The sequence below is a fragment of the Hylobates moloch genome, unplaced genomic scaffold (assembly GCF_009828535.3).
Source record: "Hylobates moloch isolate HMO894 unplaced genomic scaffold, HMol_V3 SCAFFOLD_17, whole genome shotgun sequence".
Lineage (NCBI taxonomy): Eukaryota > Metazoa > Chordata > Mammalia > Primates > Hylobatidae > Hylobates > Hylobates moloch.
The window spans coordinates 60,741,216-60,813,304 of NW_026652292.1; the positions used below are offsets into that span (position 1 = coordinate 60,741,216).

Sequence of the window (72,089 nt, forward strand, 5' to 3'; positions counted from 1 at the left end):
TAATTAAGTTCTACTTTTTAACATACAGGAAATTAAAAAAACTCCCTGTTACTGATGTTGAGTGTTTTTGGTGTTGTCATTCACCAACTATTTTCTCACCTCTCCCTTTGTTTCGTTCTTACGTCCCCTATGCTTAGGAGGCAGTGGGGATGGGTAGAAATGCCCACTCCTGGTGGAGTCAGAAGGAAATGGAGGCGAATCCTACTCTTGCCCCTTCCTGGCTGGGTGAACTTGGAAATTTAAACTCTTTGAGCCTCAGTTTTCTTATCTGTGGAAAAGAAACAGTGATTCTTGATGTGAGAATTAAATAAGATCTTGTTTGCTGTAATAGTTAGCACTCTTGATAGCATGTAGCAGAAAGCACAGCTTAAATTGACAAAAAAAAATAGTATTAGTTTATGAAGCACAAATAATTCAAGGGTATATGATGCCAGTCACTCTGTTAGGGTAGGCAGATAGATAGACATGAGCAGGAAAGGCAGCCCTGGAAACGTTGCTCCACTATCAGCCAAAAACACAACAGTCACATCTGGACTTACTGTTAGGCTTATGTCACCATAACCAGGACTTATCTGACCCTAACAGGAGATAGGGACTTTCCCTAGTAGCAAGCATGTGCAATTTGATTTGGCTTGCCCCTAATGTAACCTTTTCTCGTTATAATAGTAAAAAACATGTCCCTCAGTGGAGATTTAATATACTCATGAGACACATGGGGTATATACTAGTATGTATAGTATGTACACCACAGAGCACGCACACCCAGAAGACCACTCTAAACATGCTTACTAGTAATACCCCTTCACACCCCTTTCATGAATAATCATGTAAGACCCCCATAAAGAAAGCCTCCTTCATGCCCACTGGAGCTGTCTCATTCTTTTGAGCACATTGCTCTGACCTAGCTTTCAGAGAGTACTGTCCCTTTAAATAAACTCTGTTACTGTGTAACTCTTGCTGCATGTGTCTCTTGGCTGAATTCATTCCTCCAAGAGGATAAAAGCAGAGAACCCCCACTTCCCAGTAACAACTCCACTGATAATGTCAGCAAAGGATGCCCCTCACAAATGAGGTGGGAAAGAAAGGAGGGCTGTTACAGGCCTGGTTTATGTGAGGCTCCCCACTTACTACATATTCCTTTGGGCCTGAAGACTCTCTATGTGCCCACACTCTGTGAATATCAAGGAAAAATGGTTCTTTTGGTACTTAATTCAGTTGTTGGAAAAATCTAAAGAGTGTTTTGAAAAATTTGGATATGCAATTCTACTTTTTCAACTGGAATTTTTTTTTTAACTTTTATTTTAGATTCAGGTACATGTGCAGGTTTGTTACCTGAGTACATTGTGTGATGCTGAGGTTTGGAATATGAATGATCCCATCACCCAGGTACTGAGCATAGTATACCCAATAAGTAATTTTTCAACCCTTGCCCCTCTGCCCCCGTCCCCAGTCTAGCAGTCCCCAGTGTCTATTGTTTCCATCTTTATGTCCATGATTACCCAGTGTTTAGCTATCACTTATGAGTGAGAACATGCAGTATTTGGTTTTCTGTTCTTGCATTAATTCAGTTAGGATGAGGGCCTCCAGTTGCATCCATGTTGTGGCAAAGGACATGATTTTATCCTTTTTTATGGCTGCATAGTTTTTCTGTGGTGTGTTTGTACCATAGTTTCTGTATCCAGTCCACTGCTGATGGGCACATAGGCTGATTCCATGTCTTTGCTATTGTGAATAGTGCTGCAATGAACATGCAAGTACACGTATCTTTTTGGTAGAATGTTTTTTTTTCTTTTAGCTATATCCCCATTAATGTGATTGCTGGGTCAAATGGTAGTTTTGTTTTAAGTTCTTTGATAAATCTCAAAACTGCTTTCCACAGTGGCTTAATTAATTTACATTCCCAGCAATAGTGTCACAAAAATCCTCAACAAAATACTATCAAACTGAATCCAACAGCACATCAAAAAGTTACCACAATCAAGTAGGCTTCACTTCTAGGATGCAAGGTCGGTTCAACATATGCAAATCCATAAATGTAATTCACTACATAAACAGGATTAAAAGCTATATGATCATCTCAACAGACATGGAAATCTTTCAATAAAATCCAACATCCCTTTGTGATAAAAACCCTCAAGAAACTAGGCATCAAACGAACGTAATTCAAAATAATAAGAGCCATCTCTGACGAAACCACAGCCAACATCATACTGAACAGGCAAAAACTGAAAGCATTCCCCTTGAGAACTGTAACAAGACAAGGATGTCCACTCTCACCACTCCAATTCAACAGAGTATTGGAAGTGCTGGCCAGAGAAATTGGGCAAGATAAAGAAATAAAAGCCATCCAAATAGAAAAGAAGAAGTCAAACTATCTTTCTACATGGATGATATAATTCTATACCTAGAAAACCCTAAAGATCCTGCCAAAAGGCTCCTGGAACTGATAAATGACTTTAGTAAAGTTTTAGGGTACAAAAATAAATGTACAAAACCAGTAGCATTTCTATACAACAATAATATTTAAGCTGAGAACTAAATCAATAATGCAATTCTATTTACAATGGTCACAAAACATGAAATACCTAGGAATACATTTAACCAAAGAGGTGAAAGATCTCTATGAGGAAAACTACAAAACATTGCTAAAAGAAATCACAGGTGACAAAAACAAATGGACAAATATTCCATGCTCATGGATTTGGAAGAATCAATACTGTTAAAACGGCCATACTGCCCAAAGCAATCTACAGATTGAAGGCTATTCCTGTCAAACTACCAATGTTATTTTTTACAGAACTAGAAAAAACTATTCTAAAATTCATATGAAAGAAAAACAGAGCCCAAATAGCCAAAGCAATACTAAACAAAAAGAACAAAGCCGAGGCCATCATGCTACCTGACTTCAAGATATACTATAAGGGTACAGTAACCAAAATAGTGTGGTACTTGTTCAAAAACAGACATGTAGACTGATGGAACAAAACAGAGAACTCAGAAATAAAGCTATAAACCTACAGCCATCTGATCTTTGAAAAAGTTGACAAAAATTAGCAATGGAAAATGACTCCTTATTCAATAAACGGTGTGGGATAGCACGCTAGCCATATGCAGAAGAATGAAACTAAACCCCTATCTTTCACCATATACAAAGATTAATTCAAGATGAGATGCAAAGGCATAAGAATGATATAATGGACTCTGGGGACTCGGGGGAAAGAGTGGGAGGATGGTCAGGGATAAAAGACTACATATTGGAAACACTGTATACTGTTCGCTTTATGGGTGCACAAAAATCTCAGAAGTCACCACTAATGAACTTATTCATGTAACCAAAAACCACCTATACTCTAAAAACTATTGAAATAAAAAAATTAACTCAAGATGGATTAAAGAGTTAAATGTAAAACCCCAAACTGTAACAATACTAGAAGAAAAGAGGAAACATCATTCTAGACATTGGCCTTGGAAGACATTGACTAAGTCCTCAAAAGCAATCGCAACAAAAACAAACATTAACAAGCGGGACCTAATTAAACTAAAGAGCTTCTGCACAGCAAAAGGAACTATCAACACAGTAAACAGACAACCTCTAGAATGGGAGAAAATATTTGCAAAGTATCTGACAAAGGTCCAACATCCAGAATTTATAAGGAACTTAAACAAATGAATAAACACAAAACAAATAACCCCCCATTAAAAATGGGCAAAAGATATGAAAAGACACTCATCAAAAGAAGAAATACAAGCAGTTAACAAACATAAAAAAATGCTTCACATCGCTAATTATTAGAGAAATATAATGAGATACTATGTCACATAAGTCAGAATGTCTATTATTAAAAATGTCAGCAGGGTATGGTGGTTCATGCCTATAATCCCAGCACTTTGGTAAGCTGAGGTTTGAGGATCACTTGAGCCCAGGAGATTGAGACCAGCCTGGGAAAGATGGCAGGACCTCATTTCCACAAAAAAATTTTTTTTAACTAGCTGGGTGCAGTGGCACGCACCTGTAGTCTCAGCTACTTGGGAGGCTGAGGTGGAAGGATCCCTTGAGCCCAGGAATTCAAGGTAGCAGTGAGCTATGATTGCACCACTGCACTCCAGCTTGGGCTGGGTGGCAAAGCAAGACCCTGTCTCAAAAAAAAAAAAAAAAAAGTAAAAAACCAACAGATGCTGGCAAGGCTGCAGAGAAAATGGAAATTTTATGAACTGCAAATACAGATAAAATATTTTTGATGAAAATTTAGTGTTATAAGTATAAACTATTATAAGAAATGTGCCACTATATATTATATTATATGTATAAAATTTACCATTGTATTTCAAAGTCTTAGTACAAAGAAAAGTGAAATATTTCAATAATTTTTATACTGGTTACATAATAAAATTTGGAATATCTCGATGTTTGGGTTGAATTGTGTCCTCCCAAAATTTATATGTTGAAGTCTTAACCCGCAGTACATCAAAATGTGACTGTATTTGGAAACAGAGTTTTTGCAGATGTAATTCAGAAAGATAAAGTCATACTGGAGTAGGATGGCTTCCCACTCCAATAGGACTGCTGTGCGTTTTAAAGAATGCCCAGTGAAGAGAAAGAGACACATACAGACAGAGACCATGTGGAGACACAGGGAGAACACCATTTACAAGCCAAAGAATGATGAAGGCTGCCAGCAAGCCACCAGAAGCTAGGGAGAGGCATGGAACAGATTCTCCCTCATAGCCCTCAGAAGAAAATAACACCACTTGGATCTTGATCTTGGACTTCTAGCCTCCAGAACTGCAGGAGAATACTTTTTTGTTTGTTTGTTTAAGTCACTTAGTTGGTGGTACTTTGTTATGGCAGCCCTAGAAAACTAATGCACTTGGGTTAAATAAAATGTATTATTAAAGTGAATTTCACCTTTTCTTTTTTTTACTTTTAAAAAATGTAGTTAATAGGTTTATAATTTTATATGTAGCTTGCACTTTATTTCTATACAATAGCACTTTTCTAGGGGAAAAGTACAGATACTATAAGCACCGAAGACAAGGAGACCTGGCCTACTTAGGGAATTCAGGAAAATCTTCTCCCAAAGACATGAGGTTTAAATGGAGATTTGTGTGTGTGTGTATGTGTGTGTGTGTGTGTGTGTGTGTGTGTGTGTGTGTGTAACAGAGTCTTGCTCTGTTGCCCAGGCTGGAGTGCAGTGGTACAATCTCGGCTCACTGCAACCTCCACCTCCCTGGTTCAAGCAATTCCCCTGCCTCAGCCTCCTGAGTAGCTGGGATTACAGGCGCCTGCCACCACACCCGGATAATTTTTTTGTATTTTTAGTAGAGATGGGGTTTCACCATGTTGGCCAGACTGACCTCGAACTCCTAACCTCAGGCAATCCACCCGCCTCAGCCTCCCAAAGTGCTGGGATTACAGGCATGAGCCACCGCGCCTGACCTAGATGGAGATCTTGAGATTCATTAGGGTTTAAGTGATGGAATAAAGTGAGTGAGATGTGGAAGGGCAAAGAGCTCCAGGCAGAGGAAAGGGTGTGTACAAACACACAGGCAGGAAAAAGCATGGCCCTTGCCTGAACTCCTGTTTGCCCACAACAGCTGGCCAAAAGTTGTCTTTCAACTGCTAGGGGACTAACTACTCCCTGCAATCCCACCCCTGACCGCTCAGGGGCGCTGTAGCACAAAACCGCGGCACGCAGTTGTAAAGAAGACTCAAAGACAATCAACAGCTTCTGGGGAACATCGTGTATAATTGGAAGCTTAGAGTAAATAATATAATTATTTACACCTGTAAATAATTCAGACACACTTGGAAGATAAGATGAGCCTATTACCAAATTGAACAATTTCAAGTTACTAAAACACTCCCTAGGCATCACTCAAACGACACATCTCCAGTTTACCCCCATTAGCCAGTGGTGGCTGTGACTTTCAGGGTGTCCTTTTCATGCTAGGCAATAGGACCCAGTTTTTATTGGGTTACCGGAGACAACAACTCCAACAACCCTGCAAGAATTTACCATGGTACCCACGGGATTCCAATCTCTGTGCCCAGAAGAGGAATCCCCCCTCCACCCTAACACAGGGTGTGAGCCCAGTGCTCTGAGCTGAGAGCGTGGATGAGGCTGTGCTCAAGAAGATGACAGAATGAAAGCAAGGACAGAGAGAAGGAGATTCGTGTATTCATTTCCAAGCTAAGCCCTGCTGCCTTAAATATATCTGGTTTCTTAACTGGGAAGGAAATTTCCTCCACGCCTTGAAAAATGGAAATGTCGTTGGTTAGCACTAGAAGAACATCTTCGAGGCAATCTGTTTTTGAATGCAATCTAATTCCTCTCTACCCCCGTGCTCCACTGAAAATTTGAACCATTGGAAGTCTCTATAGCACAATGTTTTCATTCATTCATTCATTTATTCACTTATTAACCCATTTTTGGAGCCCACAGAGGTTAGTGATTAAGGTTACAGAGACAATTAGTGACAGAGTCTATCTTTTTTGGCTGAAGCCTCATTCCCTATAATGAAAGCAGGATTTTTTTCTTTGTGTAAGAGACAGGGTCTTGCTATGTTGCCCAGTCTGGTCTTGAACTCCTAGGCTCAGGCAATCCTTTCGCCTCAGCCTTCCAGCTAGCTGGGACTACACGCGTGCTCCACCACGCTCAGCTAAGGAAGCAGAATTTAAGAAGCCAATCTTCAAACTACGACAGGAATAACCTTGACCTAGACCAGATTTCTGAACGACTCCAGGGGCCTGAAGACCTTTTGGTCCTCCCTGATTTCCCTTTGTATGGCTTGTCCTTTTCATTAATGCTTATCCCAGGTGCTCCAAAACCCAATGCTGTCTAGGAAACTTCCACACTGTGGGGATGCTGGGACGAACGTGGGTCCTTTCTTTATTCTTTCATTTATTCATCTAATGAATATTTGAGAGACTCTGCTGCACCAGGGACTGGGCTGAGCCAGGAAACCGTTAAGAGTAAACCAGGCATCATGGGTGCTGCTCTTGGGCTTCTTCAGGAACATGCAGTTTCAATGCCATCCACTCATCCACCCATTCTGCAGTAGGAGCTTTTCTAGGCCTTTAGGATTGAGCAGAGAACAAGATAGGCAAGGTCTCTGCCTCTGTAGAAGTCACATTCTAACGAGGCAAACAAACTTTATTAAACAAATGTGTGAGCAAGCAATATATACTACGTTGAGTAGTGGGAACTGCTTACAAAGAAAAAGCTGCATGCACAGATGGAAGGTGATGGAGGTCCCATTTTAGATGAGGTGGGCAGGGAAGGCTTTGCTAAAAATGGGACCTTTAAGAAAAGATCTGAATAAAGCCAGGGTAAGCTGTTGCTGAGTGAAGATGAATAATGGGCTCTTATTCCTCCCAAGGGTGAAATTAACAATGGAAGAATCTTGTGGGGTCTCAGTCCCTGCAGCACCTGAGTGGGGGTCTTCCTGGCATCCCCCTGTCTGCTCCCCCTGGCCTAATGATGTTGTGTCTGAAGTTGCTCAATGTCCCCTTCTGCTGACAGCAGTGCAGCCAGGGGACTGTAGACAGCCAGCTGGAATAGTCAAAGTCAGAGTGACAGGAAGGAGGCTCGCCACACGAGATCTCATCCCTCCTGCCTCCTGAGAGTTCTTCATCCGTTAAGGAGAGAGGAGTGTCATTTCCCAGAACTGCGTGATCAGAACCTAATTATCCTTGGAGCCATGAGTTTGAGCAGTGGGATTCCTGTCACCTGGCACTGGGAAATGGGTCAGCTGCCAGTACAGAATGTGCTGCTCTTTTGAAGTGGGCAGCCTTGCCAGGCATGTGCCGCAGGGCTGGTCCACTCAACTTTGGTACAGGAACACTTGGAGACAACTCAACACACCTATGCTCAGCACCTTATTATAAAAGAAACCATGGACACCTAATTCCCTACACAGAGAACAGTGATCTTGTCCTATTACTTACTCTCCCAAAGGCACCTGCCCTCACCAATCCCAGTGGGCCCCTCTAAGTCCTCAACCTTCTCAGTCCCAGCACATGACAGCACTGGAGGCTGTTTCCGTGTCACTCCCCTCTTTGCATCAGGACAATGCCCATCTTCTTTCGGCTTCTACCTTCTGGCCCCTTCTCCCCCAAAGCCCACAAGCATTATAACATGCAAAGCTCTGGGCTCATGAAGTCTGGAGCTCCCACATGGAGACATGAGACCCAGAGACGTTCAGTCGATTTATCCAAAGCCCAGCACTTGGTCCGGGGCAGAACCAGGCCCCAGGCTCTTCCCTCTACTCAAGGGCACTTCCATCCTCTATTCTGCCCTTTGCTTTCTCTTTCACTGGATTTGATCTTCTCTGCAGCTTCTTAAGTGGTGCAAAGTAAGGGAAGTTCCATCCTCAGCCTGTTCTTTCTCAGCCAGGGCCCCTTTGCTCCATGAAAACCCAACAGATTTGATTCAAGTCAGCAGCCTGTGAAAGGCCAGAGCCCTGCCCATGATTTCTGCAAATTTTCCATGATTAGGTTCTCAGGGTCCCTCTGCCTGGGCCCCTGTTCCAGGTATACTGTCTCTGTTTCACCCAGTGTGGGGCCTGAAATGAAGGCTGCTTTGTTGACTTTCACACACAAAAAAATCATATTATTACTCATTCAGATCATGTGTGCTTTTGGTAGTTTTTCCAAAGTCTGGGGAGTCAAGAGAAAGAACTTAGAGCTAGCAGAGCCTTCCTTGTCTCTCTCCATCTTTGCTCTGCCCTCTCTCTTCCTATTTCTCCAGCCCATTTGCACCCCCAGCAAAACAGATTCTGCTCTTCTGCTACAAGACAGCATTGACATCTCGTGCTCGTGGTATTTTTCCAAACAGACCCACTGCTCTCCTTGAGTGAATAAACAGGGCTCCACCTCTAAAACTAGCAATGATCTCTCCCTGTCTCTCTCCAGAACTCCTTTCTAACTCCAACCTCTTGTCTGTATTTTAAATTCAAATTTCCGACTGGCCTCTGGGCATGTCCACCTAAATGTTCCACAGACCACCCAGGGGTGACTGACCACTCTTCTCCACTCCAGAATGTCTCCGTGTCTTCATCCTCATCCTGCTGTGTGTCCTCCCTGGCTAATGGTGTTGTCGGCCTCACATCCACCCATGTTAGCAGATCGTGTAGGGCTGGAAATAGGTTTTCAAGTCAGATCATCTGACTTTGAAAACTGAATCTTCCACTGCCTGTGCAAACTTAGGCAAATTACTTCATCTCTCTGAGCCTCGGAACCTTTACCTATACATTGGGAATACTAATACTGATATGGTTTTACTGTGTTCCCACCTAAATCTTATCTCAAAGTGTAGCTCCCATAATTACTTCATGTTGTAAGAGGGACCAAGTGGGAGATAATTGAATCACCGGGGTGGTTTCTCCCATACTGTTCTCGTGGTAGTGAATAAGTCTCACGAGATCTGATGGTTTTATAAGGGGAAACCCCTTTCACTTGGCTCTCATTTTCTTCTGTCTGCCGCCACGTGAGATGTGCCTTTCACCTTCTGCCATGATTGTGAGGCTTCCCCAGCCAGGTTGAACTGTGAATCCATTAAACCTCTTTCTTTTGTAAATTGCCCAGTCTCAGGTATGTCTTTATCAGCAGCATGAAAATGGACGAATACAAATACCTCCTGGGCAGAACTGTTTCAAGTCTTAGGTAGGATAAACTTACACAAAGTGTGTGGCACATGATAGGCACTAGAAAAGTGTTAGCTGTTATTCTTGCTGTCATTAATCAGTGGCTTTGCTCATTCCATTCCATGCAAAATGTCCCTCTCCTGGTATCTGTCTACTTAGGCCCTACCCATTCTTCATGGCCCAGCTCCAATGTTAACAATCCCGGAAAGCCAGTTTGACCTTGCAAATTAGAAGCAATCACTACCTCTTCTGTACATTTATAGTCCTCTGTGTTATCAACCCCTGTGAGGCAGTTAATTTATAAGGAAAATGGGCTGACACAGTGGCTCACCCTTGTAATCCCAGGACTTTGGGAGGCTGAGGCAGGAGGATTGCTTGAGGCCAGGAGGTTGAGGCTGCAGTGAGCTATGATTGTGCTGCTGCACTCTAGCCTGGGTAACAGAGCAAGACCCTATCTCACAAAAAAAAACAAAAACAAAACAAGAAAGAAAGAGAGAGAGAAGGAAAGGAAGGAAGAAAGAAAGAAGAAAAAAGGAAGGAAGAAAAAAAAGAAAGAGAAAGGAAGGAAGGAAAGAAGGAAGAAAGGAAGGAGAAAAAGGGAAAAATTACTGCTAAAAGTCTCTTGGGTCCAGCCAGAAAGACCTGAAGTTTTTCTGTGACAACTTTTACTGAGTTTCTCTCAGTTTTTGTCAACTGATCAAGCCCAAATGTCTTTCTTTTCCATAGCAATTGTCCCAAGCTTTCTTGTGTTTCTTCAGCTATTTTCACAGCGTATTTATCTGTTGTGGAAGTGTAAGAAGTGTAAGCCCTTGGAGAGGAGGTTATAAGCCTCAGGAATCTTTGTAGCTTCAACCCTTCACTCAGAGTTTGCCATTTTCAAGGAGCTCAATAGATATAGATCGAAAATGCTCAATAGATGTTTATTGAATTAGCTAGTGAAGTAGGAAAGAATAAAATTCAATAAGAGGCAGTTATGAACTCCTGTTAAGCAGTGAATTTCTAGGGAGAAATCACTGTAAATATTCTTTTGGGTCCAGGAAGTCCCGAACATCTGTAACAGCTTTGACTGAGATCCTCTGAGCTCATGTCCCCTGATCAAGCCCAAATGTCCTTCTCACCATTTGTAGCAGACCTGGAGAATCGCAGCTCAGATCTCTTCATGAAAGGACTGGCTGCCCAGCGGCTGAGAGTGTGCTTAGCTCACCGTCTCCAGCTGTTAGCCCCTCTGGATTCTCCTCAGCATGCAAGGAGCAAGGGAACCCTGGTCCTGTAACTAAGCAAGGCCGTGGTACAAGGGCCCAGCCTCTTCGCCTGGATGTGGGACTCCTCCCTCAAGCAATCTCTGCTTCGGAGCTCACTGCTGGGCTGGTAGGGACTTTATCCAGTCTATGGTGCTTCTCCTCTTTTTCTTTTATCGGTGTTACTTCCTAATAAGGCTTTTGCACTGTCAATACCAGCTCAGCCTCTCCTTTCCAAAGATCCCAAAGAGCACACCACTGCAGACCAGTGTCTCCAGGGAGCTTGGAGAGAGCCGGGAGGAAGACTGACCTCATTTTCCAGGAGCAGTGCTCATTTACAGCAGGTGAAGAAACATAGAATACTGAGCTGATCTGACAGCATCAGTCGTATGGCCATCAGACACCTTGTCCAGTGGCCTGGGCTGCCCATACACCAGAAGGACACCCAGAGTCCTTTGGTTTTGCTAGGGGAATCCAGCTGTAATTACATTGTCCAAAATATGATACCGTAGTAAAATCGATCAAAGAGAATGCTGTTCTCATGGCAAACTTCTTGATTTCCCAAGTGAGTCTAAACATAAGACATTATTGATGAATCCTATTATTTTTCTCAGAGGATAAAAGATAAAAATAAATAGGGCTGTCTTGGACTGTACTCCCCAGGAAGCTGTGTGGCTCATACTAGAGCGGGGAGGAATGTGTAAGAGGCTGGGCAGGTTTTCCAGCTGGTGCTGGTCTGGAGGCTCCAGGATTATCCCTGATGTCCAAGGGTGACTATGTCTTTTCTACTCTCTGCCCTTGTCAATGTCCAGTGATTCTCTCTTGGCTCTTGGGAAAGCTTGTCTCTTGCCAGGTCTCATTTGGATCAAGGAGGAATTTGCAGAGGGCTTCCATTCTCCATGCCCCCTTTTGCACTCAGCTGGTGCCTCAAGGGATATTTGGACAGGTTCATCATGGAATTCATGTGTGTCTGCAAGTCATCAAGCCTCTGCCCCTGGATGTGGGACTCCTCTGAGGGCCCGAAGAATGGTCATATTCAATATTGCTTTTAAATGATATTCCAACATCAAAGAGAGGCCTTCAAATAATTTGGGGTTAGATGGTGGAAGGAATGATAAGGCTTCTGCCTTCTAGAACTTTGTGGAAAGCATTGATATTGTTTTTCCCTCTTCAATATTCTCCAGCAGCTTTGTTGATAGAATAGGACAACTCTATCCATTATAGTCGATGACATGATCACATTGGCTGCCTGATCACATAACCTATCCAAGCCTCAGTTTCTTCCTCTGAAAAATTCTGTTCTGGGTTATGTGAGCTGCAATGGAGATAATAGAGATGAAAAGACCTTGTAACCTAGAAAACCGCTAGATGAACATCAGATAATGTTATTGTAACCTTAAGGGCTACTTGACTTCTCCTTCCAGGGAAGGTAAATATCCCAACACAGGGATGCTGGAAATAGGAACCCTCCCAGAAGTTTATGTACAGCAGAGGGCAAGCCTTTGTCTGACATGAGCTAAGACCGCCTGCTGGAGACAGACTTGGGATTTACAACTGTCCTCTCCTTGAAATGACTGCTCCTGTGTGTCAGCATTTGGGCCAACAGACACACCCCCTTGCCCTTCCTTAAGTGATAGATCACCTACTCTCCCACCAAATTAGCAGTCTTCAGGAGCCACATAAATTCTAGGCTCCAATGTCTTTGTAACAATCGAGAACAAAGAGTCATGAGGTTTGTTTAAGGGATGGAGATTTATCTCAGCACAGTGGCGAGTCTGGCCTTGTCCTGGTGGAAGGGCAGTGGTGATTGAGTATTGCTAGAGTCTCCCCCATCTTGTCCTTGGGCTGGGCTCCCAAGACACTGCCTAATGGCCTGGGGGCTGCTAATCCCAGAGTGCAAGAGGTACAGCTGGAATTGTTGCATGTGCAGGGCAGGCTGAAGGCAGCAAGAGTCGCCTTGTTCACCAATGGACTCCCACAGTCAAGCATGGTGCCTGTCCATGGGAGCTGCTCAGGAAATGCTTGCTGAACAATTAAACTAAGCTCCCCAGCTTTCAGAGAAATTCACGGATACTGTCTCTTGGGACTGTGGAAAGTGTTGGAGAAAAACTAAAACACTTCTGAGGTTCTAGGAGACTGTTTTGACATAGAAGAGTTTTATTTTCTTGGTACATTTTAAACTTCTTGAGGAGAATATCTCTATCTTCTCTCTATATATATTTACCTATATCTGTCTGTCTACTGACTATCATCTATCTATCTATCTATCTATCTATCTATCTATCTATCTATCTATCTATCATCTATCTATCTATCTATCTATCTATCTATCTATCTATCTATCTATCATCTATCTACCTAATCTATCTGTCCATCCATCCATCCATCCATCCATCCATCCCTCCATCCATCCATCCATCCATGTCCATATCCATATCTTACCCATATCCATATCTATGTCTATAGTTATTTGTGGCTCTCAATAAACAGGCAGAGACCAACTAGCTAACCATTTAGTTAACTAATTTGTACTGCTTATAAGAATGTTCACATTTTCAACTGACTTCATCCTTCAAGCAATCCAAGCTGATGTGCATTGTCTTCTCCCATTTGCAAGAGGAAATCAAGGCCTTAGACCTGGTGAAACTGAGATTCAAATCACGCCATGCGACAACACAGGCCATGCTCCTTCACTTCACCACCTTCTTGGTTGGTGAGCTTTGGAAAGGGAGGCATGGGGGTGAGTTCTGAAAATGAGCTATGCCTGCTTGTCTTCTGAGCAACTCTTCCTATAAGATGTAGGTGAAGCGAAGAGGAGAGACCCACAGCCAGGCCTGTAGGTAGCAGTGGAATCCTTTGTCCATGTTCTGATTTCAGGAGCTCTGAAATTCCTTCCATGGTGATTAGTTTAAGTCTGAGAGATATGTTCAAACACAAACATTCCTGGGAAGTCTAACCCAATAAGCAAGCAGTCATGGGATTAAATGTGGATGCGTTTCGGACACTTTTCCCAGAAGACATTTTGATGTGAGCTAGGGTGGGTTGAACAGAGGGCATCAGATCACAGAGTAACTCAGATGCTAAAGAACAGAAAAATTATAAATCCCAAATATATTTAATTTAGCCTTGATTAAAATTAAGTTGAGACCAGAGGCCACAGTCTTGAACAGCAAAAATCTTGAGAGGATATAAGACCTTTCAGAATGGAAAGCGTTGGATTAACCATGGTTTGTGGATAAGAGAAGAGCTTAGAGGATATTTATAGACCCCTTATTATAAATTTAAGTTAAATCTCTGCTTATTCCACAACTTGTTCACCTAAAGTAGAATTTCTGCTAAGTCTGTTTGCTAAGAAGAGCAAAGAGATTTCCCATAAAGTTATTATGCTACTTGTAAACTTGAGACTGAAAGTTTGTGATACAGAAAACTGTGCTTCTCTTAGGGGGTTGACTTTACTCACAGACTCACTCTCTGTGACCTCACAGATGTACTTCTCATCCACTCAACCTAACTGAAAGACTAGGCACATTCTCCTAGAACTAGGAACATAGATAAAGACATTCTGTCTTGTAAACATAAAGTGTAAAAGAAAAATCATAATAAAAGATTCTGATTAACTTTTCTGCACAGTGCAGAACTGCAGAATAAGTAAAAGAAAACAATGATGAAGATAAAAGCATGTAGTAATAAAATAGAAAACCAAGATAGAATACAGAAAAGCAACAAAGGCATAACTTGACTCCTGGAGAAAAATAATAAAATCCACAAAACTCTGACAGTATTGATCAAGAAAAAAAGAGATGACATAAAGGGCAAAGGAGCAGAATTTCAAAACCCCCTTAACAAAGAGGATGGAAAGAACATTACGAAATTGGGGAGAGAGAGTAAAAGCCCTGTCAAGGGGTTTTGTTAGCCCTGGTTGTTCCAGTTGTCAAGTTGGGTGATGTGTTTATCTCTAAACCACCCAGTGTGGCTGGGAGAATGGAATATTCTAGTCTAGATGACATGTATACTTCTGGGAGATGAAGGTATTCATCAAGTGAGCCACACAGATTGAACACTGAGGAGGAGTGATTCTCTCCAAAGCAAAGTCATGCCCTGTTGTCATGAGAAGGGGAAGCTGGTGCAGGGTAATAAAAATCCCACAGGCGCATTACACTGGTGATGGGGAGGAGGTAACAAAGGTCACCAGAAACCAATGCCAGGGTCCTGAGGGTCTTTGGGCTGATTTAGGAATCTGAGTAAGATACCCACAGGCAGCTCTTCAAGAACATGATGCAATCTAAGAGGCCAATCAGGGATAGGTTCCGAATGAGTTCCAGACTTGTGACACCCACTGAGTTTATGAAGAAAACAAATGGTGGGAAGCCAGAAACAGGATCTACATTTGGTCAGCAGCCAACCACGAGAATAGCCTATTGGGGTGATGTGGTCAAGAAGGGATTGACATACTCCATGATTTTAAAAAAATGGACAAGAACTTTTTTCTTTTTCACCCCAAGGAATCTAATTTGTAGCCATTCAAGCCAAGTGCCCTTGAGGTTTGGATGAATAATTTTGCTTTAGTTGTTACAGCAAGCATCAGAGTTGGAAGTATTAGACATTAATGGAGGCTTTCCAAAGCTTCTATCTCTGGTAAGAAGACCAGGTAGGGTGTGGAGATAAAGTTAGCTTGGAAAATGGGGAGTAGGAGAAGAGTGGGAGGATAAGCAGCCTGATGAGGTATCTGAGATTCTTACAAGATTCACAGTTTGGTGTAGAGTTTACAGCCTATTTTTGGTCTTAAAATGGATTCCCCAAACTGTGATATTCTTAGTCACATTCTTCTGTAAGATTTCTATTGCTTCTTACTGACTGCACCTGAGAGACATTGTCCCTCTAATGTCTGTATTTCTGAAATGTCATTCATGCATTCAATCAACCAATGTTACATTGAGGGTTTACCAAGAGAGAATCAAGGATTAGCCTATGGTCTGAAGATTTCCCATCCACCTCCACTCATCTCCCCCTTCCCATCCTGACTGGCCTTCTAGCTGACAACTCAACATCTGCACATGGATGCCTCATGGACATTTAAAACTCAACATCCCCAAGATCAATCTCTTAATACTTCTCTTCCAGCCAAACCCTTTCCTCTTCTAGGCTTTCTCATCTTAAGAAATGGCACCTCCATCCACCCACTGGCTCCAGGCAAAACCTGGGAGGCATTCTTGCCATTTATTTCCACCTCCCTCCTAAATTAAACCAGCAGCTAGTCTTGCTGATCCTTCCTGCGCGGTGGCTCATGCCTGTAATCCCAGCACTTTGGGAGGCCGAGGCGGGTGGATCACGAGGTCAGGAGATCGAGACCAACCTGGCTAGCATGGTGAAACCCCGTCTCTACTAAAAATACAAAAAAAATTAGCTGGGCACGGTGGCGGGCACCTGTAGTCCCAGCTACTCGGGAGGCTGAGGCAGGGGAATGGCGTGAACCTGGGGGGCGGAGCTTGCAGTGAGCCGAGATAGCGCCACTGCAGCTCAGCCTGGGCTAAAGAGGAAGATTCCGTCTCAAAAAAAAAAAAAAAAAAAAGATACATCTTGAGTCCACCTCCACTCTTCTCTGCCAGCAGTCAAGTCCCAGTTGCCATCATCTCTCACTGGACTAGTTCAATGGAACTAGTTCTCATTCTCTACTCAGCAGTCAGAAATAACTGCTGTGAAGTACAAAGGATAGCAGGCCGCTTCTCTGAGTGATGTCTTTCAGTGGCCTCTGGCATTTAGAACAACATGCAGGCTCTTTGCCTTTGCCTTGGTCTACAAGGTCCTGCATGATTTAGTTTCCTTCTGCCTTTCGGACCTCATTTCATCTCTTCCTCTCCCTCACTCTCCATGCTCTGGCCACACTGGCCTGCATTCAGATCCTTACATACACTTAGCATGTTTTGGTCCTGGTGACTTCACACATCCCATGCTTTCTGCCTGTTCCGCCCCTCCCTTAGCCTCTGCTTACTGCCCGCAGCCCTCCTGCACTTGCCTGCCTTTCCTCATCTCAAAGCACCCAGCTAGGTTCTCAGACAGGCTTTCATCATCTTGATATGGTTTGGCTGTGTCCCCACCCAAATCTCATCTTTAATTGTAGCTCCCATAATTCCCACATGTTGTGGGAGGGACCTGGTGGGAGATAATTGAATCAACAGTGTGGCGGTTTCCCCCATAGTGTTCTCGTGGTAGTGAATGTCTCACAAGATCTGATGATTTTGTAAGGAGAAACCCCTTTTGCTTGGCTCTCATTTTCTCTTGTCTGCCACCATGTAAGACATGCCTTTCACCTTCCACCATGATTGTGAAGCCTCCCCATGAGGCCATGTGGAACTATGAGTCCATCAAACCTGTTTTTCTTTATAAATTACCCAGTCTCCAATATGTCTTTATCAGCAGCATGAAAATGGACTAATACACACCTAAATTAGGTCTCCCCTATTCTCTTCCTTCATAGGCTCTATCAAAATTTGCAATTGCATACTCATTTATGCATCCTTTTAATTTAATATCTGTCTGCAATGAAAGTGGGGATCATGTCTGTCTTGGTCATTGTTTTATTATTGATGCCCAGCACATAGTAGGTTCTCAGTTAATACTGACAGAATGAACTGACAAGTAGCTGAACGTGAGGGTACATGAATACATGAATGAATGCCATGTTGAGCTGCCAACACATGGAATCATATAAAGTAGAACCAGTTTGAGACTTTAGAGAAGGCCACTCCAGCCTGTGCCATTTCAGCCACTGTAGGAACGTGTGTTATTCATGCCATAAAGACATAGCTTGAGTAAGTGTACATCTGAACAAGAATTTTTACATTTTCAAAAACTCTTGCTATTTCCTGAAACAGATTGTGTCTCTCTGATTGTCTATTAAGTTTTTTTTTTAACTGCTGAGGAACTTGGAACCACACCAAAGTAATCTGCATTTCCATTTTTATATTTTAATTTATAAACTGCGCCTTATAATTTACAAGCACTCACTTACTTAGTGTCTCTAGCAGAGCCGAAACAAATACTAACTCTGCCAGCTATGCTACTCCAGCCTACTTTCTGCACCATTCCTATCCGGAACTTTTTAGTTTTTTAGGGTGGAGAGGGTGGGCTGGAGCTAGCTCTAGCTTTTGGAAGTTACGGTTAGTAACAATGATGATATGTCACATTTATTTAGGAAAGGGTGCAGAAGGGCTCTTTATCCCCATTTTATAGATGAAAAAATAGAAGCTAGAGATGGGAATAACATGACCAAGAAGGTTTGCTTGTGATTGATGAACCTAACTTACAATCTGCATCTCTGGAATTCCTCATGCCAAGGGTCTTTCCAGAACACTAAGCCAGGCTCTCTCAACCTTGGCTCTAGCAACATTTTGACCTGGATCATTCTTGCTAAGTACTCCAAGATGTTTAGCAGCATCCCCAGCCTCTACACATTAGACACCAGGGGCACCCACCCCGAATATCTCCAGACATGGCCAAGTGTCCCCTGAATTACCTGCAATTGAGAACCACAATACAAGACGGTGACTCTGGCTTTGATTACAATGGAAGCACAGAAGTCAGGAAAACCCATCTCCCTCTATAGTCCTCTGCCGGTCACTTCCCTACAATCTAGTCACATAGAACTCTGCTCAAATGCCCAGTGCCTCCTTTGTGGTATTAAGTGCTTTACTTTCTTGATCTCATTTAACCCCTAAATGTGGTTACAACAACCTCTTGTTTACAGGTGAGGAAATCGAGGTTTAGAAAGATCACAACTTGCACAGCAGTAAGTGGCAGGCTGGGATGCAAACCCCAACCTGTCTAGTCCTGAGGCCAGCGTTTAGCTATGCCACCCTGCCCCTGGGCTCTCACTCACAGGTAAGAAATAGATTTTCTTTTCCTGGGTCAGCAGGGAATGCTGTGTTTGAGAAGCCTCCGCTCCTCTGCTCTATAGAGAGGTAGCCCATCCCTCTTAAGGCAAATGTCTTTCAGGTGCACAGCACACACATCCATGATTGTGGGTCTGCATGTCTGTGGCCCTCCCCAGGCTGTGGTCTGTGTCCTCAGCCCCTAACACTGGGGCTTGCTGAGTAAAGTATTTGTGAAACGCATGCCCACATGGCAGCGAGGGTTAGACACAGCAGCCAGTTGTGGAGTATGATCCCCCTGGCTGTGTCCTGTGTGATCTTGGACAAGATAAAAACTTCTCTGAGCTCAATGTTCCCATCCATAAAATGGGAGGACCCATTTCTCAGGACAGATGCAATAATTAAATGATGATAAATGCAGGCTGGTTTGCACCAATGCCAGGTGCTTTTCACATGGCCACCAGCAGGGAATGTCTAACTCCCTCCATGAAGTTGCCTACACAAAGCTCGCTTTTAATTCCTGAACCTCTTTTGGTCAGTCTGTGACCCCCTTGTAGCCGGTGGAGTTGCTCTTTTAGGGTTGTCTGTCCAGCTAGACTTTAAGCTCCCTGAGGACAGGAGCTGTTCCTTTGTTCCCTCCCACAGCAGCCAGCCTGATACTGTCCTCATGGATCTTGTCAATGGATCACCAACAATAATCGCTGAAGAAGCAATAATTCCTATTTTTGCATTAGATACTGCCTTTTCAGAGTAGGTTTTAGCATCTGCAATGCTTTTCCTTGGTTTGCAGCTGGACAGTCGTGCTGTGATTCCCTTCTCCGAGCAGTTCAGGTTATTAGCCATTACTTTGCTTCTGCTTTGGTCATTTTCTTTGATTTCCTCAGCCGCACATTTCCTGTGTTGATTTCAGCTCATTGCTTCAAACTTAAGGAATTGAAGAGGGGCTCAGGAGGGCCCAGTTAACGTAGCCGTTCAAGGCTCCAAGCCCCATCCTGCCCAGCCAGGAGCTGCTGGACCGTCAGCCAGTCCGGATGCTTTCTGGGCGTCAGCAGCCTCATCAATAAATTAAGGATATAAGTAGGACCTGCTTCAAAGGGTTAGGAGATTAAAAGCACAGTGGCTAGGATGTATCACACCCTCAATCTCTACTAACCCTCCTCTGACGGGAGGGCGGGGTGGCCCGTGGGCAGCTGAGCGAGGGGAAACTTTCCCGGGCTTTCCAGCTCTTTAGCAGGCAGCAGGCAGGGCCCAGAGCGCCGGGCGTGCAGGCTGCAGCGGCTTTGCTTCCCCACGTTCCTCCCATGTGGAGGGCTGGCTGGCTTCAGTAACCCCTGGTGCTGTGGGAACGCCAGCCAGACCTCACTGCCCCACCGCAGAAGACAAGCAAAGCCGTCCCCGCTGACCTACTGGCAGCATGCACTTCAAAATTAATAAAGGCTGCTCAAAAGTCTCTCCTCTTCAAAGCACCCAGGGCTGCCTCCCTCCCCAGTAATCAAGTCGGTTCTCCACACTCCCCGCTCCGACTTTATTTATTTGCCCTCCCCAGATTATACCCCTGGAGGTATTGCGGGCATCGGATCCTCCACCGCTCAGCCAGGCCCCGACGGGGGTCTCCGCCAGGCTTGGCCCCTCCCCCAAGGTCACCCAACTTTTCCCTCTGTCCCCACGCCCGGCTCAGGGCGAGAGGGGGTGGCGAGGTGGGGGCCGGGCGGCACGCCACGGGGGCGGCGCTGACCCCCTCCCCCTCGGGGCGGGCCCCGCTATGCATTATTCATTGGCCAGAGCCGGGCTGCGGGCGCGAGTGCTGATGTCAGGCAGGCGCGAGTGCGGCGGGCGCAGCGGCGGCGGCCGCCCAGCAGCCCGGGCTCGGGTGGGGGGGCGCCGAGTGGGGGTGGCGGCCAGCATGCTGCTCGGCTGCGGCTCGGCCTCCCACACCCGCGGCGCCCTTGTCCTCACCAGCAGCGGCGGCGGCAGAGCAGCGAGCGGCGCCCGCGTCTGCAGCGGCGCCGGGTCCGAGCGCGCGGCGCGGCGGTGGGGGTCGGGGCCCGGGCGGGGAGCGGGGACCGGGCATGGCGCTGCGGAGAGGCGGCTGCGGGGCGCTCGGGCTGCTGCTGCTGCTGCTGGGCGCCGCGTGCCTGATCCCGCGGAGCGCGCAGGTGAGGCGGCTGGCGCGCTGCCCCGCCACTTGCAGCTGTACCAAGGAGTCCATCATCTGCGTGGGCTCTTCCTGGGTGCCCAGGATCGTGCCGGGCGACATCAGCTCCCTGTGAGTGGGACCCCTCCAGCCCCCATTCCGTCCCGCCCCACCCTGCGTCCGCCGCCGCGAGGGAGTTGCCGGGGCAGGGCGACCCCGACCCACTCCCCAGGCCCCTTCTTTGCCTTTGCGTGGGGGACGTGGGTGGAGTGTTGGCCCCGGGGAGGACGGTGAGAACCTGAGCCCCAGAATCTGGGAACCCAGACAGGTTCCTGTAACAGTGTTTCTCAGAGTGTGGCCCACGGGCCACCTGCATCAGACTCACCTGGGGAAGCTTGTGCCAATGCAGAATCCGGCTGCTCTGAAGCAGTCTTTGGAGTGGAGTCCTGGAGTGTGCATTTGACGTCCCCGGGAGACTCAGGGGTGCATTGAAGTTTGAGAGGGTGTGTGTGTGTGTGTGTGTGTGTGTTTGCGGGTTGGAGTTGTGTGTGTAGGGGCTTGCATAGGAGCAGCTGAACACGACCTGACTGAGTGCAAACTGGGAAGGGTGAGGCCTCACTGCCCCACATCAGGTCTGGGGCGAATGTTCACCCCGTGGCCTCCTCCCAACTTCTCCACATTGCAGGTTGCAAAAAGCCGAGGTCAAGGCATGCAGGCTCTGGGAGCGGAGGGTCCACCCCACGTGGCCTAGAAGAGGGGTAACAGAAGGCTTGGCAGAGGTTTGGGGCATGTTGGGCGCCTAGCCCAGTGGCCAAGTGCTTTGAAGTCAGCTTTTCTTCTTGCCCTGAGGTCAGGAGGGTTTTTTGCCCCCTTTCTCCATCACACAGTTGTGTTGGTAGGAGGAACTGACAGGAAAGGGCTTCACATTACGTATCCACCTGCCGAGAGGTGCTTTCACCCTGCCCTCACCTGGCCACTCAAGCCAAATGACCAGCTCTCACAAGGGCGGTGGAAGGGGCTGTTGGGCTGTATCTTTACTGCTAGGACATGTTTCCTGCTAAGACCACTCTCTTGTTCCAGGCCAAGATGCCTGGGTGCCCAGTCAGTGGTGGAGGCAGGGAATCCCCGGGGTGACGTTGCTTGTGCTCAAGATACTTTCTTGTGTCCAGTGCTCCCCAGCCTCCCACCCAAGGCAATTGTAGGGGCCTGGACCCAGGAGTGAGGGGGTTCCCATTTGCATTTATAGAAAGTCAGAAGAGTTTGGCTGGTGGGAACAGAGGACCTTTTTCATTCTTAATATTGCTAAGTCGGGTGACATGGAGGATTCCAGAAATTAGAGTTCCCCTTATTAAATCCTTCAGAACAGCAGCTGCTTAAGTGATCTGCATGCCAACTGAAAGGAATTCTGAAATAATATATTCAGATCCCGCTGTGGCCAGAAAGGATGGGGGCCTGGGGGCAGAAATAAAGCCAAGCATCTTGCCTCCTGGTTGACCGTTTTATCTGGCAGATGGTACTGCCTCTCCCCACACAGGGGAGTTCAGGTGTCTGTGAGTTTTTCCCCAGGGCTTTCATGGTGCATTTAATCAGGAGTGCTCTGACTGTCTTTCAGAGATGGGCTCCCAAGAGGAATGCTTAATCCTACCCCAGCATTTCGTAGGCCAACACAACGCTGTGTCTACACAAACAGAATCATGGGCAGAGGTGAAGCGATTATCCATTTTCAGGCAAGGGCCTTCTGTAGTTAAGAAAAGGAAGTGAAGGGATTGATTTAAACTGACCGAGATAATGTCTGTGGAAGGAGCTGATGGTAAAGGTTTCTGTTATTCAGACTAGTTTTCATACTGATCTGATTCATTGGGAAGTGGCTTGTCTCTTCTTATTCCTACCCGGGGGAAGATCCTGGGCAACTGTGCTATGCCTCACTCCTGAGAGTCAGGGTTTGAAGCACAGGTGGAGGCAGAGGTCGATTACCCACCCTGCCTGGCACTCCCTAAAAGAAACCTAGGCCTACTTTTGTTCATCTTTTGCCTGTAGGAGCCTGGTAAATGGGACGTTTTCAGAAATCAAGGACCGAATGTTTTCCCATCTGCCTTCCCTGCAGCTGCTGTGAGTATGTGAAGTTCCCTCTGCACAATGGGGGGCCCTGAGGTGCCATCCTTGAAGGACCATCTCTGCCTCTTTGGTATCAGCCCTTCCTAAAGTACCGTGAGGAGACCATGGCTGCCTCTTGGTGTTGATTTACCCTGTGGTGTCCCCAGCAAAGCACTGAGGCTCCCTGCTCAGCTCTTTCCTTAGTTTGATACTTGTTTTCTTCAAAGACTTTATTGTAGATCCCAACACCCAGATCTAGTAAATGGGGAGGTAATTGCATTGACTCATGACCTGAAAGTCACCTAAATGCACTGTTTCCCAAACACCCCAGTTTAAAAGAAAACTTCATTTTAAAATCTTAATGCTACTCTGGAAATAGGAGTGTTTCTAGTTTGCTAAGAACTTAAACCAGTCAGGCAGCATCCTATGAACTTACGTGCATAATTTTATTTCATCATCACATCATCGGTATGATGAAGGCATGCTTATGATCCCATTTGATAAATAAGGAAACTGAGGTTCAGGGAAGTTAACTAACTTGTCCCAAATCAGAGCCAGGATTCTAGTCCGGGGCCAAAAGCCCACACTCATAACTATTCCTCATGCCAGCTCCTCTCTGTGAGCAATGCTCAAGTCACTGTGGTAATACTTGTGTCGTGCCCTGTAACCCAGGCTGGGGAATGTTTGCTGATGAAAAGAAATGTCCAAAAAGCAGTTTTCAAAAGCAAACCAGTGACAGGCAAAGTATGAGTACACACCTCATTCTCTTGATCTATGTTGATTTCTTAAATTTGAGATGAGATTGAAATTAAAACAAGCAATGTGCTATAGAAAAATTTGGATAAATGGAATAGGAGATCACTATTCATCCTAAATGAACATACTCCTGATACTTTTGTTCTTGAAATATTATATGCCTACTTTTAACATTACACTTAACATTTTAAAATCTGAGGCCTCTTAGAAATTGCAGTGCTATTAAAGTATACTTTTCATATAATAGAAATACAATTTTAGGTATTCTTTTGCCAGTAGACTTGGGTGATGACTCAAATAGAAAAATATATAGTGACAGTCTTCTGAAAGTTTCTTAAACAAACTTTTTTTTTTTTTTTTTAACTATTTTTAAGGGTCCAGCTGTGTGACTTTGATCAAGTCACTTAGCTTCTCTGGGCTTATATTTTCCTAAAAATATATTTGGATTGGATCTTTTTAGATCTCTAATTTTATGATTGCTTGTGTACCATAAAGCATTCACTGGTTGTTTAGTCGTGCTGAGCATTATAATGTTTTAAAGTAACAGCTATCAGGTCATATTTACTGAGACACACAGGGAAGAAAGGAGTAGAGTTCTGGAGATGACAAGAAAATCTGGTCAAAAGGAATCCACTTGCCATCATCTGTAAGAGCAGGCTGTGAGAATCAGGTTTCTGACAACCAAATGGGTTCTCCTTAGGCTAAGAAGAGCTCATGTTTGCCCACAGATCAAAACGTAGCAAAGGAAATAGAAATGGCTTCACATGTGACTCAAGTTTTACATCTCTGCATTGGAATCTGTCTCTTACTTTCAGATTGCTGAATTCTAACTCATTCACGATCATCCGGGATGACGCTTTCGCTGGACTTTTTCACCTTGAATACCTGTAAGTTTTGTGCTTTGTCTATTTGCTGAACATTTGGTATCTTGGTAGAATTTCTGGATCAGTTTCTGTGCTGGAACAGCATCTCTGCGAGGGTTTAGGGGTGGAGAAAATGGAGAACACCCCATTCTCTTTTCAGCACTGACCTTTTATAGTTTACTTGCTTACAAACATGCTGGGGAAGGAGGAGGCTGGAGACAGAGGGAGAGACAAAACAAAGAAGGAGAGATAGTCATTCATTCTCTGCTGACATTTAATTTGTCATGTAGTAAGCACAATTGGAAGTTGCATTGGATATTTTTACCTCTCATAAATAGGCATGGATTTGCCGATCAGCCAGAAATAGAGCTGCGGGCTTCTGAGGGTTACTTATTTTTAAGAAAGCCTCCCTATTTGGGGGATACAACTTCATGTTGTTCATTCTCTGTCCTACATCTCTTTTGCAGTATCTCCTATGAATTGCTACCTAGGGTCTAATTTTATTTCATTTTTTTCCTTAAAAAAAGGTCATTTTTCCCTTTTTTGATGTGCAGGTTTCTCCCCTCGCAATGAGCTTTGCCCTTGTTCTGATTTCTGCCTTTTCTTCCTTTCATGTCTTTTTTCCCCTTTAAGTTCTTTCATCCTTGTCTTTGGTAGCTTTGTAATAATGTTAATCCTGCTATCAGATGGGATTTCCTCACTTAGCATTCAGAGGGATTTTTAAAGCCTTGTTTCATTTTCTTGTCTGAGTTCAACGGGTAGGTATTGGAATTCTAGACACATCCTAGATATAAGAAAGCTCTCTGCTGACTTTGTGTCTTGAGGAAAGATGTTCCTGGAGGAATTCTTTCTCCAGAGTATACATAATATGTGTATTTGCATAATACTCTGATATTATCATATACATAGTATGGAAAGTGTAGGACTGCAATGCTAAATCTGACTAGGGTCTATCAAAGCACATACATAGCCAATGGAGGTAGCAGTTGTAAAGCTCTGAGTTTTCTCTTACGGTAGTTCATCTTGTGGTCAAGGTTATTGGAGAGGAAGTTAGCTCATCAGTTTATGCTGAAGTCTGTTACTGAAAAGACACCTCACTTTTAAAAACCATCAGTGAGTTCTCAGTGCAAGAGTCAAGAACTAATTCACTGATGATGTTGTGTTTCAAAGCGCCAACCATGGAGCATCTCATCAAAGACTCTCTTACATTTGACTTAATATAATGCTGTAAACTAAAATTTAGTTCTCCCTGAGCCTAGAGAATAGTTGTAGTGAATTCACATCAATTATTTCCCACAAAGACCTTAAGGCATGGCCAGTGGTATTATTGCAAGATCCCATGTGCAAACCCTGTGGGGTTTTAGTACAGAGAAAGAAGTTTGGTTCCTACTCAACTTCATTATACTTCCTACTTCCGAGTGGCTTAGAGAGCTTGAGCTTTTCCTGCCTTGTCACCCATTTGCTTGGTGATTAGATGGTGTAGGACATGATAAACTCAAGGTTGCTGAAAACCAAGCTTGATAGAACTCTCCCCCAGCAAAAAACTTTAATATGGAGATGTAAAACAAGGGAACCCTCTCAAGGGACAGTGACATTAACAGAAGTATGAATAGCCAGGCAACATGAAATGTGGGATTGAGTAGGGAAAATGTCTGGAAGTGCTCCAGTCTTGCAGAGATATGAGAATTTCTTGCCTCTGTATGGTGCTTTCTTCTTTATTTCTCCCCAAGATGTTTTTACCCATGTTGCCAGCTCAGAATTCTTTGAAGACTTCCATGCCGCTTCTGGAAGGAGTGCAGACCACACACTCACGTGCACTCATTTTTGCATACATCCTGCTACCACATGGAATTTGGTGTAGCCGACCTAGTCTTCAGAGATCAATTCTTATAATTCAGGAATACTTTTAGATTTTATTCTGAAAGCTTACCAACATAGTTTTTTTAGGGATGCTAAGGAGAGAAAATTCATTTTAATTATACAACTTTTCCTCTTAGGTTCATTGAAGGGAACAAAATAGAAACCATTTCAAGAAATGCCTTTCGTGGCCTCCGTGACCTGACTCACCTGTAAGTCCTATGAAAAGTATCGAAGGTCCTCTAATATGTGGAGTAAGATTTGTTTCCTGGAGCCTCTCTGTTTCTTGGCTCTAACAGTCCCTGAAGGAAACGAATTTCTAGATTACTCAAGAGGTTTCTATGTTGACAGTCAGACACTGGCTCATTGTGAGTACGCACATACTTGTCTTTATTATCATCTCTATCAACCTGAATTGCAGTTATAGGCCACATGACTGTGTGGGAATTAAGGAGCATCCTGGGGTGTGAGGGACTTGTGTTGCTTGATGGAGGAGATGAGAAGAAATTTTTTTTTTTTTGAGGCGAAGTCTCACTCTGTCATCTAGGCTGGAGTGCAGTGGCATGATCTCGGCTCACTGCAGCCTCTGCCTCCTGGGTTCAAACCATTCTCATGCCTCAGCCTCCTGAGTAGCTGGGATTACAGGTACACACCACTACGCCTGACTAATTTTTGTATTTTTAGTAGAGACAGGGCCTCACTATGTTGGCCAGGCTAGTCTCGAACTCCTGATCTCAAGTGATCCACCTGCCTTGGCCTCCCAAAGTGCTGAGATTACAGGCGTGAGCCACTGCACCTGGCTGGGAAGGAAATTATTGTGGGTCTTATACCTGCTTGGCACCAGGCACAGGGCTGGGTGCTTAGTGAGCCTTCTCTTCTTCATCTTTCATAATAATCTGTGAGTCCCCATTTTACAGATTTTGGAACCAAGGCTTAGATGACTAGGTGGAATGTTGGATCAGAATTAGGACAAAGTGGAATAGAGACATTTTCATGGTTCCTCTCATTTGAATGCAAATCACTTTTTCTTTTATATTGGATTAATCTGTGGTTTCAACTAAGCTCTCTGGTTCTTTAAGAGCTTTCTGGAGATAAAGAAATTGATTTGAAACTGGCATATAAAGATGAAGCAAGTACACACACTTAGCAAATGCATAAAATTTATAAAACTAGAAAAAATAGCGGCTGTGTTTATGAAAATGTAAAAATACTCATTGTCTTGGTAGGAGTAATTCGTTAGCCAGGAACCAGGTCTCATTTGCATGATAGATATTTTGAGTTTGAGTAAGATAACATATCTTATCTCTGTAGTCAGCCTGCCCGCCATAAAGACAGTTGGGAAAATTGGAGGGTTTTGACTGGAAGTGTTGGGCAAGGATGGTAGTACCTTCAGCATGTGTAACCCTGACTGGTACAGTGTGGACATAGTCATCTAATGAGGAAACCATTCACATCAAGCCCCGATAGTGGCAAAGGGGGTTGTCAATAGGCTGAGCAAGCACTTGAGTCTGGAATGCCCACAAGTAGAGGCTCTGCGTAAGTTAAAGCCTGTGGGGCAAGGAGATGAGAGAGCAGACGTGGGAGGCCCAAACATCTGTGTCAGCATAGTTGGTACTGGAGAATGTCCTAGGTCTTCATTTCTTCCTATAAAAGCCTTTATTGTTTTTCAGATTCAACCTAAGTGTCAACTCCCCAGATTCCTGTAGAGGCTACAATTGTGGGCTTGGAGTCATATAGGCTTGGGTTTAAATCTCAAGGCCATGATTTATTAATATTGCTTAACTTTCTGAGATCAATTTCCTCCTCCTTAAAATAGGGATAACTATACTGATTTCATAGGATTGCTGTACATAAAGGGTTAATGCTTGCTTGCAAAGCATCTAGCCCATTACCCATGGTAAATGCTCAAGGCATAGCCGGTGTTGTCGTCGTCGTCATCATCATCATCATCATCATCATCGTCATCATCGTCATCATCAACATCATTCCTTCCCTCCACGCATTAAGAAGTCCCAATTTCCTCCATGGCCCGTCAAGTATCTTTGGCAGTTTGGGTGGCCAGACAGAGTCTGCTAAGGAGACAGCTGTGGGTGTCTGAAGAGGAACAGCTGTGGCCAGATGAGTCTGGTTCCCAGAAGTCAGGAATTAGGGCTTTGTATTTGAGCAAAAGCTCTGGGCAGATTATAAACCTAAAGCAAAGCCCATGTGACGGGCTGAGTTAGCCCAGACGGCACCTTTCGTTTGCTCAGATGGCTGCGGTTCTTCCATCAGCAGGAGGGTGTGAACAAGCAGGTATCATGCACGGGTATTTGCATATCTTTGTGCAGGTATACAAAGTGTCCTTGGATGCATGGACTTATATACATGAGTGTACATAACTGTGTTCCTATGTGCATGCTTATGTGTTTGTTTCATGTGTTATCATGTGTACATGTGTGCAAGAGGCACCTCCTTTTCTGTGGTATTATGCACAGAGAACACAAACACAGAGGGAGTGAGGGAGTCCTGCACTTGAGTCCACAGAGCACGGAATGTGTTAGAGAAGAATCAGCTCATCCCAGTGAGTAGGACCACCCTGCGGTCAAGTCTACAAGTCAAGCCTCTCCTCAGTTCTCTAACCTCGTTTCTCTGAGTGTCCTCAGAACATCAAGCACTCGATGCTCCCCCACCTCATCCTACTGCTTTTCCTCACATCCTTTCCCTTGCCCGGGATGCTGTTTCTTCTGCCCTTGGTCTCTTGGCATCTGCCTTTTCTTTCAAAGTCCAGGTTAAGTTCTATCTCCCCAGTTAAGCCATTCTCCATCTTCCTCTTCCCTCCTGCCATTGGCTTCATGCAGCCAGCACTTCACTGTCTACAGTGGCCATACTGGTTGGTGCTGTTGCCTGGGTGTTTGTTTTGTCTGCCAGCACGTTGGAAGCTCTTGCAGGGCAGGACATTTAGTGATCTTCCCTTAGCTCTGTTCTTTCGCCAGTGTCTAGTACAGGGCTAAGCCAGCAGGACGTACTTTCTGATTTGCTAATTGATGGATGGCTTCTTAATGGAGTTGGATTTCCCATATGTGCTCTACTTCTGGACAAGTCAGGTGGCTATTTTTTTTTTTTGAGATGGAGTCTCTCTCTGTCACCTAGGCTGGAGTGCAGTGGCGTGATCTCGGCTCACTGCAACCTCTGCCTCACGAGTTCAAGTGATTCTCCTGCCTCAGCCTCCCGAGTAGCTGGGACTACAGGCGTGTGCCACCATGCCTGGCTAATTTTTTGTATTTTTAGTAGAGACAGGGTTTCACCGTGTTAGCCAGGATGGTCTCATTTGACCTCATGATCCGCCTGTCTTGGTCTCCCAAAGTGCTGGGATTACAGGCCTGAGCCACCGTGCCTGGCCAGGAGACTTTTAAAGTTGACTCCTCTAGGCTGGAGATGTATTTAGTAATTCAAGCATTTAATATATGGTTTAAAGAATGAATCAATTCACCTCCCTCCCCTTTTAAAAACCTCTAAGCAAAGAGAAGATACCAGGTCTCTAAAGTTCATCCCCATGCTTACGGAAGTTCCTATTTGGAATTTGCTTGTTGAAGTTAAGCAGCTGATTTTTATCTTTTATGAACTTTTCCACTGCTTACAGACTCACATGCATAGGAAAAGAGACATAGATCAGGTTTCAAAGCATTGAAGGAGCTGTGCCAATCTGTAACTAAAATCTAGAACATTTGTTTCCAGCAGTCCCATGAAGCCCAAGGGATAGAGAGCTGTTAAATAGTTTTAGAAATAAAGTAAGTGCCATGATTTGTAGACAAAATTAAGTGGAAAGGCAGGTGTTAAGCACTTAGTGTGAGTGGGGTGAATAATCCATCTAAATAATTCTGCTTTCTGAAATCTAAATTGAACACTTGGAACGTTGCTAAACACTCTGCTTTTTTTTTTTTGGCTTTGACCATTCCATGTATACTTATCATATCAATACAATAACTTTCAATTAGCTGATGTTTTTAGCTAATAATGTTAATTAGCTAAAACATTGTTGTACTTTACTTTCCAGAAAAAGTGACCATCGACCAGGAAAAACAATCAAAATGAACAACCCCCTTTTTAAAATTTCCAATATCTCTTTCAGAGTAGCTTCAGTATGATTACATATTCAGTCTATTTTCCAACACAGTTAAAAATGTACAAATACGTCATTTAGAAATCCATTTGTGGTTACCTAGATGGAAAGGGGCATAATTCAGAAACTATGGGTCTCCCCATATTAACTTGGTGTCTTGAAGCAAGAATATTCGGGCTCCAAGCTTTCTACTATGCCCAGCTAACCGACTCTAGGTAGGAAGACTCATTTCTTTAATTCATCTCTCTGGGATGGGTCGTTATGATTATACAGAAGACACATTTCATAGATATCTTAAATCGGTTGGGGCTGAATCGCTTACATGTTTGTCATTTATATGTTTTGCTGTTTGCATTCATATGTGTAAAAGAAAACAAAAGTAGGCATCAGGTTCTTGGCTGACTCACATTAGAGTGCAGTGCCTGGGGAAATCACAAACTCAGTGTACATCATTTCAACATTCCACATCTTTCTACATCAACAGCCCTGCACCATGGACATTCATCTTCACAGGATGATGACAGGGCACTGCAAAATCCTGAATCATCGGAGAAAGAGTTGATGCTGTGCATTCTAGTCTATTTCCTGGAGGTGGGGTGTGGACTAAGACGTCTTCGAATGATCTTTAACACCATGAGCAAAAATGCAAAATGGTTTTGGGTCAACCTTTATTAATGTGAAAATGAAATTGATCATGGTCAATCATTCCCTACACATTCTGGTTGGTTGAGATTTTATTACGTTATTCTTAAAGGTTAGAGCTGAGTCTCTTTATGTAAAGGAGTATTAACTGAGTCCTTTCTTAGAGTCACGAGTAATAGAATTCACTTAGATGGACCATTAGGGAACTTCTTGGGACAAGACTGTAAATCTTCTTTTATCACTCTCACTTTGGTGCTTAATAGATTAATTCAGCAAAGATATACTGAGTGCCTGCTGTGTGCCAGGCACTGTTCTAGGAACTGGGGATACAGCAGTGGACAGACAGACAATAATCTCTGTCCTCATGTGGCTTATGTAGAGGGGGAATACACAGCCAGTAAACAAATAGATAATTAAAATATGTAGTGTGCCAAATGATGGCGGTGCAGGGAAGGGAGATGTGCAGAGGCCTGAGAAGGTGGTGATACTTGAGGACAGACCCAAAGGAGGCAATGGAATGCCAAATGGATAGCTGGGGAAAGAACATTCCAGGCAGATGACCAAGTTCAGAGGCCTGGAGGGTAGGAGCATGCCTCACTTGTTGGAGGAATAGCGAGGAGGCCAGTGTGGCTAGATCAGAGATCCACTGAGTAGTTGGAGACCGATGAGATGGGGTCTCCTAGGTAAGCAAGAGTGGAGGTAGCCAGGCAATAAAAGGTCTTGCATGCCACTGAAGGAACTTTGGCTTTGATTCCAAGAAACATGGGAAGCCATCTGAGGTTGCACAAATATACGTAAAGAGCTTAAAAAGTGCTTTTTGTTAAAAAAAAAAAAAAAAGAAAGAAAATTTGTATTATAATCCAGCATCTCTTATGTTATATTTACATAACTAAGCTCATTTCTCTATCTCAGTATTGATGACCAAAGCTGTGCTGTAAGTCAATAGCTTTATCTGAAGGGAATTGAGAGTGACAGAGCATGAGATAATAACCACATTGCAATGTGACTTTCTTGTTCTAGTTCTTTGGCCAATAACCACATAAAAGCACTACCAAGGGATGTCTTCAGTGATTTAGACTCCCTGATTGAACTGTAAGTAATGAAATTTAGTTTATGTGTGCTTGTCATTGTGCCCTGGTTAATCATGTCTTTCAATCTCCTTTCACCTTTCTTTTATGCATTTCTTTTATGCTGTGGCTAAAAATCTATAAAAAAGTAGTGTATCCTGGGAAATAGCCTTCAGTTTGTATTGTGTTGGATTTTGCCATTTTATACTTAGCACCATGAGGCCAATGGTAAATCACACTTGCTGGGTGGGAGGTCACCTCCCCGAGATGGCACGTTCACCTGCTTTATCTTCTAGCATTGCTTCTTACTGGATGTAGTTTTTTTTTTTTTTTTTTTAGATGGAGTCTTGCTCTGTTGCCCAGGCTGGAGTGAAGTGGCATGATCTCGACTCACTACAACCTCTGCCTCCTGGGTTCAAGTGATTCTCCTGCCTCAGCCTCTTGAGTAGCTGGGACTACAGGCGCACGCCACTACCCCCAGCTAATTTTTGTATTTTTAGTAGAGACAGGGTTTCACCATGTTGGCCAGGCTAGTCTCGAACTCCTAACCTCAGGTGATCTGCCTGCCTTGGCCTCCCAAAGTGCTAGAATTACAGGCATGAGCCACCGTGCCTGGCCTACTGAATGTAGTTTTAATAAGAGCTTGAAGTTTCAATTGTGTTTGTGAAAACTGTCTTCCTACAATATCCTCTTTATGTTTATGAGAACCTCTGTTGGGGGCTGCTCTTCTGTCATATGTCTCCCATTTCCAGCATGTCGTGGAGACAGGAGCATTTGGAGAGATGATATGTCCTCGCTGAGAGCTCTCTGAACATTATACATTTATGCAGTTAAATTCCTGGGTGCTGAGGAGTATTAAATAAAGTCAATGATAGATACAAGAAACAGGAGGCATTAATTACAAAAATTTTTAAACTCCATTTTTAGGGGATTTTAAATATATCAGGATGTTAATAATTCTGGAGTTTCGTGTTACTACCAAAACATGTCAGATACATCTATTTCTCTTTGTATGTGTTTGTGTTTTATTTTGATTTTTAGAGATTTGAGGGGTAATAAATTTGAATGTGACTGCAAAGCCAAGTGGCTATACCTGTGGTTGAAGATGACAAATTCCACCGTTTCCGATGTGCTGTGTATTGGTCCACCAGAGTATCAGGAAAAGAAGCTAAATGATGTGACCAGCTTTGACTATGAATGCACCACTACAGGTATTCAGAGCCTATCTCATCAGACACGGAGATTTAGAATAACCTCTTTGTCTTTCTTTTAGATTGTCAACAGAGAGTGGGGAAAAGTGAATATAGAACTGTTTATCAAAATTGTTTTAGAGAAATTTTAAACATTCTAAAGAAATGAATCGATGTGGTAAGGAAAATATCTCAAAAGTTTGGGAGAATTTTTGTTAACTGCCCTGGCTTTATTTTTGCTTCTTTACAAAATTCAAATTTCTCTAAGGGTTTCATTTTCTTAAGTCAAAGTATAAACTTGTGGGTTTGGCAGGAGAACATTTTCAAATCCGTCTAGGTTTCGTAGAAGGCCAGTGCAGGGAGGCCTAAATTACTCGGTTGAGACTGTTCTCTTGCTTTAGGAAGATGTTCATTGGACACTTAACTAACAAACACCAGAATTTTTTTTTTTTTTTTTTTTTTTTGAGGCAGATTCTCACTCTTCACCTAGGCTGGAGTGCAGTGGCATGATCTCAACTCACTGCAACCTCCACCTCCTGGGTTCAAGCGATTCTCCTGCCTCAGCCTCCTGAGTAGCTGAGATTTCAGGTGTGCACCACCACACCCGGCTAATTTTTGTATTTTTAGTAGAGACCAGGTTTCACCATGTTGGCCAGGGTAGTCTCGATCTCCTGACCCCATCATCCGCCCGCCTCGGCCTCCCAAAGTGCTGGGATTACAGGTATGAACCACTGCGCCTGGCCCAAACACCAGACTTTTAAACCCACAAACGACTTTCAGAGTCCCATGTAAGAAGAGATAACTAGGTAAATTATAACCAATGGCAAAATAGAAAATAAAAGTTAACAACTAGTTATCAAAAGGAAACAACTCCTATTGAGGGAAAAATGTAAAGAAAGTTTGATTTTGTTTTCCAGGGCCTGCCACAAACTTTCAGTTTATACATTTTTCAGGTTATAAAATAAAACCAAAATACTAACTGCCTCCACTGTCACAACATGAGGCCAAAGGCATTGGTGAGTATCTCCATGGGAAAGGCTTAGCTTCTAAAGCTAAGAGAGATGATCAGGCCTCTGTACGAAACCTGCTTACCCGATTTATAAAAAATAAACATTCGGGCTGAGAGCTGATATCTACAAAGCCTCAAGTCATGTCAGGAGAAGCAGCAGGAATAAGAAACAGAAAATAGTTACAGAAACTCAAAAGACACCAAAACTCCAAGAACAAAATATCACATTTAGGCCAATCCCCGCTACCACCTTCCAACAAATAAACAAAAACCCACAAAGTAAAGATCATTTCTAGGTATCTTTGTTTGTAAATAAGGGACCCTGCAAGTTCTATTCTTTTCCTATAGACAACCTGAAATCTCACAGAAATGACCTTTCCTTTCATCATCAAATAGGGGCTTATTCAGCTGTGTAATTGGCAGGTGCCCCAGAGTCAGCTGAGGCCACTAGGAGGTTAATTTATTGTATTTTAGGGCAAGGGCAATAAATCAGAGGTCGTAGTCGATAACATTTGCACCAAAAGGTTGGGCATTCAAGACTATTTGGCATTAAATGCTAAATTAAATTAAATTGAATTAAACCAAAGCTAAACCAAAGCTCACTGAGACTTCTCACTACCTTTTCTCCATTTTCTCTGGAGAATTCTTGAAACGCCAAGGTGAAATCTGCAGATTTTCCATTGTTCTCTTCACACCTGGCCATAGCGTGGAGAAACTTAGCTAATCTCTGATGGAAGTAATGGGCTAGAGGGCCGTGGGAATAGGAAATAATTTCTACAAGAAAGCATATTTTCTGAACTTAGGGCCCTGGGCATGGTTATGAAAGTGATCCAGGCTCTGAGAATTGTTATTGGAATGGTGGTAGCTTGGAACTGAGGTAACCTGTCCTCATCCCAACATGGAGCAGCAAGAGGCCTTAACACATCTCAGAGCCTTCTCTGTCTTATGCAGTATTTGTCTTCACGAACAAGCTTCCTACTAAACTTTAGAAAGTCAGCACTAGGCTTTCTGGTGAGAGGGAGATGATAATTCTGGCTTTGCTATGGTTTTATCCCTTTAAGACTCACAAACAGAGATGAGGCTTTTGCTGATAGTTTCTTCCATGGGGAAAAAAATGGTGCAACGAAGTTGTGACCCACCCCCAAATATAGGCCCTGCCATGTAAGAACTATGTCAACAAATTGTTGAGTGTTCGGGGTTCATATCTTCTGTTCAGATCAAACCTCAGCCTCTGTTGCTTCATTAAAAGCTAGATGGGGAGTAGAGGCGTAGGGTGGGGGGAACAAATGAGAATGGAGGGAAAATGGAAAGTCAAATTCGAGAGTTCATGGTAGAGTTATCGTATTCTTGCCAAAGGTTTAGAAAGAAGCACATTTTCTGGATACGGTTGTTTTCCTTTTCAACTCAAATTTTCAGAAAAGGGGTGAGTTTTCTCCTGTCTCACTGTTTTTTCCCAGACAGTGGAAGGTACTGTTACCATTCTATTCCTTGGCCAAGGGGTGTAATTGATACCACAAAGCCACCATTGGGCTGTTTCAGGTCTTTAGATCAATCGGCTCTTGAACCCTCCCCTTCAAGTCTATTTTTAACCACCTCAAAAGTCCCTGTTACCTACCGATGATTCCTTGTGTTAGGTGGGTAATTCACTAAATTCCTTAGAGGAAGTGAATTTTGCATCCTAATTGTCCTGTTAGCTTCCCCTTTTCAGGGCTGATGAAAATGCAAAGGGAAATAATGCATTAATGTGCAGTTTCTCTCCCAGCAGGATCGGCGTCATGTATAATTGATTTTCTGCAAGTGCTATAAATAGCTATGTAAAAATCTGTTGATTCCACTGGGAGAAAGGCCTAAATTGTAAGTCCCACTGACATCATGAACTTAATCCAGTGTGAATGGAAGTGGCAGTTCTTTTTGCAGAGTGCCATTAATATTTTAACACTAGTAAATTGATATCACATCAATATGTGTATTTCTGAGATCTTTCCACAAGAACGTGCTTTTGCTGTTTGTGAGAAGTAAATTTAACTGGGGGTGGGAGAAGATATTTAAATTCCTCTGGTCCTCTTCTCTGATACCCACAAACATATATGCATCAATCATTTTCTTTTCATTCTCTAGAGTGCAGTGGCACAATCATAGCTCACTGCAACCTCAGACTCCTGGGCTCAATTGATCCTTCCACCTCAGCTTCCAGAGCGGTGGGACTACAGGCATGCGCCATCATGCCCGGCTAATTTTTTTAATTTTTAGTAAAGAGAAGGTCTTGCTGTGTCAGCTAGACTGGTCTCAAACTCCTGGCCTCAAGCAGTCCTCCTGCCTTGGCCTCCCAAGCTGCCAGGATTACAGGCACAAGCCATCTTGCCTATCTTGCCTGGCCTCGTTCTTCCTTTTTCCTTCTCTTCCTCTTCTTCCTCCTTCTCCTCCCTTTTTTGTGAGGGTGGGGTGGGGTGGGGTCTTCTACTAAGAGTTAGATTTGTAATTCAGATGATTTAACAATCTGTGTTATGCCAGATAGTATATAGAAAATATTGTGAAACCACTGTATGGGGAAAATAGATTAAAACAGGGCCATGAAATGCTAGATTTATAAAATGCTCTGCACTGTGACAGCTTCTTTTCATCCTGGGATTCTTCAATAAAAACAGAAACTTTCTAGTGTACACTTTAAACAGCCTGCCTTTTTAAGCAAATGCTCATGTTTCTGAGAATTCAGAGTGCAGTAGGGAGGCTAATGGGAGGGAGGAGGTGAGTGAGTTATGGGCATCACGGGAGTGCTTAGAACCTTTGGCAGACTCGGATTAGTCGAATGCAACCGGAGATGTAGGAGAGGAGTTTATAGCCATCTTGGTTGTAATTAAAAGAAAGCAGCTGTATTCTCCAAGTCCTTTTATATCCCCAGAAGAGGGAGCACATGATGACTGCTGCCATTTCCCCTTTCTCTGTCTACGTGTGAACACAGAAACCAGCAGAGTCTTGTGCAGTGAACACATGCTTTCTGGCTTTTACACTGTTGGCACTGCCAGTGCCAACAGGAGTGAACAGAGGTTCACTTTTTTCTGTTTATTTATCTTTGACCAAGCAACTATTATTTTGGTGGTGGGAGGGGATTGAGGGAGAGCTGTGACTCTTCCCTAAGTCTTCAAGTAGGCAACTGAATACTATCATTGTTGCGTACGTCAAGTACTGAGTGATCACCATAGCACTGCAGTATATACTTACATGTACTCTTGCATTTAGTCTTTACGGCAACCTCCTGAAATAGACACCACCTTCATTTTACAGGTGAAAAAAGAACCTGAGGCTCAATTGTCTTGTCAAAGGTCATGTAACTAAAAGTGCTTCTTTCAGTGCCGTCATGGGATCCCAGTGCCTTAGCCCTACTAAATATGGACAGTCTACTTGCTTTTGAAATAATCCTGAATCAGAAGGCCAGTTTGTCTTATCTCCGAGCCCCAGCCCTTCACCAGGATGTCCTGCTCTGGACTTGGGGATGGGAAGGTACCCCGTCCACTAGAGCCACTTGTCCACGCTCTCCCTCAGTCACCTCCTGCCTGTTGGGCTGCAGAGGCAGCCTCTTCTTTTCTTCTCCTTCTCCCCACATCTTCATGCACCACTCAGCCTCCGTCCCCTCCCCTGTAGTCTTTAGAGTGGGCTGAGAAGCAAGGCCAGTCCACTCACACTGGTTTAGCCAATCAGTATTCAGTAAGTACCTACTCTGCCCCCAGAATGAAGGGAGGGGCACCTCTAAAAGGTAACATGTATTGAGCACTCACTTTGTGCTAGGCTAAGTGGGTAGGAACCATAATACCCTTGAGACTGTAGCAGAGGGTTTGATTTGGTTTCCAATGTTCAGTGTGCCATTTGGGGAGTGTACCGTTCATTCTGAACGTGCAGTGGGGTTGTCTGCTGACAGGTAATCCTAAGCTTGGGTTTATAAGAACTGCAGGTAAAGGGTCAGGTAAGTTTGAGAAGCACCACATCAAACAAAAAACAGACTTCTTCCCTACAGGGGCTGTTCTGAGAGAGCTGGAAGTACAGCATTTTCCAAACTCACTGGACCGCGGCCCCCGCTTGTCACAGAGTGATTTGCATGGCAGTTTTGAGAATGTTGCTGTGCGGCGTCCTGTCCGTCTCACCACTTTGAAAGCCAAGTCTCACCAAATATGTTTAAAACTCTGAGATCCTTTAGCCAAACTCGGGAAGCTGTTTCTCCACAGGAAGCTGTACTAGAAGCTGTGCATTCTGTCTGATAATCCTGTGCACGCCAGGACTCTTTCTGGAATGTCCCAGAGTAAAATACGCTGTGATGTTTGTGTTGCATCTCTCCTGTCCTCCTCCTCCTCCCCAGTCCTTTTCAGAGCTGATGGGATGACGGAAAGGTGATAGTGGTTGATAATCCCTGCAGGAGATTTTATGAACCCTTTTCTTTTTAAACCCCATTCCCAGATTTTGTTGTTCATCAGACTTTACCCTACCAGTCGGTTTCAGTGGATACGTTCAACTCCAAGAACGATGTGTACGTGGCCATCGCGCAGCCCAGCATGGAGAACTGCATGGTGCTGGAGTGGGACCACATCGAAATGAATTTCCGGAGCTATGACAACATTACAGGTGTGTTGTGGCTTTGATCAGATGTGTTGAACTAATTTCAGCATTGCCGCAAGCCCGTGGGAGGAGGAATGTCCTCTGTATTGAGGGAGAGCTCGGCTCTCTAACCTGGTTAGAGCTGGGGAACACGTCCCAGCCTACCCTCTGGGTCTCTCCAGTCTTTGTATTGGTGTGGTCCATTGCTGGGAGAGTGGAAACCTCAGGTAGTGATCCTGCTTATCATTGATGATCATTTATGGGTTGCATGTGGTGGGAGGCATTTTCTAGTAGTGGTGAGAAGTCACACTGAGAATCCCTTGTCCTGAGCAGTATGGGAGCCCAAATCCGCACCAGCTTTGTAGCAGCTAAATGATGCTTTGACTTTCATTAAGCTGATTGTTAACTAATATGCTAACAAACACACACACACACATACCCTATAGTTTGTTCCTAGTGCCCTTTGCTAAGTCCTAGTGATCACTGCTTTCTTTTAGTAAGTACATGCGAAATAAGAATAAATGGATCCCTAAATTAGGCATTTGGGATATGAATTAGTTAACGCTTCTTTCAGTGCCATCATGGGATCCCAGTGCCTTAGCCCTACTGAATGTGGACTGTCTACTTGCTTTTGAAATAACCTTTGAACGACTCCTCATTTATCAACGTGCAATCTGATAACAATACTGTGTAAACAGTACCACAAAGGTCTGATTATCACCCCAAGAGAGGGTTTCCTTGAGAGGTTCCTGAAGTGGCCTTAGAGCAGCTTTTTACTGTTGTAGCAAGAAGCCAGAATTTCTGGGTTGGGAGGCTCCTAAGAGTCTCCCAAGCACCAAGTGGCTTCCCAGAAGGTACAGGGGTGTGGGGAGGCAGGGAGAGCTGCTAATGAGCCTTATCTCACAGTGTATCTCGGTGTGAGATGTACATCGGATGCTCCGAGGATGCCATTTCAGATGAGCTGGCCACCGTCGGTCCATCTGGCCTCCCTGTGCTGAGCTCACCTTCCGGAGAGTAACACTCTTGGAAGTGCAGACTCAGCACAGAGTAGCACAGGTGAACCTGCTGTGAAAGCCAAGAACAAGAGAGATGAGGAAGTGAGTCCCTGTCCACGTGGTTTTGTGCTTCCCCCTTTATCCTGACATGGAAGATAGGAGAGGGGAGGATGAGCTGGCCTCTCTGCCTTTTCTCCTCCTCTCTGGTAGGAGGTGGGAACAGAGTGAAGCTTTGCTGTTTTTTGTTTTTGTTTTTTTTTTGATTTTTTTTTTTTTTTTTTGAGACAGCCTCTTACTCTGTCACCCAGGCTGGAGTGCAGTGATGTAATCTTGCCTCATTGCAACCTGGAATTCCGGGCTCAAGGGATCCTTCTGCCCCAGCCTCCCAAGTAGCTGGGACTACAGGCACACACCACTGCCCCCAGCTAATTTTTTATTTTTTGGAGAGACAGGGTCTCACAATGATGCCCAGGCTGGTCTCAAACTCTTGAGCTCAAGGAATCCTCCTGCCTTGGCCTCCCAAAGTGCGGGATTATAGGCTTGAGCCACCGTTCCTGGCTGAACTTTGCTCTTGAACAAGTTCCAATGCCGATGTTGACGGTGAGCCTCTGAGGCGCCAGGGCCTAGTTTATGCCATTGGAAGCTCATAACAGCCCTTGGAGTTACACCTGCCCATAGGTTAGAGGACAAAAGCTCTCTTCTTTAGAGAGAGGAGGCATACATACTAGAAAGAGTTCAGGTTTTGAAAACTGATGCACATGGATTGTACTCCCAGCTCTGCTGTGGTCGAGGAAGAACGTGCCTTTGAGGCTTGGTTTTCTCATCTGGGAAATGGGGAGTGGATGTGCCTCAGGTGGATGCTATGAGGATTGAGTGCACAGAGTGGGCGCTTCTCAAAGCTGCCATCCTTTTCAAAACCTTACAAATGATGAGGTCAAGGCTTAGGCGTGTCCAGTCACCCACTGTTTATTCAGGGCTGAGCCCAGGTTTTCCCATGGTTGTACCCTACTGGTTTTCTGTCCCAGGCTGACCTTGGTAGGACAGCCCTGTCTTTCTTTTTTCTTTTCTTTTTTTTTTTTCGAGATGGAGTCTCGCTCTGTTGCCTAGGCTAGAATGCAGTGGCACAGTCTCGGCTCACTGCAACCTCCACCTCCTGGGTTCAAGCGATTCTCCTGCCTCAGCCTCCTGAGTAGTTGGAACTACAGGCACCTGCTACCACACCCAGCTAATTTTTTAATTTTTAGTAGAGACGGGGTTTCACTATGTTGGCCAGGCTGGTCTTGAACTCCTGCCCTTCTGATATACTGCAGCTGGTGGCATTCTTAAATCTATTCATTCGTTCTCAGAGATTTTTTGAACACTTACTCTGAGCCAGGCATGTTCTTGGTGCTGGGGAAACAGCAGTGAATAAACTAGGTAAAACTCTGGCCAGGCATGGTGGCTCATGCCTGTTATCCCAGCAGTTTGGGAGGCCAAGGCAAGTGGATCACGAGGTCAGGAGTTTGAGATCAACCTGGCCAATATGGTGAAACCCCGTCTCTACTAATAATACAAAAATTAGCTGGGCGTGGTGGCAGGCGCCTGTAGTCCCAGCTACTCAGGAGGCTGAGGCAGAAGAATTGCTTGAACCCGGGAGGCAGAGGTTGCAGCAAGCCAAGATCGTGCCACTGCACTCCAGCCTGGGCGACAGAGTGAGACTCCATCTCAAAAAAACAAAACAAAACAAAAAAACCTCTGCCCTCAGGAGTTCCCATTCTAGTGGGAGAAAGAGACAATAAGAAAGAATATTTGTATTGTAATAATTATTGTAAAATTAGTTGTAGTATTTAAAAAAACACATCAGACAGAAATGTACTAAGGAGGGGAAATAAAGTGAAGAAGGAAGATGTGGAGTACTGTGTGTGGGAGGATTTGAAGGCTTGGGTAGAGGGTCCAGGAGAGGGCTCATCAAGAAGGTGCTACTTGAATAAGACCTGTGGGATTGCAGGGATTGGTTCCCATGAAGAGGGGGGAGAGCATTCCAGGCAAAGGGAGCAGCAAGTCCAAAGGTAGAGGCAGGAGAGCATCTTTCCTGTTTGAAGAACATCCAGGGGGATGGTTTGGGATGAGCCAGATGAGCCAGCGGGGAGTTGCAGTTGATGAGTCCAAAGTCAGAAAGGCTGATCATGGAGTCTCACAGGTCCTAGGAAGGACTTGGCTTTTCCTCTGAATGTCCTGCAAAGCCATGGAGGGTTTTGTACAGCGGCAGGAGGATGCAGGTACCTGGCTAAGAGGCTGGATTGTGTCCAGCTACCGGGTCAAACATAGCCTTTTGGAGTGAGGGCACAAAGGTCGAAGCACAGTGGCTAGCTAAGAGGCTGTGGCAAGAATCCAGAATCCAGGCAAGCGAGCATGGCCTGGACCCAACGGAGGCCACAGAGCTGGTGGGGAGGAAGTCAGTGCGATCCGAGTGGGTGTGGCTGGGGCCAGAGCCCTGCTGGACCTTGTTAGTTTCCAAAGATTCCTCAGCCCCTCAGTCTCCAAGTCTGAATCATCCCATAGCTCGGCAGCCATGACATGAAGCCCACCCAGCTCCTCTTTTCACCACCAAGCCCAAGAAATGAGTTCCAACATCAGACTGGCTTTTGACCATCCTGGCTCCAGCCCTTACTAGCTGGTGGCGGTGGCCAAGTGATTTAATGTGCATGAGCCCCTTTCATCTGTAAAGTGGAGATTTTAGGAATTTCCACTTTATCTGCAAAATGGGATCAGCATAGTACTGGACTTAGGGAAATACTATAAGGATTTTTTTTTTTTTTTTTGAGACAGAGTCTCACTCTTGTTGCCCAGGCTGGAGTGCAGTGGTGTGATCTCAGCTCACTGCAACCTCCACCTCCCAGATTCAAGCGATTTTCTGGCCTCAGCCTCCTGAGTATCTGGGATTACAGGCACACACCACCATGCCTGGATAATTTTTGTATTTTTAGTAGAGACGGGGTTTCACCATGTTGGCCATGGAGTTCTTGAACTCCTGACCTCAGGTGATTCACCCACCTTGGCCTCCCAAAGTGTTAGGATTACAGGTGTGAGACAACGTGTCTGGCCAATACTATAAGGATTTAATGGGGGTAAAATAGGAGCAAGCCTCCTTTTCCCCCCACAGACTCTACCTTTTTGATTTCCATTAAAACTGCCCCACAACTTGCATGAGCGTAGGGAATGCAGAGACCAGCAGACTTCCCTGAAGGAGGTAGAAGGTGGTGCTACAGAAGGAAGGGGGATCGCTCCATGGAGGGAGGAGAGGAGCTGTCTCTCGGTAGCTGGCATTGAGCCTGGCATGAGGGAAAGGCCGATAGCACACGTGGGTAGGCAAGGACACTGCCCTAGGTGCTACTTGCCTACAAGAAGCACGAGGTAAATGTGGACCATTCTCCGTCCCTGTGCTGTGCATACCTCATTTGACATCTTGTTTGGCCATGGGGTGGCCCCCAAGTTGACAAGGGCAGGGCAGGATTTTCTCAATCCATGCACTTCCTCCTTTGCAGGCCTGGTGACCATGTTGCCAAAGGGACGGCTCCAGCTCTCCCTGTGCCTCAGGGGAGAGAGAGGAACCCATGGTCATGTTCACCCTGAAGTTCGCTTCCCCTTATTCTCTCTACGCCTCATCTTGGCTTTCTCAATTTTGGTTTATTTTGTTCGCCTTTTGATTTCTGCAGGCTAAGTATGTTCCAACCTGTAATCCCTCTTCCTACGTACACATACACATACGCGCGCGCGCGCGCACACACACACACACACACACACACAGTGATTTGTCTGCTACTGACAACTCCATGCTAACCTGGACAGAGTATGTTACAGAGCATCTACAGGAAAGGAATTCCTTCTGTTTCACACAGTCCTTTGCCTGTGACAGACAAATCTCTAGGATGCTTCTGGGGGGCGGTGGCCTCCATAGCCAGGTGCTCAAGAAGGGGACGAGGAGCCTGCACTCTCAATTAGTGCTGGCAGGGTGGAAATCAATGCCGCTTTTGAAGAGCAGCTTGGCAGTTAAAACCCAAAAGCTTAAAAATGGGCACAACATTTGCCCCAGCAATTCTTACACTTGAGAACACTGCCAGATGGTATCAAAACGTTATTTAACAATATTTTAAAGGAAATGTTATTTTACAATAAGGAAAAGCTAGAAATAATAGCAATGCCCAACAGTAGAGCATTAATTAAGTAAAATATGGTGCATCCATGCAATGGGATACTGTGTAGTGTCAATATCAAGTTGTTGAAGAATCATCAACATGAGGAAATGTTCACAGCATGGGCGCCAAGTGAAAAAAAAGTAGATTATAAAATATCTATGGATAACATAAACCCCAGTTTTAAAAAAAAGAATATTTGAATATGTGCATAGATTAAAAATTAAATAATATATCAAGATCTTAAGTGTTACTTCACTTTTATAGTACAACTGGTTTGTATTTTCTTCTTTGTGCTTTTTGGTTCTTTGGTAGCAGAGTATAGACTGAGGCCAAATTATCTGAATTTAAATCTCAGTCTCTACCACATACTAGCTGTGTGACTTTTAATAAATTACTTAACTTCTCTGTGCCTCAGTTTTACCCTTTATAAAATGGGGATGATGATGACGCTAAGAATAGTATATGCCTCATATAGTTGTTGTAAGGATTAAATAAGTAAATGCATGTAAAGTGCTTAGAATAGTGCCTGGTCATACCTACACACTTTTTAAGTTTTACCTCTTAGTATTTTCAAAATTTGCTCTGGTAAACATTTAACACACATATCCTCAGGGAAAAACAATGCAATAATTAGTTTTAAACATGGAAAAGGGATTAGGTCCTTGCAGGAAGGCCAGAATGGTGAAAGAGAAAAGTAAATGCCACTCTGAAAACCACCCAGTGTCAGCCCCCAAGGCCAATCCTTAGGATAGAAATGGAATCATCCTTAGAATTTGGGATTCTGGCCAAATTCACTTTGGTCCAAATTGCCTAGAAAATTAAAGGAAAGAAATAACCCTTAATCGAATGATCTAGATGGAGGATCAGTGGTCTTGTAGGTGGTCCTTTGCTTAGTGATTGGTCTTCTGGAATGGGGAGGTCTGGGGGGCATCTGGGTGCAGGGTGAGAAGAGATGGTGGGAGGTGAGCCAGAGAGGAGAGTCACCACGGAAAATGATCCCCTGTCTCTGCAAAGTCTTAGTTTTATGACGCCTGAGCTAGATCAGACTATCGCTCCTTTAGATATTTATGCATGCCCACTATGGGCAAGCACTAAGGGGCAAGGGCTTGTGATTATCGTGACAATTGCTTCAATTGTCCAATAATGATAGCCACTAATGATCAATCACCCCCTAGGTGCCAGTGCTCCATGCTAAAAACGCTTGCCATGAATGATCTCATTTCATCCTTACAGTCACTTGTAAGATCAGTGCTGGCAGCATCTTCAATCTCATTTTACGAATGAGGAACTTGAGCACAGAGAGTTGGGTTAACCGGCACAGGGTCAGAAAGCTTACAAGGTGCGGGGCCACCTGGTCTGTGTCATAAGGTTTAACCCTACTCTTTCTGCCTCCACTTGGCTTCCTTTGGCTCTGGAAATCAAAAGAGCCCAAATGTCTTCAAGAACACTCAGAAATCTTTTTCTCCTCCCTCTGAGACCTCATTCCTGCCTTTTTCACCATCCCTTACCCCCCCGACCCCCCACCGCCCCAGGAGAAGCCTGTTTAATTGCCTCCTTCTGCCATATGGAGTCAGGAAATACTTTTTTTTTCAAGGATACACATTTTTTTAACTGACAAATGAAAATTGTATCTATTTATTTGTGTATAAAATGTTGTTTTGAAATATATATACATTGTGGAATGGCTAAATCAAGCTAATTAATGTAGCTTTATTTAAAAGCATGATGATAATTCCCTTGGTACATTAGTGAGTTTCCTGAATTGTATGCCTGCCTCTGAGGACTCCAGAGGCCCTGATGACCTCACGCGGCCATTTCTATGGAAGCACATTTTTAAACAATTAAAAAAAAAATTGTTTTAATTGTGGCAAAATACACATAGCACAAAATGTACTATCTTAACCATGTTTTAGTATACTGGTCAGTAGCGTTAGGTACATTCACATTGTTGTACAACTAACCTCCAAATGCTTTTCATCTTGAAAAACTGAAACTCTGTGCCATTAAATGACAACTCCTCATTTCCCCCATCCCACAGCCCCTGAAAACCACTCCTTTCCTTTCTGTCTCTATGCATGTGACTGCTCTAGGTACCTCATATAAGTGGAATCATATAGTATTCCTCTTTTTGTGACTGGCTATTTCACTTAGCCTAATGCCCTCAAAGTCCATCCATGTTGTAGCATATGTCAGAATTTTCTTCCTTTTTAGGGCTGAATAATATTCCATTTTATGTATATGCCACATTTTGTCTATCTCTTCATCCATTGAAGCAACTTGGGTTGCTTCCACCTTTGGGCTATTGTGAAGGATGATGTTGTAAGTGTCTTAGTCTGTTTGGGCTGCTGCAACAGAATACCATAGACCGAGTGGCTTATAAGCAACAGAAATTTATTTCTCATAGTTCTGGGGCTGGAAAGTCCAAGATCAAGACACTGGCAGAGTTGGTATGTGGCAAGAACCCACTGCATAGCTGGCCACCTCTTTGCTGTGTCTATGTGGTGAAAGGGCAGAGGGAGTTGGAAGGGCACTAATCCCATTCCTGAGGACTCTGCTCCCATGACCTAATCACCTCGCAAATGCCCCACTACCAAATACCATCACACTGGAGATGAGGTTTCATCATATGCATATGGAGAGGGCACAAACATTTGGTCTATAGCATTAGGTGTACAGATATCTCTTTGAGTCACTCCTTTCAATTATTTTGGGTATACACCAAGAAGTGGAATTGCTGGTTCATAGGGTAATTCCATGTTTAATTTTTCAAGGAATCACCATACTGTTTTCCATAGTGGCTGTGCCATTTCACACTCCCACCAGCAGTGTATAAGAGTACAAGTGGAGATGTGTTTTTAGCTGTAGTTGCACTAATCTCCTCTCCTTTATTTTGGAGCACAGGTCAGTCCATCGTGGGCTGTAAGGCCATTCTCATCGATGATCAGGTCTTTGTGGTGGTAGCCCAGCTCTTCGGCGGCTCTCACATTTACAAATACGATGAGAGCTGGACCAAGTTTGTCAAATTCCAAGACATAGAGGTCTCTCGCATTTCCAAGCCCAATGACATCGAGCTGTTTCAGATCGACGACGAGACGTTCTTTGTCATCGCAGACAGCTCGAAGGCTGGTCTGTCCACAGTTTATAAATGGAACAGCAAAGGATTCTATTCTTACCAGTCACTGCACGAGTGGTTCAGGGACACAGATGCGGAGTTTGTTGATATCGATGGAAAATCGCATCTCATCCTGTCCAGCCGCTCCCAGGTCCCCATCATCCTCCAGTGGAATAAAAGCTCTAAGAAGTTTGTCCCCCATGGTGACATCCCCAACATGGAGGACGTACTGGCTGTGAAGAGCTTCCGAATGCACAATACCCTCTACCTTTCCCTTACACGCTTCATCGGGGACTCCCGGGTCATGAAGTGGAACAGTAAGCAGTTTGTGGAGATCCAAGCTCTTCCATCCCGAGGGGCCATGACCTTACAGCCCTTTTCTTTTAAAGATAATCACTACCTGGCCCTGGGGAGTGACTATACATTCTCTCAGATATACCAGTGGGATAAAGAGAAGCAGCTATTCAAAAAGTTTAAGGAGATTTATGTGCAGGCGCCTCGTTCATTCACAGCTGTCTCCACCGACAGGAGAGATTTCTTTTTTGCATCCAGTTTCAAAGGGAAAACAAAGATTTTTGAACATATCATTGTTGACTTAAGTTTGTGAAGGTGTGGTGGGTGAAACTAAAAGACATGCAGCATTAGCTCTTGCAAGAGAGGACCAAGAAAAATCAACAAACAAATCAAAGTCAGGCTCAGAGCTCTGAAATTAAAAAGCACTGAAATAGTTAGAGGTTTTCAAACTTTTAGAACTCACATTTTAATCAGGGATTGCATTTATTGGCTAACTGCATGACATGCCCATTCTACCATTTAAAAAAAATCTTAAAGCCTGTAATTTCTGAGAAAAGAGTACAGCATTTACTCTTATCATCTAGAAATGTAATATGCTTTTTTTCCCCCTTTTTAATGAGGGAGAAGAAAATTGGATAAGATGGGACAGCTCTTATAATGAAATAAAAAAACAAACTTTGAGCCCCTCTCATTCCATCTTAGCAATCTTTTTGGTAAGAACTCTTAAAGCCAAAAGTCAGCTGAAAAGATTTGCTGATTATTAGTTTAAAAATCTTGTAACACTCAGCAGTGCTATTTTGAGTCATCCCAGTTTCCTGACAGTAATGCCCAGTCTTCCTGAATCCTCCTTAATAGCAGAACCTTGGTGATTTTGTTGGCTCATATGAATGCTTGTCATGGATATGTTAACAATTTAATGTTTGACATTGCTTCCTCTACCACAAAGACAATATTCTGGTGACACATGTCTAGACCCAGCACAGGCTGTAGGCCCAGGAGCGACTCAAAGGAGTTTTTCCCTCTTTCTTATGGTTCAAAGCTGACCCTGGTGGTGGCCAGAGCAGTAATGCTTGTTTGATGCTCTTCATGGCTCATCTGCTTCTCGGAACCCACCCATTGAGTTTGTGGGTAACCAGCAGATAGGCCAAAGACTGAATGGTGCTTTTCATTTCATCCTTTAGAGGGATGAAACAGTTATTTCCGTCTGATGAGCATTCGGTAGAATTTTTGAAGTGAGATTTTACGAAGTCAAAGGGGACTTTATACAGATATCAACGTGCTTTGAAACCTAGAGGTGGCCCTTTGATTTGTGCATGTCCTTGCCCTCTGGACAACTTAATATTTCAAGTAATCGAATACCAACTTCCCTGCCAGCCCACCTGCCTTCCGCCCCGCTTGTGTAACAGTCCCGTTTTGTTGAGTTGCTGCTATTGCAGCTGCCAGTGCAGCCCACACCAAATCACAACCCAAGATACTCAGATAGGAAGACTCCTTCCTCTCCCAGTACTTTACCAAAGGAAACCCCCCCAGGACCCACATGCTCACTGGGGGCCATGTGTTGGCAGTGGAATCAGCCTGTGCAGGCTGGGGATCTCAGGCGAATCAGTAGGGGCCAGCTTTGGAGCCAGCCAAGCTGAACCCCACACTCCAGGTCTGTGCTCAAGAGACCAGACGGTGTATTTCCAAATGGGCCTCTCTGGTATGGGCAATAGGGAAGCTCCTGGGGTCTGGTTGTGTGGAAGATTCTTAGTGGATGTTCCGCCTGGTTAGCTGGTTCTCTTCAGAGAATACAAAGTGAATGCCTTTAGGGGTAGCTCTGAAAGAGATACCCAACAACTTCATTCCTAGCCATGAAAGTAGCACGATCATATTGCACTGTATTGTTATTGTAAAATGAGTATTTGCCATGTCATGAGTAGGTAGATGTTTTGCCACAAATATGAATGTGTTTGTTGTTTCCTGACTTTAAGCAATGAAGACTGAGACAATAAATAGCGCTCAGAGAATGAAGCATTGATGTTACATCAGCACTCTTGGGTACATTCTGGGACTGTAGGCTGAGGCTTCCAGCCTCAGAAACCACGGATTTTAATGAACGAACTCACCCACACATAGTAGTGTTGTTACTTGAAACTTCTACAAAATACCAAGCAAACAGGAGAAAAGTGGTTTGTTTTCATTTTTAAGTGCAAATTACTTTTCTTCTGCATTTTTTTTTTTTTTTTTTTTTTTGCCTTCTTGGTTTCTTTGAACAGGCTACAAATGCCCAGGTCCCCCCATTGGAAGCTGAAAGGGGAAGAGCTCTGCCATTCCTCCAGCCCTAAAGATGGCAAGCTATTCTTTCTGTTGCATGGAACCCCTCAGACAAACCTGGGCAGGAAAATGGGTACTTGGCAAACTGTGGGAGATATTTAGACAGTCCCAGCAACTATGCCAGATCAAAGTGATGTTCCCAATTCCAGCCACCTGTAGGGATGGCAAGGTGGCATCTCTTCACAGTGTTGCCACTGCAGAGAGGTATCACATTCCCAGCTGTACCTCTGAGGGTAAATGAGCGACTGACCCCCTGCACTCACTATTCTGGTCACATTGCCAGATTCTGGGAAACCAGGAAACACAGGACGCCGGGCTTAGGATGGGGAGAGCTGTTGAGCCCAGATGAGGAATTAGGAGGTGAAAGAACGACCTAAACAGGTGATGGGTGGGGTGTGAGAAGTGGGTGACCCACTCAACTGCAATCAGGTTTTCCTTTTTTATAATGTTATTTTATACAAGACTAAAGCCTGCAGTCTACAGAGCGCCTATGCTGTGGGAGGAGATATTTGTTCTGGCCAACTTACTAAAGGAGCATAGATGTTCTTGGCACGGGGTGGCGAAATCTTTGCTTCATTAATCTTACTGCTCCATCCCAAGAATCCCTGAAGTTTTAAACAATTTCTGCAAGAAGCATTATTCCAGTAATAATGTAAAACAAAAAACCAACCAAGCAACAGCAAAAATGCAAAGCAGAAAAATATGTGGACCGTCCCCAGTGGAGATCAGCTTGAAGGAGGGGGCAGATCTTTCTTCTACTTTCCCTCCCATCACCCATTGGGTGGTCGTCTGCTCAGCTTGTTTCTTCTTTATGAACTCTGTGGCTAGGCTCCTGGACTGAACCCTCTGTGCAGCCATGTGGCTTTAAGGCCTTTCCTTAAAGGGGGCTTGTCCCCATACTCCATAGGGTCGGGAATGAGTCTGTTATCAAGACTCTAAAAATAAATCTTAGACATGAAGAGCACTGTGTTATTGGACAGTGGATGGTAAGGCCACCTTACATTTAGCAAAGCTTTATGTTTTTCCAATGCATATTAGTATTCACCTCATTTGTTCATAAATAGCTCTGAAGTTTATTGCAGGGCAGGTATTATTCTAATTTCAGAGAGAAGGAAATAGACATGAAAACTACATAAATTGCCTGCCATGGTTATCCAATAGGGACGGCAAAGCAAGAACTTTCCCTCTGATGGGCAGACATTGTATTTTCTTTCTAAGACACCCTGCTATACTCTCCCAGAGAAAGACTTTCATTTCTAGCATGATTTTGAATTTGGCAGCACCTTGAGACAAAGTAAAAAGTGCAATAAAATATGCATAGCCAGGGCCGGGCGCGGTGGCTCACGCTTGTAATCCCAGCACTTTGGGAGGCCGAGGCGGGCAGATCACGAGGTCAGGAGATCGAGACCACGGTGAAACCCCGTCTCTACTAAAAATACAAAAAAAATTAGCCGGGCGTGGTGGTGGGCGCCTGTAGTCCCAGCTACTCGGAGAGGCTGAGGCAGGAGAATGGCGTGAACCCGGGAGGCGGAGCTTGCAGTGAGCCGAGATCGCGCCACTGCACTCCAGCCTGGGCGACACAGCGAGACTCCGTCACAAAAAAAAAAAAAAAAAAAATGCATAGCCAGAGGAAAAATCACACTGAATAGACACCATTCAATCAACTGGTCCATTTAACAATGAACAAACATGCAATTACATGCCCCACTCTTTTTACATGCAAGGCCCCACTCTTGAAAGTGGTCCAGAAATTTTGAATAGTTTTCTGTTGTTGTAAGGAGGATATCTAGCTGGTCTGGTTATTTCTCCCCCTGCATAGCTATGGGAAGGATGTTGAGGTTGAGACACATCTGGTTCTTGTCACATTGTCCACCAGATAAACAAGAAGAGATCTGTGAAGGAAAAATTCAAAACCTGAACGCACGAGTGGTGATGAATTGCTCTCGGCCATCATCAGCCTTCAGGGAGCACACTGGAAATGGCAGAGTTGCATTTTTCTTCCCCATGGAGTGAGAGTCCGTGTATTTTTAGGAAAGAAATCAGCGTGGGATGCCAGAGGTTTGGCGGTCAGGAGTGCTCATGATGGAAATTTCTCTGGCCTGGGGTATAATGAAGGGTATATGAAGATCTGCAGGAGGGGAGTCTATTTGCCTGCCACCTAAAGAAAATCTCTTAAGCTGGCTTCCTGATTCTTCCGCAGAGGTATCAGCCTCTCCTTTGCAGCTGCGGAAGGAAGGAAGTTCTTTAATTAGGCAGTGGCCAAAGATTCTGTGCAACAGCTTCCTGGAGTGGAATACAATAATCTAGTTGTATGCAATGACGCAATTAGAAAGTGGTCCGGATTTGGGTGGCAATGGAAGGGGAATGGCAAAGTGGGCAGATGGCTCTGGAGGAAACTTGGGAAAGTAAAAACAAACTGGAAGAAAAGGAAAAAAGGATAATGATTTCCTTTGCCTCAGCCAGGCAAGCAGAGGGTAGAATGACCAGGAAAATCAACAACATCTCAATTATTAATGAAGAGAACCAACTGTAATGTCATTCAAATAAGAAGCATATTGTAAAGCTACTGATATCTAAACCAAGTTATTATTATCCTTACTGTATTCCATTGCTTGTATCAAAATCTACTTTTTTTCTAGTAGGAAACTATGCATTCCCTATCAGTCCCTTTGATTATCAGGAATGTATAAGAATTGTGATAAAATAGGCCAATATGCTATTTGGTACCATTTGTATGTATTTTAAATGCATAACCTAGGTAAAATCAGAATAGTTTCTATGTGTAAAGAAGCAAGTTTTACAGTATGCAGACTACAGTGGATGTATTTTAGGCTGTATACATATTTAGCTCTTTTTGGTAAATAGGGTGTACAAACTATATGCCTCTTAATTCAATATATTCAGTAAGCCTATGAATAAAAAGTGGTTCATGCCTAATATGGTTTTGATCTCTGGTCTGCTTAATATGAATATGGCCACTTGAGTCACAGATTTGCAGGGACACCCATGGACCACCGAGGGACAGCAGTATCTTTGTAGCTCACTCTTTGTTTAGATGGAAGGTAACCACCACAAGGGTCTTTTGCTTCTTCTATTTGGAAACTAAAACATCACCCAAAAGTCACTAAAAATTCACTGAAGAGCTTCATGGTTACACTCTGCCTGATCTGTGGAATTATAATCCTGACAGATTGACAAAGAACTCTAGGAATCTTTGGATATCTTCCAATTCTACAAGGTAAGGAGGAAGTGAGATTGCAAGACTTCGTTGATTGGGTTGAACCATCATGAACTCCTGAGGACAGAGCTTTTGTCTTGTTCTCTGCATGTCTGGGAGCTAACCTGGCCCACAGTAGGCATGCAGTGTTTGCCAGGTATATCTTCATCTAAGACCCATCTGGTTTAGTTGGACAAATGAAGGCTCAGAAACCAAATCACATATGGCTGTGTGCTTACTGTGTGTCAAGTACTTCCATATGCTGTCAGGCTTTTGAAAATCTTCAAGAACAGAGTTCTTGCCCTCAAGAGACTTAAAATCTAGTTAAGAGGGAAAATAGTAACTGCATGGTGCTATAGTCAACAATACAAGGTTTGGATAAAATTTTGCATCACAGTCCAAGCACAGTGGCTCAAACCTGTGATCCCAGCAATTTGATAAGTCAAGGTGGGAGGACCACTTGAGCCCCGGAGTTGGAAACCAGCTTGGGCCACAAAGTGAGACTCCATTTCTACAAAAAATAAAAAATAGCTGGGTGTGGTGGCATGCACCTCTAGTCCCAGCTACTCAGGAGGCTGAGGCAGGAGGATCCCTTGAGCCCAAGAGTTTGAGGCTGCAGTGAGCTCTGATCAGGTCACTGCACTCCAACCTGGGTGTCAGAGTGAGACTCCCATCTCTTAAAAAAAAAATGTTCTGCATCACAAAACAGTGTGTGACTAATTGTGCAATGAATGAAGCAGTTAGATGCAATAACCAAAGATCTCATCACCTGGTCTCTATTACACTGGTTTGAAGCAGGTCACAGTTTTTGTCCTCAAAGAGAGGAGATTATACAAGAATATGACTCAGGGTTGCGAGAAGTCACCTTAAGGTCTGTCCACCACAGGCGTCAACCAAACAGTATGAATGCCTACCTGCTCAGAATAGATACTAACCATAAGCAACCATCCACCTGGACCCAAGGCATTCCAGTGGAATATGAGTGTGAATACAGATAATAAATTCATATGAGGAAAGGTTATGTCAGGTTAGGAGGAGTACCCTTTTAATCACTTTGGAGAGAATGGCTTGGTTTCTTTTCATTGTTGTTTTACCATTAAATCACTGTTTTGTGTTTGTGGAGAAATACAGAAAAGAACTAATTTTTTTCAAACCTGCAAGTCAGAAACTCATTAAAGCAGAGACTAATCCTAATATCTCAGTGCATTTCATCTTGGAACTAAAGTGCTCTATATAAATTGCCCAGAGCCAACCATGTACCCATTAGCAAGGCAAGTACACTTATTTTCTCTGTGTCTCAGAGAGTAAATTGAGGCCTGAGAAGAATTGGATGCATAAGTAATGTGTCACTTTCATTGATCTCCTATCCTTGCAACTGGCTTCTGTACCTGCCTCCCAGACAGGACAACACTTTCCTAACCAGGGTCTAATTGGCACAAATGATTTTTTTTTTCTGACAAATTGGTAGCAAAGCTGAGATGGAAGGCCTTGGACAAACCTTACCCTCTTGGCCTCTGCTCCAGGCAGCCTCTTGCGGAATGTGAGTTTCTCCCACTCCTGCCTTTAGCCAGACAGCAAACCAAAGCAACACGGGAAAAGAGGCCAGCAGTCATGGAAAGGCTACCCCACAATCTCCAGCACCTGCTGGAATCTCTATGTGGGCCCCAAAGAGCATGCTCCTGCACACACCTCTGGGTGTCTACCCCAGAAATCCACACAAAGAGATAAAATCCAGCTAAGTTTTCTTACTCTTCCAAGAAACAATTGTTATGGAAGGAGAAACAAGTCTAGATCACTGTGCCTTACCTTACACCATCCATCACCCGCAGAAACAATGCAGGGTCCTAATGAGCACCTCCAGTTTTGGAGCTAAGAGATTTGAGATGGTGTGGCCAGCCCATCAGTTCTGCCATCTCCCTGTTTGCTTCCAAAGGTGGTGTGGGCTGTGGAGCCTATGGAAGTAGGGTTGGGACCTCAGAGGAAGTGACACTTTTGATGCTTGTCCCGGGCCCCGGCTCAACTCTCTGCTCACCCTGGTGTGACTCTCTCCTCGTCTCCTGCTTTTGTTTCTCTTAACCTGTCAAAGAATTCTGGACACATTGTCACTTACAAATATTTTTATTTCTAGTTTACATCATTTTCCTGCCTCTTTGGATTATAGTGTCTTGGCTTATAAATCATATGGAAATCCAAATAAACTTTTTGCCTGAGTCTTTCTCACTAATTTTAACTACCTACTATGTGAACACTGCTGTATACAAAGGTCTTAAGAAAGATATAAAAGCGTCCAAGAATCTTTTAAAATAGCGTTTTCTTGCCAGTTTGCATAGGGTGAGAATTCACAGGGAGTGTGAATGTAACCTGAATAAATAATAGGACCCATGTGATCCAGTCTCTCCACAGTGTAATACTTCATGAAACAGCCTCCAAACCAAATAATCATACCATTAATTCTGATCTTTATGGTGCCCCTGAAAGAAGAGGAAAGCCTGTTCATAACCATCCAAATGCTGCCTCTGAGATCAAGTCTCCCACAAGCCTCTTGCTCTTTCACTGCCCACTTCAGTGCCAATCTCTTTTCTCCACTCTTCCACAAAGCTCACCTTTACATCACCATTTCATCCACTGGCCAGCTCTCTTCCACATTTATCCATATCAGTTTTCCTGGGCAGACAATAGAGAGAAAGGAGCTCCAAAGGTTCCAACATTCATGTATTTTATTCTTACTATTATAAATTCAATAGGTTTTAATATTCTTCTGCTCTGCTCCTGTCTTTCTGCACCATGTGACCTGCAGTGGTTTTGAAATATACTTGCAAATTATTTGGTGCCCCTCCCTTCAAGAGGTGGAGCCTGGTTTCCCTCCCCTGGAGTATGAGCTTTGCTTAGGGACTTGCTTCTAAGGAGTAGAATGTGGCAAAAGTGTCGGTGTATGACATCTCAGAATAGGTCTTGGACTGCTCACTTGGAGGGAGGCCAGCCACCATGCTGTGAACATACTCAAGCAGCCTGTTGAGAGGCCCATGTGGGAGACATTGAGTTCTTCTGCCAACAGTCTGCACCATGGGAGTGAACCAACTTGGAGGTGGATCTGTCGGCCCCAGTCAAGCCTTCAGATGATTACAGACCTGGCCAATGTCTTGACTGCAACTTCCTGAGAAACTTATGCCACTCCTGGATTCCTGATCCATAGAAACTATGTGAGACAATAAGCATTTATTGTTTTAAGCGGCTGTGTTTTGGAGTAATTTGTTTTGCAGTAATGAATAACTAACACACCACCATTTTTATTGGCTTATAGGAATGAGCTTGCTGCCAAATGGGTCTATTAATTTAAGAAAGAACCAACACATCCACATGCCACACTATGACGTGTCACCACACACACATACACAATGTTTAAGAGAGAGACATCATTTCCACAACACACATGCTGTTTAAGGGAGAGAAGTCATTTCTACAAATAATTTGTGCACCCAGGTGAGTAAACAGTTGTATTGAAATTAAAAAGAAGAAACAATCAATTTAGCTAAAAAACCAAGGGAGATTTCTTGAAGGCATTTCAGCAGAGTCTTGACTGGGAATTGAATGTTGAAGAGGAATGTAGTCACCTTAACTTCCTTAACCATGGCCAAGAAGACTTCTTAGTGACAATAAGGTCTCCTAGGCTGCATTTCGTGGGTTGTGGCTGACCCCAAGGAAGATGACGATGCTCTGAAGACTATCCATGATACCTCAGAGACATCTTTGTCACCTCTTGGAGTTTGGGATGGCCCTGTCACAAGCCCCGATTCTCTGCCTGAGTACTGCAGCCCTTGAGAAGTAGGGAATATGCCAGAATAACACCCTTTATGACTGATAAGGGTTACATTGGAGACCACAGCTTATTATCTGCATGTAGATGGGTTTCCTTACACCAACCCCTGAAACACACATTTTGACATATCTGGTCACATATTTGCAGTGTGGAGGAGCAGATGAACATTTGCACTTGGCAGGCAGACCAGAGGGAGAGGGTGAGATTGGTTTTAGCGTGTTCAGTTTCTGGTCCTAATTCACCTCGTTGCACCTATTGCACCTCATTGGGACTGAAGAGTGAGGTCTGCAGACTTGTGCCAAGAGTACTGTGCTCCCGGGCTCCCTCCACAGGGAAGGAAACATCAGGAGTAGGAATCAAGCCTTTTGTCTAATGTCAACTATTCAGGACAAGGCAGTGCTTCTTATCCTTGAGTGGATCTGGGGAGCTCGGGCTCCCTGTTCCCTAACTCTGTCTGCAAGTTATGCACAGAGACCAGGACAATATATTTTTAACCACTTGGAAAAGATCTTTCTGGTATGAAACAGACCAGAAAAAGGAAATTTGGCAGCGCCAAGAGAGGCTCTTTCTGCAGTGCAGGTGATGAGAAAGGACTTGATGTTGTTCAGCAAAGCCCTGTTCTCCGCACACTCCCTTTTAGGTTTTTTATTTGCTATTTTGTCAGCTTTTCACATTGAATAGCACTAACTATATTGAAATATAATGTCATTCTGGGCTCCTGAAAAAGGAAGCAGGTCAACTTTACATTTCTTTCATTAACATGAAAGTCAGGAGAATTTTCTGGTATTTCATATTTTCAGCGAAGTGGAGTATCTGCTCTACTTACTAAAAATGACACTCCAACCCCCCATTTCCATCTGCATTTACGTTCTGCACATATTGCTGAAGTAGCTTTTTCTTCCTTATGTTTACTGCCAATGCATTTGCATTTTCTGTCACAATAAATAACCCAGTAAAACCCTCCAGTGGTAGGTTCTAGCCTGGCTCTTTCTAAGCATGGAATCATAGACAATGATTTATAGTCATGCTGGCCCAGAGGATGGAAAAGAGTGGACATTTGTAAAGGAAAAATAAGTGAGTTCAAACAAACGCTAGCTGAACTTTGAGAAAATTAAAGATGTGAAATTAACATGAGATTTTCTATGACCATTAAAGTCATGGGTTGGGGTGGGAGGCAAGGCAGGAGGAAGCTCTCATTCCAGAGGCTGTGTCTGTGGGGGTCACCACTCTTTTCCCAGCACGCCTAGTCCCAAAGTGTACCTCAATTAATATTTTCTAAAAGGATGCTGATTAAATGATTGGTTGACATTTGCAGGGTACCGGGCACCAGGCAGAGTGTTACATACCTTAACTCATTTATTCTCAGGACTCTTCACAAAGTAGCCACTTTCATATCCCCATTTTACAGATGTGGAAATGGAGGCACAAAGAGGTTGAGAGCTTCCCCGGGTCACACAGCTGAAGAGTGGCAAAGCCAGGAAAACAGGGCCCAGAGTGGTTAGGCAACTCCCTCAAGTTTGCACAGCCACTAAGACCTGAAATGGAGAAAACAATAATCATATCTAACCCTTCTGTAGCCCTAGCCCAGTGCCAGGTGCTATTCTAAAGGCTTTATAGCTATTATCTCAGTTGGTCCTCACAAATTCTGTGAGGCAGTTCCAATCATTATCCCCATTTTACAGATGAATCAACAGAGGCACAGAGAAGTTAAGGAACTTGTCTGGAGTCACACAGCCAGCAGGAAGAGGAGCTTGGGTTTAAACCCAGGAAACTCTGGCACCAGAAGATGTGCCCTTATCCACTGGGCTACCGTCCATTTTTAATCCATAAATATGCAAAAAGCCTCAGCGTTGTAAGTGCCAAGTGCTGATCCAGATGTGTTTGACTCTAGAGCCCATGTTTTGTTCTGTAATCCCATTCCCAGGAGGGCATGTAGATTTGGCAGTGGGGTGAGGGGTGAGGGGACACAGAGGGTGAGGGGGTCTATTTTGCTGCGTGGGTCATATGAGAAGCTGGATAGGCCATTCTTCATGAAGGGCTGTCTAATCCCAGCCTTTTTTTTTTTTTTCTTTTTTTTCGAGACAGAGTTTTGCTCTTGTTGCCCAGGCTGGAGTGCAATGGCATGATCTTGGCTCACTGCAACCTCCGCCTCCCGAGTTCAAGCGATTCTTCTGCCTCAGCCTCCCTAGTAGCTGGGACTACAGGTGCCTGCCACCACACCCAGCTATTATTATTATTTTTTATTTTTAGTAGAGATGGGGTTTCATTATATTGGCCAGGCTGGTCTCAAACTCCTGACCTCAGGCAATCTACCTGCCTCAGCCCCCCAAAGTGCTGGGATTACAGGTGTGAGCCACCACACCTGGCTCTAAGCCCAGCCTTTTCTGCTGACCACCCACTTACCCATGAGTAGCCGGTGGTCACTGATGTGGAGCCCTCTCGTGTGCCACCAGCCAGCCACTCTCTCTGGAGTTTATGACACGGTGGGGGGCGGTGGGACCAGGCCTGAGTCTGGGAATAGTTTAGGGGGCTTGAAATCCTTTGGAGCCTCTCACTCCGACCCCCTTGTGTTCTAGGTAGGAAGCGGAGACCCAGAGATGACGTGTCTTGCCTAAGGGAGGGAGAGCTAGCACTTTCCTGTGTGTGCTTTGTTTTCACAGTGGAAGATGATGAACATGGTACCACCTTGAAATCTGCAGCTTGAACCATCTGAGTCTCAAGTAATGAAGACTGTAAAAGCCCATGACCTTGTGATTTACAGAAGCACAACTAGGAGACCTGTGAGGCAGTGGCTTCTTGAATGGGGATGGGCTAGCCCGTTTGAACACCTCCATCTCTCCTTGGGGCTCTTGTTCTCTACACGGTAGAAACGGTAAAGTGAAAGCTGTGCACCATATGAAGGTGACACAAAGGTTGAGTTTATGGCAGACTCTGTGTTCATTGATATACCTGCACTTTCCTGCACTTACACCTGTAATCCCAGCACTCTGGGAGGCTGAGGCAGGCGGATCACGAGATCAAGAGATGGGGACTATCCTTGTCAACATGGTGAAACCCTGTCTCTACTAAAAATGCAAAAATTAGCTGGGTGTGGTGGTGCCCAGCTATATGTTATGCACTGTGCCAAGCAGTGAGTATTCCGTGTTTCACAAAAAAGACACAGTTCCTTCTCATGTGAAGCTATTTACCATGATACTCAGACATTAAGTGGTTCCTCAAAGACTTTGGTCATATCTAAATGTGACTGGCCTACACAGTGATTTGTAAGTTTTTAAAGGGTCAACTTTTGATAAGCCAAACAAAGTCATAAACTTTCTCAGCAGAAAAAATTAAAAGCGTATTTGCATTTAAAGGTAAGTCTAGAGTCTGACCACGTCCACTATGGCCCAAGTCACTATGGTTTCCCACCTTGATTATTGTTGTGGCCGCCACACTAGGCCCCCTGCTGCCTCCCTGACTCCTTGTCTGTTTTCCTCTTAGTGGCTGGAGGGATCCTGTTAAAGTGTAAGTCTGATCAGATGGTTCGGGAAAAGTCAGGGCTTCCCATCATTCACAGAGCAAGAGCCAAATTTCTACAATAGCTTACAAGAATGTAAACTGCTCTTTCTGTCTTTGTTTCACACACACACACACACACACACACACACACACACACACACACACACACACACACATCCTCTCTGACCTCATCTCCTAAACTATTTCCTTTGCTTGCTTGGCTCTAGCCACTCCAGCCTTGTCTTTGCTATTCCTTGAATGTTCCTTAGGCATAGAAGAGCAAAAGATGGAAAGAACCTGGATCCCAAATGACCACATGGAGCAGAGCTGCCCCACCAATCCTGATGGTCACCTTTAGACTGTTAACAGGAGAGAGAAATACATGTCTGTCTTTTTTTTGAGATGGAGTCTTGCTGTGTCTCCCAGGTTGGAGTGCAGTGGTGCAATATCTTGGCTCACTGCAACCTCCACCTCCTGGGTTCAAGTGATTCTCCTGCCTCAGCCTCCCAAATAACTGGGACTACAGGCACGCGCCACCACGCCCAGCTAATTTTTTTTATTTTTAGTAGAGACGGGGTTTCACCATGTTGACCAGGATGGTCTCCATCTCTTGACCTCCTGATCCATCCAACTTGGCCTCCCAAAGTGCTGGGGTTACAGGTGTAAGCCACCGCACCTGGCCACTTCTGTCTTATTTAAGGCAATATATTTTGGGATCTCTTTGTCATTGTGTAGTCTATATTCAACCCAAAGGATGGCAAACAAAGGCTCTTGAGCCAAATCTGTCTCTCCATATGCTTTGTAAATAAAGTTTTATTGGAATTCAGTATTGCACATCCACTTATCTATCATCTGTGGCTGCTTTTGTGCTTCAGTGGCAGAGTTGAGCAGGTACAATAGAGATTTTAAGACTCCAAGGCCTAAAATATTTATTCTCTAGCTTTTCATAGAAAATATTTGCTGGCTTCTCTTCTAAACGATATAAATCTGTTATTATTATTTTTCATGTGAAGAAAATGAAGCCCTCAAAAGCTAAGTAAGCAAGAGTCAAACAGCAAGTGAGTGGCTCATCTGGGTTCAAACCCAGAACTGTCAGACTTTCCTATTCAGAGCAAATAGTGTCTTAGATATACCAGACTAGGAAATGAAGTCAAACCATAAGTTTACTCACACTCCACTCAAACATGCAAAAAATTAAGCTTCTGTATTTTTTTGTCTAACTGACCTAATTTTTTTCTGGACCCCCAGCACTGGATAGTAAGTAAACCATGCATAGACCAACCCAGTGATGTCAATCTAATCTAACAATTTCAGTATTCCCGTTAGATCATTCAGGCTGTTTTGAGTTAAATGGTCAGTTTTTCAGATTTCCACCCTCTTCAGCCTCTCTTGCAAGAGAACTTTTAGGGTCCTGGTGGCAGTGGGGATAGGGTGGGATGGCGAAGGGTTTTCACGTGCATATAGTATCTTCTGGACACACTCCATCTTCTGCCCTGTTCTGGTTTGGTCTCTGACCTCAGGACCACTGAGGTCTGGTTGATCCTATCTAATCTTGCTGAGTAACTTTGGCCAGGAACTTCTCATCTGAAAAGTGGGGATCATAACAGTGCTTACCTCCCAAGGCTAATTCAAAAATTAAATATGAGATAATAAATGGAAAGCACTTAGACAAGCATGACATTTAATAAGTGTTCAATACGGGTCAATATCATTGTTGTTGGCCAGTACCCATCACTGGATCTTGGCCATTTGCTCTCGTCGTAGGAAATGACTGAGTGGACTCTGTCCCCTGGCGGGACCCTCTGCCAACCCTTTCAGCCCCTCCAGGTCTCCTCAGCGGGGCATGTAAATGAGATCCTATGCGGCCAAAAGAGCTGCGTCTGCCACAGTCATTGCCCCTACATTGTGTCATGTTGAAAGGGGCTGCTTAGTGGGCTTCTCCTGGACATTCTGCACATCCATGGACTCACAGGGAAGCATGTCTCTGGCTCTGCAGAGCTTCTGGCCCTCCCCTTCCCTCTGGAACACACCTCCCACATCCAGAGCCTTGGCCATTCTTTCTCTGCTTTCTCAGCCTGGCTCCTCTTCCTCTCACAATCTCTTGGACTGGAAGGAATAGACTTCTCATTTCCTTGTCATCATACCATGGCTTCTTTCTCCTCTGTGTCATAGTAAAACTCTATGATCTAGGCAGCCAGGCTCTAATGTAGTAATGAGAGGAAGGGAATTTAGAAAATCCTCTGTTGACAGTGCCCAGCTATCAAGACCATTGTCTTGTTAAAGAGGTCAAGGAAGGCAGCCTAGAGACTCCAGCTGGTTAATGGCCTCTTTCTTCTGGGTAGAACTTGCCCTTTTCTTCCCTGGGGCAACTGGGAATGATTATCCCCACTGGAGAAGCACTCTGGCAGATCCACTAGGTGGGGATGTTGTAGAAGGGAACTGAGTAGCAGATGTCTGGCCTAAATGTCCTCCAAGGTCCTTCCTAGCTGAGGGCACATGAGCCAGTGTTATGACTTATGGAGAGCCAAGGGTGCTTCTGGCTTTCCAGCCTGGGGCAGGACTCTGAACTCTGGTTTTTCTATTACCCCCAGGAATAGTGCAGGTCCAGTCTAGGGGCTTCTAAGTTCAGGTACAGCCCTGAGAAGTGGCTGAATGCCCCTGTTTCAGGGCCCACTTCACAAGGTGCTGAGATACACACTTTCAGTTGGCTAGTCATGCTTATGCTTTCCCAGGTTGGAAACTGGAACCAGCCAGCAGGTGCAAAGGTGGGGTGAAGAAAAACCTATACAAATAAATAAATGTTTCTATCTATTAAGGCATCATGTAAAAATGCCCGAATGAACAGTCATCAAACAAGGAGGGAACGTTACAAAAAGCCTGTTTTATACTCTGTGCTGGTATTGTGCACTTTGGGGGCTCCTCAAAGGGACAAGCAGAGGCAGACATCCTTCAGAGAGTTTCCGAAGCCCATGTGAAGACCAGTTGGAGGAAACATGCCAAGTTGATTAAGCTGATGTAGATGCAGAAAGCCAGCTGCAGTTTCAAATATGAGCTACAAATTAAAATTCAATTATGCAGGTGTCACAGGCTGTATTTTCCAAATTTGGCCCCAGCAACACCTCCCATCCCAGTGCTTAAATCTGGGTGGGCTTGTGGCTCATTTGTAACCAATAAGATGCAACAAAAGTGGTGCTGTGACTTCCTAAGCTGGGTTATTACAGATGAATTAGGTCTTTTTGTGGCATGACAAATGACCACAAATTTAGTGTATCACAAACATTAGTACATCACACTCTCTGTGGGTCAGAAGTCTGGGTATAGCTTAGCTGCATTCTCTGCTCAGGCTCTCCCAAGGACAGAATCCAGGTGTGGTCTGGGCTGTGTTCTTATCTGAAGGCTCAACTAGGGAAGAAGCCATTTTCATGTTCCCTCAGGTTTTGGCCGGAATTTATTGCCTTATGACTGTAGAATTTGTGGCAGCTGATTTCTTCAAGACAAGTGTATTATTTTTCTAAGGCTTCCATAACAAAATATCACACTTTTGGGGTGGCTTAAACAACAGACATTTATTTTCTCACAGTTCCAGAGGCTAGAAGTCTGAGATCAAAGTGTTGGCAGATTCAGTTCTTTTGTAAGCCTGTCTCCCTGGCTTACAGATGGTTGTTTTCTCACTATGTCCTCACATGGTCTTTCCTCTGTGTGCGCACATCCCTGGTGTCTCTCCCTCTTCTGTTATAAGGACACCAATCAGATTGGATTAAGATCCACTCTGACAGTCTCCTTTTAACATAATCACCACTTTTAAAGTCCTATCTCCAAATACGGTCATATTCTGAGGTACTGGAGGTTAGGTCTTCAACATATGAATTTGGTGGTGGTGGGGGAGCAATCCAGCCCATAATAGCAAGCAATGGAGAGAGAGAGAGAGAGATTGAGAGAGAGAGAGATTGAGAGAGACAGAGAGAGAGATAGAGAGAGAGAGAGGGAGAGATTGAATTTCTGCTGCTTGGATTCTTTCACTACAGGGAAGATCTAGATCTTCTTTTGAGGCCATATGATTAGCTCAGGCCCATTCAGGATTATCTCCCTTTTGATTAACTCACATTAACTGAGTAGGGGCCTTAATTACAACTGCGACCCCCTTACGCCACTGCCGTATCACATACACATAATCACAAGTGTGACATCCCATTCCCTTGCCATATTTGATTGGTTAGAATCAAGTCACAGTTCCTGCCAACCTCAAGGTGAGGCGGTTATACAGAGTGCAGACACTAAGGGGGAGAAATCATGGGGGCCTCCCTGGGGAGTGTCTACCACAAAAGATGTTGCAACTTCAGTTTTGTTTCCTGGAGCACTCGCCTGGAGCTCTGTGCTACCCATGTCAGTGGTCTTACTGTCCTGAGGCCTCTATGATGTGAGGAAGCCCAAGATAGCCCATACAGAGACCTCAAGGAGGGGCCCTGAGACTAAATAAAGAGAGAGGGAGATTCCTGGGCAGCCTCTACTGATCCAGCTATGGTCTGACCATGGTGCCTGAGAGACTTGAAGCAAACCTGCCAAGCTCTTCCCAAATTCCTGGCCAATAGAAACAATGAGAGCTAATGAAATAACTATGGTTTTAAGCCACTACTTTTTGGGGTCATTCATTATGCAGCAATAGTAACCAGAACAGCAGGCATTCCAAATGGGACATCACTCCTTGTATTGATAACTCTATGGGACGAGCATCACAGGGAATTTATTTAGCAGCCTCTCCTGCCTCCTACCACCCATATTCCCTAACCTCTTACTTGTTTATTTTTCTCCATTGCTCTTACCACTCTCTGGCATACTATATGTTTAGTTGCTTGTTTGCTTACTGTCTGTTCCCCATCACCACCATCTCCCAAAACGTAAACTCTACAATGGAGAATTCTGCCTCTTTTCTCATCACCTGGCAGGTATGGATCCTCAATAAAAACTTCAGTATTTCAGCTGTTGATGGCTGGGCTAACAGCTGGAGGGAGGCCAGAACAAGATAACAAGTGTCCTGAAAAGGTCAGAAGATCAGAAAATCCTATAGAAATCAATCTGGAAGGGTCCTTAGAGAGCATACAGTTCAATGCCACATCATCCTTGAGAAAATGGATGCCCAGAAAAAAAGGACTCAAATGATACAGGAGGCTAATGGTAGAGCTGGTTACTCCAACCAGGTCCTCTGACCTTCCTTCTAGGGTTCCTGCCACGAAGTCACTTTCATGGGGATTCCATGCAAAGGGGTCAGTGTCTTTGACTGCTCTCTTGGTTTTCTGGTAGAGTTCTGCTGGGACATTTTAATTATTTTTAAGATTATTTCCTTTTTATTTCTCTATCAAAATTCAGTTATGACATTACATTGTGTGGAGGTAGGTTATGTTATATTGTAAATGTATTTCATTTCAGAAGATTAGGGGATCATCTTAGCCTGGGATCCCAGGAAAGCAGGGCCTTACGCAAAGGCTTTGTTGCATGGGGTTGGCTATTGGAGAGGAGGATCTGGGGGAGCTGGAGTGAGAAACAGGAGGAGGAACAAGTTGGCCTGTGCTACAGGGGCTGCTTCCTCAGCATCCCACTGGGACCTTCTAAGAGGCTGTATTTGACGTGTTTCGGAGCTGCATGGCAAAGGGATGAAAAAGGAAGCATTTATCCATTAGTATTCATCCCCCATTGGCCAGGGGTGGCCTTGCAGGCATTTACTCTCCCCCTCTTCTGGGTTGGGCAGGCTCTAGGGGTGCCCCGTATGACAGCATCAGGATGCATGTTCACCCAAGACAGGAGGACAGAGGTGTGTGGTGAATCCCAGTAAATAGGTCCAGTCGCACCTGCACAAAGCTGGTCAAAGTCAGCCTGGAACTGGTCACTGCAGTAGTGGCTGGAATAAGAGGTGGGGCCCAGAAGATTTTAAGGAGTATTCAGGAAAGGTCTGTCTAATCCCCAAACCTCACAGTGCAGACAAGTGTCAGTGCTTTAGAAGGAAGCATCTGGGAGCTTCTGCTATGAGCCTGTGGCGTTTCTGTCTAATCACATGACCTGGATTTCTCATCTTAGAATCCTCTAGGAAACTCCATCTGCAGCATCAAAGTCACAGGGGAAGTTCAAATGCCTTTATATTTGGAAAGAACCAAAACAAAAATCTCACTTCTGGGAATTCTTGGCTCCTTAAGGTCTCCCACTTCTTGATGCTGCAGCGGGTATCCAATTTGTCCTCACATGGGCCCTGAGTACACGGAGGTTAGTAAAGGGGGTGCAGGGAGCTTAGCCTGCCAGGTAGGATGCTGTGAGAAAATTAGCTGCAATGACATGGAACAGCCATCATTCACTGAGAACATACTAGTTTCAGACACTTGGCAAAGCACATAAAAGACATTTTCTCATTTACTTCTCACTGCAAATATTTGTGGTAGATAGTATTCTCAATTTATAGAGAAGCAAGACTGGCTACATAACTGACCTGTCCCAGGACAAAATGAAAATGCAGGGCCCCCTGTTAAAAATTATTACGAATTTTAAGATGGTAGCAGCAAAGCATGAAACTAAGTAGGGAACCGTTCCAAGTGGAGGAGACCCTAAGTGTCTACACGGTTCACAGACTCTTGAAACTAACCCTGGAGAGGAGGAAACCAAAGCTCAGAGACCTTAAGTAACCTCCCTAAGATCACGCACAGCGGGTAAGTATTAGTGCCATGATTTGAATCCAGGTAGTCTCACTTCTACATAAACATTCTTGGGCTGAAGCAGAGGGGTGTGCTGGGAAGTACACTCCATCCAGAGGCAGATGACTGGTATTCCAGCAACTCCTCACTCGTTTTGTTTCCCTACCCAGGTTTGGTCTACCCAGATTCCTCGCGAGCAACTTGAATTCAAAAAGTGATTGTCAATACGCTCTGTAAACCCAGCACTGCAGCAGCCTCCAGAGACAGAGGTAAGTGGGGATAATAAGAGTTGTCTTGCATTTTGCCAGCGGCACAGATTACAATGCGCTTCCAGTGTAAGGACGTGCCTGATCTCAGAGCAGTGTTTCCTGCTGAGAAGTTAAGGATTCATGTGTCTTTTCCTGGGGAATAGGATTTTAATAAGAGACTATTGAGGAGCAGGGCCTTAACTAACCCCCAGCTGCAGCCGTCAGTGCTCTAGGTTGCAGGCAATTGATGCTGGCTTGGGCTGGCTAAGCAGACAAGGAGTTTATTAAAAGGCTATAGGGGCTAAACACTAGATCCTCTTCTCCAGTTTCTCAGAATCGAACACTGACTGGCAGAGCCTCATGCCATAAGGGACTTGGCCGTTGGTGGTTTCTGAGTTCTGCCATGTGGAGGCCCAACTCTTAATGTCAGAATTTCCCCAGACTTAGCAAAGGTGCTCAAATGCTTGAGACAGACTGAAAAGCAAAAACATCCAGTGCATTGACTTCAAAATGAAACCATAATGATCAGTGAGGCTCATGTTCAACTCTTGTAACAGAAATCTGACTACTGTGGCCTAATCAAATGAGGTGTTTATTCTGCTCACATAATGAAGAGTCCTGGGTGGGCAGTGCTGGGCCTGTGAAGCTGCTTAAGGAACTAATCTCGTCCCTCCTTTCACCATTCCTATAACGTGACTGTCAACCTCATGGTCCCAAAGAGGCTGCTCTACCTTCAGGCATTGTGTCTGCATTCCAAGCAGCAAAAGGAGGGAAGGGCAAAGGGCAAAAGGCACATGTCAGCCAAGTCTTCTTTTTCTCATGTTAACAACAGCTTCCCCAGATGGCCCACCCAGTTGACTTCCATTTATGCTTTTTGACAAAAACTTGGTTACATGGGATCTAAGGAGAAGAGTATTTGAACACAAGACCATCACAAATACAATCAGGATTTTGCTAGTATAGAAGAAACAGAAATGAATATTGGCTGGGCTGGTCAAGCAGTGTCCCCCACAGTCACTCTGACACCATTTTGGCTCAAAAGCCCTCGCCAGCATCCCACTGTCCATTCCAGCACTGTCTAATAAAAATAGAACACAAACCATAAGTGCAAGCTCTGGCTGTCCTTTAACATTCTCTGGTAGCCACATCAAAAAAGCAACAAGAGGCAGGGTGCAGTGGCTCATGCCTGTAATCTCAGCACTTTGGGAAGCTGAGGCAGGTGGATCACGTGAGGTCAGGAGTTCAAGACCAGCCTGGCCAACATGGTGAAACCTCATCTCTATAAAAATATAAAAATTAGCCGGGCATGATGGCAGGTGCCTGTAGTCCCAGCTACTCAGGAGGCTGAGGCAGGAGAATCGCTTGAACCTGGGAGGTGGAGGTTGCAGTGAGCCAAGATTGTGCCACTGCACTCCAGCCTGGGCAACAGAGTGAGACTCCATCTCAGAAAAAAAAAAGCAGCAAGGATAGGTGAAATGAATTTAAATATCTCATTTACTATAATCTATCCAAAATATTATCATTTCATCATGTAATCAATCTTTTAAAATATTAATACGATTTTTTTATGCCAAATCTTCAAAACCCAGTGTTTGTTTTTTTTCCACTTGCAGCACACTCCAGTTCACACTAACTTCATTTCAAGCCATTCATAGCCACCCGTGGCCAGTAGCTTCCATATTGGAGAGTACATATCTATACTTAGGCAATTGGTTCTCAGCTGGGTGTTTTTAAAAGTGCAGGGGAGTTAGGCTGCCTTTCGTCAGCAGAGATGATGAGGGTCCTGAGAGACCTTTGGTAATCACACGAGGCTTAGGACAGCCCCATTGACAATGAAGAATTGTTCTGCCTAAATGCTGATAATGCTTCTATTGAAAACCGCTGCTTTCATACATGCAAAGAGCTTAGAACAGTGCCTGGCTCACAATAAGCACGGAATGCAAGATTATTATTATTATCATTACTATGCAGTCAGGTCCAGATTTCATCTTCTAGCATATAAACCCTCCATAATCTTACCCCAGTGCTTTTGCCAAGAAACTACACACACACACACACACACACACACACACCCATAATAATACATATGGGTAGTTTCCATATCTTCTATGCATATTATGTTTGTGCATGTGTGTGTGCAGTGCCTGAGTGTGTGTGTGTGTTTATATATATATACATATATATGTATATATGTGTATATATATATATATATCTTGGGGTCTTCATATATCTCATTTCATTGCTCTGTAAATCTACCTTGAGAATAGGAGAGTGTATTAGTCCATTTTTACACTGATGATAAAGACATACCTAAGACTGGGCAATTTACAAAAAAAGAGGTTTAATGGACACACAATTCCATGTGGCTGGAGAGGCCTCACAATCATGGTGGGAGGTGAAAGGCACGTCTTATATGGTGGCAGACAAGAGAACTTGTGCTGGGAAACTCCCCTTTATAAAACCATCAGATCTTGTGAGACCTGTCTGCTATCATGAGAACAGCACAGGAAAGACCTGCTCCCGTGATTCAATTACCTCCCACCAGGTCCCTCCCACAACACATGGAAATCATAGGAGCTACAATTCAAGATGAGATTTGAGTGGGGACACAGCCAAACCATATCGGAGAGTAACTATAATTAGTTCTGTTGTACAGATAAGAAAACTAAGGCCAGAGAAGTTAAGCTGCTTGCTTAAGTTCACACAGCAACTGAGGAAGAGCCACAACTTCAACCTTCTTTGCTAAAGATTAGAGGTTACTATCCATAAATCTGGAAGCCCTAGCAATACCAAGGTTATAGGTATCATGAGTGAGGCCAGCCCATCTTCCACTGCCAAAGACCTGCCAAACCCCTTCTGTGGGCAACACACCAGAAGAACACTTCTCCCTGTGCTTGGGCCCGAGGCTCACTATACGGTTTCACTCCTGTCCTAGAAATGAGCTTGGAGCCGGTGACAAAGAGAAACATCCCAGTGCAATTTCAGTCTCAACAATGACAACTGATGATGCACAATAGCGGGATCTGGCCCGTAATCAGTTTCAAGCTATACTTAGCCATTTAAGCGTCCATTCTGCTCACTCCAGAGAGTGTGCGGGAGAGTCACACACCCCTCGGCTTCAGTTTCTGGCTCATCACCGCGGAGCACCACGCGGAAAAAGGACCCCTTTGTGACAGCACCGTAAATTATAGCCCGGGCAATCTGGAGTCTCAGCTAGAGTGGATTCTTCGGTCTCCTAAAAGAAAAATCCGTTTTACGCTTAATTACAGTCTGTCATTACCCGCAATCTTATAATGATCCGAAGTCCCTGGAAAATGATAATAATAATAAAAAAAAGAGAGAGAGAGAGAATCGATTCAAATATGAATGGAAAAAGCCAGAAAAATGCAGGGCAGGGAAGTGCTGGTAGCATTCTTCAGAAACAATTGTGCCATGAGGATCAGAACTTTACAATGGTAAATACTTATTCTGCTTCCGTTGTCAATTTACCAGGCCCAAGGGCTCAGTGTTAACTTTACTCACTTTCTGAATCTTTAATCTGGTTGCTCCAGAATTCACCTTATAAAACGCAGGAGCAGCTCCCAAGATAAATTGATGCTGAAAATCAGACGACTGAGGTTTAATAGGACGGTGCTTCTCAGATCCCGCGAGGACGCATTGAACAGACGAAAAGTGTTCAGTGATTGCTGTTAGTATGTTAGTAAGGAGATGCTGAGGTTTATCAGAAGACGCCTTTTAAATCAAGTTTTCTTTGTCAGTTTTCACGGACAGGACATTCAGGTACAGCCGACCATTGGGAGCTCCCTCTTGTGGCCATATCAGGAATGGAAATGTATCTCTTCCCACCACCCCACTTAACCTCCAAAAGAAAAACTGAGGCCAGCTGACTCAAGCTGGTGAATCCGCAATTGCGTACTAGAGAGTGGGGCCTTTGGGAAGTCTCAAATGCTACGCTTAAATTTTCCTGGAGTCCAGATGTCCTTCTGAATCCACGAAACCTTGTGAAGCGATGTGAACGTCAGGAAAAAATCCTTTCTTTTCCTGTTTAACTTCCTCGTTATTTATGGACACAATTACTTTATATTATATGCAGATTTTATAAAATAACTCCTTGATTATTTTTAATTTATTGCTTGTGAGAATTCCTTGTGCATCAAAGAAGCCTTTTAAGCTCATTTTGCTTCCACAACAAGATTCTCGGGTGAATTCAGTTTACCGGAATTAACATCAATGCATTGACGTGACATTCAGTTGGGAACATGGAGCTGACTGTGTTTAGAGAGAGTTGAGCAAGTTCCCTAGGCAGGTTCCTCTTACTGTAATGGTCCCTGGGTCACAATGAGAACTTGGCCACCATCCCATGCAACTCCTCCTTTTCTTTCCCTTGCACTCTGGTTTCAGGAAGGAAATGATGACATGACTTACCCATCAGCCCTGTTTCCTGATTTTGAAACCACAGGGAATCTGCTCAATTGTAGGAACCAGGTTAGGAAAAGACTGAGTTAGGAATCATTACATTGTGAATAACGGAAAACTCAAACCAGTTTAAATAGCATGTGGAATTTATAGGTACAGGTAAATGACAAATCTAGAGGTAGGCTTCAGGTAAGGCTTGATCCAGTAGATCAAGACTATCGCCAAGGACCCCACTTCTCTCCATGTCTTCTCTCTTTCTTCTAAGGTATAGCAGACACTGTCTG

The 72,089-nt window shown here is 44.3% G+C and overlaps 1 protein-coding gene across 1 annotated transcript; it reads left to right on the forward strand.

The window, feature by feature from the left end:
- Positions 1-20,602: 20,602 nt before the first annotated feature.
- Positions 20,603-49,632, forward strand: LGI2 (leucine rich repeat LGI family member 2). Its single transcript, XM_032135744.2, has 8 exons — positions 20,603-21,017; positions 22,923-22,994; positions 24,551-24,622; positions 26,596-26,667; positions 32,217-32,288; positions 33,305-33,474; positions 38,909-39,073; positions 47,118-49,632. The coding sequence occupies exons 1-8, from the start codon at positions 20,821-20,823 to the stop codon at positions 47,933-47,935; spliced, it is 1,638 nt and encodes a 545-aa protein (XP_031991635.1). The 5' UTR covers positions 20,603-20,820; the 3' UTR covers positions 47,936-49,632.
- The last annotated feature ends 22,457 nt before the right edge of the window (positions 49,633-72,089 follow it).

What these genes read in the sequence shown, in the direction of transcription:
- LGI2 (XM_032135744.2), top strand. Translation starts at nt 20,821, where the DNA reads ATGGCGCTGCGGAGAGGCGGCTGCGGGGCGCTCGGGCTGCTGCTGCTG. An exon ending in CTTTTTCACCTTGAATACCT is followed by an intron (nt 24,623 to 26,595) that starts GTAAGTTTTGTG and finishes TTTTCCTCTTAG; the next exon opens with GTTCATTGAAGGGAACAAAA. An exon ending in CTATGAATGCACCACTACAG is followed by an intron (nt 33,475 to 38,908) that starts GTATTCAGAGCC and finishes CCCCATTCCCAG; the next exon opens with ATTTTGTTGTTCATCAGACT.